The sequence below is a fragment of the Scyliorhinus torazame genome, chromosome 26, assembly GCF_047496885.1.
Source record: "Scyliorhinus torazame isolate Kashiwa2021f chromosome 26, sScyTor2.1, whole genome shotgun sequence".
In the NCBI taxonomy this organism is placed as follows: Eukaryota; Metazoa; Chordata; class Chondrichthyes; order Carcharhiniformes; family Scyliorhinidae; genus Scyliorhinus; species Scyliorhinus torazame.
In genome coordinates, this window is record NC_092732.1 from 22850340 (window position 1) to 22919507 (window position 69168).

Here is a 69168-nt window from a genome sequence, read left to right on the forward strand (position 1 = left end):
AGGAGGGTGAAAGAGAGCAAAACGAGACGATGGAGGGTGAAAGAGAGCGAAACGAAACGAAGGAGGGTGAAAGAGAGCTAAACGAGACGAAGCAAGGTGAAAGAGAGCGGAACGAGCCGAAGGAATGTGAAAGAGAGCAAAACGAGTCTAAAGAGGGTGAAAGGGAGCGACACGAGACGAAGGAGGGTGAAAGAGAGCGAACCTAGATGAAGGAGGGTCAAAGAGAGCGAAACGAGACGAAGGAGGGTGAAAAAGAGCGAAACGAGACGAAGGAGGTTGAAAGAGAGCGAAACGAGATGAAGGAGGGTGAAAGAGAGCGAAACGAGACAAAAGAGTTTGAAAGAGGGTGAAACGAGACGAAGGAGGGTGGAAGAGAGCAAAACGAGACGAAGGAGGGTGGAAGAGAGCAAAACGAGACGAAGGAGGGTGGAAGAGAGCAAAACGAGACGAAGGAGTGTGAGAGATAGCGAAACGAGGCGAAGGATGGTGAAAGAGAGCAAAACGAGACGACGGAGGGTGAAAGAGAGCGAAACGAGACGAAGGAGGGTGAAAGATAGCTAAACGAGACGAAGGATGTTCAAAGAGAGCGAAACGAGGCAAAGGAGGCTAAAAGAGAGCGAAACGAGATGAAGGAGGGTGAGAGAGGGAGAAACGAGACGAAAGAGGGTGAAAGAGAGCGAAACGAGATGAAGGAGTGTCAAAGAGAGCAAAACGAGACGAAGGAGGGTGAAAGATAGCGAAACGTGAGGAAGGAGGGTGAAAGAGAGTGAAACGAGACGAAGGAGGGTAAAAGAGAGGGAAACGAGAAGAATGAGGGAGAAAGAGAACGAAACGAGACGAAGGAGGGTGAAAGAGAGCGAAACGAGACGAAGGAGGGTGAAAGAGAGCGAAACGAGACGATGGAGGGTGAAAGTGAGCGAAACGAGACGAAGGAGGGTCAAAGAGAGCGAAACGAGCCGAAGGAGGGTGAAAGAGAGCGAAACGAGATGAAGGAGTGTGGAAGAGAGCGAAAAGAGACGAAGGAGTGTGCAAGAGAGCGAAACGAGATGAAGGAGGGTGAAACGAGACGAAGGAGGGTGGAAGAGAGCGATACGAGACGAAGGAGGGAGAAAGAGAGCCAAACGATACGAAGGAGGGTGAAAGAGAGCGAACCGAGACAAAGGAGGTTGGAAGAAGGCGAAACGAGACGAAGGAGGGTGAAAGAGAGCGAAACTAGACGAAGGAGGGTCAAAGAGAGCGAAACGAGACGAAGGAGGGTGAAAGAGAGCGAAAGTAGATGACAGAGGGTCAAAGAGAGCGAAACGAGACGAAGGAGGGTGAAAAAGAGCGAAACGAGACGAAGGAGGTTGAAAGAGAGCGAAACGAGACGAAGGAGGGTGAAAGAGAGTGAAACGAGACGCAGGAGGGAGAAAGAGGGCGAAACGAGACGATGGAGGGTGAAAGAGAGCGAAACGAGACGAAGGAGGGTCAAAGAGAGCAAAACGAGCCGAAGGAGGGTGAAAGAGAGCGAATCGAGACGAAGGAGGTTGAAAGAGAGGGAAACGAGAAGAATGAGGGTGAAAGAGAACGAAACGAGACGAAGGAGGGTGAAAGAGAGCGAAACGAGACGAAGGAGGGTGAAAGAGAGCGAAACGAGACGATGGAGGGTGAAAGAGAGCGAAACGAGACGAAGGAGGGTCAAAGAGAGCAAAACGAGCCGAAGGAGGGTGAAAGAGAGCGAATCGAGATGAAGGAGTGTGGAAGAGAGCGAAAAGAGATGAAGGAGTGTGCAAGAGAGCGAAACGAGACGAAGGAGGGTGAAAGAGAGCGAAACGAGACGAAGGAGGGTGAAAGAGAGCGAAACGAGACGAAGGAGGGTGAAAAAGAGTGAAACGAGAAGAAGGAGGGTGAAAGAGAGCGAAACGAGACGAAGGAAGGTGAAAGAGAGCTAAACAAGAGGAAGGAGGGTGAAAGAGAGCGAAACGAGACAAAGAAGGGTGAAAGAGAGCGAAACGAGACGAAGGAAGGTGAAAGAGAGTGAAACGAGACGAAGGAAGGTGAAAGAGAGCGAAACGAGACAAAGGAGGTTGAAAGAAGGCGAAACGAGATGAAGGGGGGTGGAAGAGAGCAAAACGAGACGAAGGAGGGTGAAAGATCACGAAACGAGACGAAGGAGGGCGGAAGAGAGTGAAACGAGACGAAGGAGGGTGAGATATAGCGAAACGAGACGAAGGAGGGTGAATGAGAGCGAAACGAGGCGAAGGAGGGTGAAAGAGAGCGAAACGAGACGAAGGAGGGTCAAAGAGAGCTAAACGAGACGAAGGAGGGTGAAAGAGAGTGAAACGAGATGAAGGAGGGTGAAAGAGAGCGAAACGAGACGAAGGAGGGTGAAAGAGAGCGAAACTAGACGAAGGAGGGTCAAAGAGAGCCAAACGAGACGAAGGAGGGTGAGGGATAGCGAAACGAGATGAAGGAGGGTGTAAGAGAGCAAAACGAGACGAAGGAGGGTGAAAGAGAGCGAAACGAGATGAAGGAGGGTGAAACGAGACGAAGGAGGGTGAAAGAGAGCGAAACGAGACGAAGGAGGGTGAAAGAGAGCGAAACGAGACGATGGAGGGTGAAAGAGAGCGAAACGAGACGAAGGAGGGTCAAAGAGAGCAAAACGAGCCGAAGGAGGGTGAAAGAGAGCGAATCGAGATGAAGGAGTGTGGAAGAGAGCGAAAAGAGATGAAGGAGTGTGCAAGAGAGCGAAACGAGACGAAGGAGGGTGAAAGAGAGCGAAACGAGACGAAGGAGGGTCAAAGAGAGCTAAACGAGACGAAGGAGGGTGAAAGAGAGTGAAACGAGATGAAGGAGGGTGAAAGAGAGCGAAACGAGACGAAGGAGGGTGAAAGAGAGCGAAACTAGACGAAGGAGGGTCAAAGAGAGCCAAACGAGACGAAGGAGGGTGAGGGATAGCGAAACGAGATGAAGGAGGGTGTAAGAGAGCAAAACGAGACGAAGGAGGGTGAAAGAGAGCGAAACGAGATGAAGGAGGGTGAAACGAGACGAAGGAGGGTGGAAGAGAGCGATACGAGACGAAGGAGGGATAAAGAGAGCGAAACGATACGAAGGAGGGTGAAAGAGAGCGAAGTGAGACAAAGGAGGTTGGAAGAAGGCGAAACGAGACGAAGGAGGGTGAAAGAGAGCGAAACTAGACGAAGGAGGGTCAAAGAGAGCGAAACGAGACGGAGGAGGGTGAAAGAGAGCGAAATTGAAAGACAGAGGGTCAAAGACAGCGAAACGAGACGAAGGAGGGTGAAAAAGAGCGAAACGAGACGAAGGAGGTTGAAAGAGAGCGAAACGAGACGAAGGAGGGTGAAAGAGAGTGAAACGAGACGAAGTAGGGAGAAAGAGGGCGAAACGAGACGAAGGAGGGTGGAAGAGAGCGAAACGAGACGAAGGAGGGTGAGAGATAGCGAAACGAGATGAAGGAGGGTGAAAGAGAGCACAACGAGACGATGGAGGGTGAAAGAGAGCGAAACGAAATGAAGGAGGGTGAAAGAGAGCGAAACGAGACGAAGGAAGGTGAAAGAGAGCGAAACGAGCCGAAGGAAGGTGAAAGAGAGCAAAACGAGACTAAGGAGGGTGAAAGAGAGCGAAACGAGACGAAGGAGGGTGAAAGAGAGCGAAACTAGATGAAGGAGGGTCAAAGAGAGCGAAACGAGACGAAGGAGGGTGAAAAAGAGCAAAACGAGACGAAGGAGGTTGAAAGAGAGCGAAACGAGATGAAGGAGGGTGAAAGATAGCGAAACGAGACAAAAGAGTTTGAAAGAGGGTGAAACGAGACGAAGGAGGGTGGAAGAGAGCAAAACGAGATGAAGGAGGGTGGAAGAGAGCAAAACGAGACGAAGGAGTGTGAGAGATAGCGAAACGAGGCGAAGGATGGTGAAAGAGAGCAAAACGAGACGACGGAGGGTGAAAGAGAGTGAAACGAGACGAAGGAGGGTGAAAGAGAGCTAAACGAGACGAAGGATGGTCAAAGAGAGCGAAACGAGGCAAAGGAGGCTAAAAGAGAGCGAAACGAGATGAAGGAGGGTGAGAGAGGGAGAAACGAGACGAAGGAGGGTGAGAGAGAGCGAAACGAGATGAAGGAGTGTCAAAGAGAGCAAAACGAGAAGAAGGAGGGTGAAAGATAGCGAAACGTGACGAAGGATGGTGAAAGAGAGTGAAACAAGGCAAAGGAAGGTGAAAGACAGCGAAACGAGTCAAAGGAGGGTGAAAGAGAGAGAAACGAGAGGAAGGAGGGTGAAAGAGAGTGAAACGAGACGAAGGAGGGTGAAAGAGATGGAAACGAGAAGAAGGAGGGTGAAAGAGAACGAAACGAGACGAAGGAGGGTGAAAGAGAGCGAAACGAGACGAAGGATTGTGAGAGACGGAGAAACGAGACAAAGGAGGGTGAAAGAGAGCGAAACGAGACGAAGGAGGGTGAAAGAGAGCGAAACGAGACGAAGGAGTTTGAAAGAGGGTGAAACGAGACGAAGGAGGGTGGAAGAGAGCAAAACGAGACGAAGGAGGGTGGAAGAGAGCAAAACGAGACGAAGGAGGGTGAGAGATAGCGAAACGAGGCGAAGGATGGTGAAAGAGAGTGAAACGAGACGAAGGAGTGTGAAAGAGAGCGAAACGAGACGAAGGAGGGTGAAAGAGAGCTAAACGAGACGAAGGAGGGTCAAAGAGAGCGAAACGAGGCAAAGGAGGGTAAAAGAGAGCGAAACGAGATGAAGTAGTGTTAGAGAGGGAGAAACGAGATAAGGAGGGTGAAAGAGAGCGAAACGAGATGAAGGAGTGTCAAAGAGAGCAAAACGAGACGAAGGAGGATGAAAGAGAGCGAAACGTGATGAAGGAGGGTGAAAGAGAGTGAAACAAGGCGAAGGAAGGTGAAAGACAGCGAAACGAGTCAAAGGAGGGTGAAAGAGAGCGAAACGAGAGGAAGAAGGGTGAAAGAGAGCGAAACGAGACGAAGGAGGGTGAAAGAGAGGGAAACGAGACGAAGGAGGGTGAAAGAGAATGAAACGAGACGAAGGAGGGTGAAAGAGAGCGAAACGAGACGAAGGAGGGTGAAAGAGAGCGAAACGAGACGATGGAGGGTGAAAGAGAGCGAAACGAGACGAAGGAGGGTCAAAGAGAGCGAAACGAGCCGAAGGAGGGTGAAAGAGAGCGAAACGAGATGAAGGAGTGTGGAAAAGAGCGAAAAGAGACGAAGGAGTGTGCAAGAGAGCGAAACGAGACGAAGGAGGGTGAAAGAGAGCGAAACGAGACGAAGGAGGGTGAAAGAGAGCGAAACGAGACGAAGGAGGGTGAAAAAGAGTGAAACGAGGCAAAGGAGGGTAAAAGAGAGCGAAACGAGACGAAGGAAGGTGAAAGAGAGCTAAACAAGAGGAAGGAGGGTGAAAGAGAGCGAAACGAGACAAAGGAGGGTGAAAGAGAGCGAAACGAGACGAAGGAAGGTGAAAGAGAGCGAACCGAGACGAAGGAGGTTGAAAGAAGGCGAAACGAGATGAAGGAGGGTGGAAGAGAGAAAAACGAGACGAAGGAGGGTGAAAGATCACGAAACGAGATGAAGGAGGGTGGAAGAGAGTGAAACGAGACGAAGGAGGGTGAGATATAGCGAAACGAGACGAAGGAGGGTGAATGAGAGCGAAACGAGGCAAAGGAGGGTGAAAGAGAGCGAAACGAGACGAAGGAGGGTCAAAGAGAGCTAAACGAGACGAAGGAGGGTGAAAGAGAGCGAAACTAGACGAAGGAGGGTCAAAGAGAGCCAAACGAGACGAAGGAGGGTGAAAAAGAGCGAAACGAGATGAAGGAGGTTGAAAGTGAGCGAAACGAGACGAAGGAGGGTGAAACAGAGCGAAACGAGATGAAGGAGGGTGAAAGAGGGCGAAACGAGACGAAGGAGGGTGAAAGAGAGCGAAAAGAGACAAAAGAGGGTGAGAGGTAGCGAAACGAGACGACGGAGGGTGAAAGAGAGCGAAACGAGACGAAGGAAGGTGAAAGAGAGCGATACGAGCCGAAGGAAGGTGAAAGAGAGCAAAACGAGTCTAAGGAGGGTGAAAGAGAGCGAAACGAGACGAAGGAGGGTGAAAGAGAGCGAAACTAGATGAAGGAGGGTCAAAGAGAGCAAAACGAGACGAAGGAGGTTGAAAGAGAGCGAAACGAGATGAAGGAGCGTGAAAGAGAGCGAAACGAGACGAAAGAGTTTGAAAGAGGGTGAAACGAGACGAAGGAGGGTGGAAGAGAGCAAAACGAGACGAAGGAGGGTGGAAGAGAGCAAAACGAGACGAAGGAGTGTGAGAGATAGCGAAACGAGGCGAAGGATGGTGAAAGAGAGCAAAACGAGACGACAGAGGGTGAAAGAGAGCGAAACGAGACGAACGAGGGTGAAAGAGAGCTAAACGAGACGAAGGATGGTCAAAGAAAGCGAAACGAGGCAAAGGAGGCTAAAAGAGAGCGAAACGAGATGAAGGAGGGTGAGAGAGGGAGAAACGAGACGAAGGAGGGTGAAAGAGAGCGAAACGAGATGAAGGAGTGTCAAAGAGAGCAAAACGAGACGAAGGAGGGTGAAAGAGAGTGAAACGAGATGAAGGAGGGTGAAAGAGAGCGAAACGAGACGAAGGAGGGTGAAAGAGAGTGAAACGAGACGAAGTAGGGAGAAAGAGGGCGAAACGAGACGAAGGAGGGTGGAAGAGAGCGAAACGAGACGAAGGAGGGTGAGAGATAGCGAAACGAGATGAAGGAGGGTGAAAGAGAGCACAACGAGACGATGGAGGGTGAAAGAGAGCGAAACGAAACGAAGGAGGGTGAAAGAGAGCGAAACGAGACGAAGGAAGGTGAAAGAGAGCGAAACGAGCCGAAGGAAGGTGAAAGAGAGCAAAACGAGACTAAGGAGGGTGAAAGAGAGCGAAACGAGACGAAGGAGGGTGAAAGAGAGCGAAACTAGATGAAGGAGGGTCAAAGAGAGCGAAACGAGACGAAGGAGGGTGAAAAAGAGCAAAACGAGACGAAGGAGGTTGAAAGAGAGCGAAACGAGATGAAGGAGGGTGAAAGATAGCGAAACGAGACAAAAGAGTTTGAAAGAGGGTGAAACGAGACGAAGGAGGGTGGAAGAGAGCAAAACGAGATGAAGGAGGGTGGAAGAGAGCAAAACGAGACGAAGGAGTGTGAGAGATAGCGAAACGAGGCGAAGGATGGTGAAAGAGAGCAAAACGAGACGACGGAGGGTGAAAGAGAGTGAAACGAGACGAAGGAGGGTGAAAGAGAGCTAAACGAGACGAAGGATGGTCAAAGAGAGCGAAACGAGGCAAAGGAGGCTAAAAGAGAGCGAAACGAGATGAAGGAGGGTGAGAGAGGGAGAAACGAGACGAAGGAGGGTGAGAGAGAGCGAAACGAGATGAAGGAGTGTCAAAGAGAGCAAAACGAGAAGAAGGAGGGTGAAAGATAGCGAAACGTGACGAAGGATGGTGAAAGAGAGTGAAACAAGGCAAAGGAAGGTGAAAGACAGCGAAACGAGTCAAAGGAGGGTGAAAGAGAGCGAAACGAGAGGAAGGAGGGTGAAAGAGAGTGAAACGAGACGAAGGAGGGTGAAAGAGATGGAAACGAGAAGAAGGAGGGTGAAAGAGAACGAAACGAGACGAAGGAGGGTGAAAGAGAGCGAAACGAGACGAAGGATTGTGAGAGACGGAGAAACGAGACAAAGGAGGGTGAAAGAGAGCGAAACGAGACGAAGGAGGGTGAAAGAGAGTGAAACGAGAAGAACGAGGGTGAAAGAGAGCGAAACGAGATGAAGCAGGGTGAAAGAGAGCGAAACGAGACGAAGGAGTTTGAAAGAGGGTGAAACGAGACGAAGGAGGGTGGAAGAGAGCAAAACGAGACGAAGGAGGGTGGAAGAGAGCAAAACGAGACGAAGGAGGGTGAGAGATAGCGAAACGAGGCGAAGGATGGTGAAAGAGAGTGAAACGAGACGAAGGAGTGTGAAAGAGAGCGAAACGAGACGAAGGAGGGTGAAAGAGAGCTAAACGAGACGAAGGAGGGTCAAAGAGAGCGAAACGAGGCAAAGGAGGGTAAAAGAGAGCGAAACGAGATGAAGTAGTGTTAGAGAGGGAGAAACGAGACGAAGGAGGGTGAAAGAGAGCGAAACGAGATGAAGGAGTGTCAAAGAGAGCAAAACGAGACGAAGGAGGATGAAAGAGAGCGAAACGTGATGAAGGAGGGTGAAAGAGAGTGAAACAAGGCGAAGGAAGGTGAAAGACAGCGAAACGAGTCAAAGGAGGGTGAAAGAGAGCGAAACGAGAGGAAGAAGGGTGAAAGAGAGCGAAACGAGACGAAGGAGGGTGAAAGAGAGGGAAACGAGACGAAGGAGGGTGAAAGAGAATGAAACGAGACGAAGGAGGGTGAAAGAGAGCGAAACGAGACGAAGGAGGGTGAAAGAGAGCGAAACGAGACGATGGAGGGTGAAAGAGAGCGAAACGAGACGAAGGAGGGTCAAAGAGAGCGAAACGAGCCGAAGGAGGGTGAAAGAGAGCGAAACGAGATGAAGGAGTGTGGAAAAGAGCGAAAAGAGACGAAGGAGTGTGCAAGAGAGCGAAACGAGACGAAGGAGGGTGAAAGAGAGCGAAACGAGACGAAGGAGGGTGAAAGAGAGCGAAACGAGACGAAGGAGGGTGAAAAAGAGTGAAACGAGGCAAAGGAGGGTAAAAGAGAGCGAAACGAGACGAAGGAAGGTGAAAGAGAGCTAAACAAGAGGAAGGAGGGTGAAAGAGAGCGAAACGAGACAAAGGAGGGTGAAAGAGAGCGAAACGAGACGAAGGAAGGTGAAAGAGAGCGAACCGAGACGAAGGAGGTTGAAAGAAGGCGAAACGAGATGAAGGAGGGTGGAAGAGAGAAAAACGAGACGAAGGAGGGTGAAAGATCACGAAACGAGATGAAGGAGGGTGTAAGAGAGTGAAACGAGACGAAGGAGGGTGAGATATAGCGAAACGAGACGAAGGAGGGTGAATGAGAGCGAAACGAGGCGAAGGAGGGTGAAAGAGAGCGAAACGAGACGAAGGAGGGTCAAAGAGAGCTAAACGAGATGAAGGAGGGTGAAAGAGAGTGAAACGAGATGAAGGAGGGTGAAAGAGAGCGAAACGAGACGAAGGAGGGTGAAAGAGAGCGAAACTAGACGAAGGAGGGTCAAAGAGAGCCAAACGAGACGAAGGAGGGTGAAAAAGAGCGAAACGAGATGAAGGAGGTTGAAAGTGAGCGAAACGAGACGAAGGAGGGTGAAACAGAGCGAAACGAGATGAAGGAGGGTGAAAGAGGGCGAAACGAGACGAAGGAGGGTGAAAGAGAGCGAAAAGAGACAAAAGAGGGTGAGAGGTAGCGAAACGAGACGACGGAGGGTGAAAGAGAGCGAAACGAGACGAAGGAAGGTGAAAGAGAGCGAAACGAGCCGAAGGAAGGTGAAAGAGAGCAAAACGAGTCTAAGGAGGGTGAAAGAGAGCGAAACGAGACGAAGGAGGGTGAAAGAGAGCGAAACTAGATGAAGGAGGGTCAAAGAGAGCGAAACGAGACGAAGGAGGTTGAAAGAGAGCGAAACGAGATGAAGGAGCGTGAAAGAGAGCGAAACGAGACAAAAGAGTTTGAAAGAGGGTGAAACGAGACGAAGGAGGGTGGAAGAGAGCAAAACGAGACGAAGGAGGGAGGAAGAGAGCAAAACGAGACGAAGGAGTGTGAGAGATAGCGAAACGAGGCGAAGGATGGTGAAAGAGAGCAAAACGAGACGACGGAGGGTGAAAGAGAGCGAAACGAGACGAACGAGGGTGAAAGAGAGCTAAACGAGACGAAGGATGGTCAAAGAAAGCGAAACGAGGCAAAGGAGGCTAAAAGAGAGCGAAACGAGATGAAGGAGGGTGAGAGAGGGAGAAACGAGACGAAGGAGGGTGAAAGAGAGCGAAACGAGATGAAGGAGTGTCAAAGAGAGCAAAACGAGACGAAGGAGGGTGAAAGAGAGTGAAACGAGATGAAGGAGGGTGAAAGAGAGGGAAACGAGAAGAAGGAGGGTGAAAGAGAACGAAACGAGATGAAGGAGGGTGAAAGAGAGCGAAACGAGACGAAGGATTGTGAGAGACGGAGAAACGAGACAAAGGAGGGTGAAAGAGAGCGAAACGAGACGAAGGAGGGTGAAAGAGAGCGAAACGAGATGAATGAGGGTGGAAGAGAGCGAAACGAGACGATGGAGGGTGAAAGAGAGCGAAACGAGACAAAGGAGGTTGAAAGAAGGCGAAACGAGATGAAGGAGGGTGGAAGTGAGAAAAACGAGACGAAGGAGGGTGAAAGATCACGAAACGAGATGAAGGAGGGTGGAAGAGAGTGAAACGAGACGAAGGAGGGTGAGATATAGCGAAACGAGACGAAGGAGGGTAAATGAGAGCGAAACGAGGCGAAGGAGGGTGAAAGAGAGCGAAACGAGACGAAGGAGGGTCAAAGAGAGCTAAACGAGATGAAGGAGGGTGAAAGAGAGTGAAACGAGATGAAGGAGGGTGAAAGAGAGCGAAACGAGACGAAGGAGGGTGAAAGAGAGCGAAACTAGACGAAGGAGGGTCACAGAGAGCCAAACGAGACGAAGGAGGGTGAAAAAGAGTGAAACGAGAAGAACGAGGGTGAAAGAGAGCGAAACGAGATGAAGGAGGGTGAAAGAGAGCGAAACGAGACGAAGGAGTTTGAAAGAGGATGAAACGAGACGAAGGAGGGTGGAAGAGAGCAAAACGAGACGAAGGAGGGTGGAAGAGAGCAAAACGAGACGAAGGAGGGTGAGAGATAGCGAAACGAGGCGAAGGATGGTGAAAGAGAGTGAAACGAGACGAAGGAGTGTGAAAGAGAGCGAAACGAGACGAAGGAGGGTGAAAGAGAGCTAAACGAGACGAAGGAGGGTCAAAGAGAGCGAAACGAGGCAAAGGAGGGTAAAAGAGAGCGAAACGAGATGAAGTAGTGTTAGAGAGGAAGAAACGAGACGAAGGAGGGTGAAAGAGAGCGAAACGAGATGAAGGAGTGTCAAAGAGAGCAAAACGAGACGAAGGAGGATGAAAGAGAGCGAAACGTGATGAAGGAGGGTGAAAGAGAGTGAAACAAGGCGAAGGAAGGCGAAAGACAGCGAAACGAGTCAAAGGAGGGTGAAAGAGAGCGAAACGAGAGGAAGAAGGGTGAAAGAGAGCGAAACGATACGAAGGAGGGTGAAAGAGAGGGAAACGAGACGAAGGAGGGTGAAAGAGAACGAAACGAGACGAAGGAGGGTGAAAGAGAGCGAAACGAGACGAAGGAGGGTGAAAGAGAGTGAAACGAGACGAAGGAGGGTCAAAGAGAGCGAAACGAGCCGAAGGAGGGTGAAAGAGAGCGAAACGAGATGAAGGAGTGTGGAAGAGAGCGAAAAGAGACGAAGGAGTGTGCAAGAGAGCGAAACGAGACGAAGGAGGGTGAAAGAGAGCGAAACAAGACGAAGGAGGGTGAAAGAGAGCGAAACGAGACGAAGGAGGGTGAAAAAGAGTGAAACGAGGCAAAGGAGGGTAAAAGAGAGCGAAACGAGACGAAGGAAGGTGAAATAGAGCTAAACAAGAGGAAGGAGGGTGAAAGAGAGCGAAACGAGACAAAGGAGGGTGAAAGAGAGCGAAACGAGACGAAGTAAGGTGAAAGACAGCGAAACGAGACGAAGGAAGGTGAAAGAGAGCGAAACGAGACAAAGGAGGTTGAAAGAAGGCGAAACGAGATGAAGGAGGGTGGAAGAGAGAAAAACGAGACGAAGGAGGGTGAAAGATCACGAAACGAGATGAAGGAGGGTGGAAGAGAGTGAAACGAGACGAAGGAGGGTGAGATATAGCGAAACGAGACGAAGGAGGGTGAATGAGAGCGAAACGAGGCGAAGGAGGGTGAAAGAGAGCGAAACGAGACGAAGGAGGGTCAAAGAGAGCTAAACGAGATGATGGAGGGTGAAAGAGAGTGAAACGAGATGAAGGAGGGTGAAAGAGAGCGAAACGAGACGAAGGAGGGTGAAAGAGAGCGAAACTAGACGAAGGAGGGTCAAAGAGAGCCAAACGAGACGAAGGAGGGTGAAAAAGAGCGAAATGAGATGAAGGAGGTTGAAAGTGAGCGAAACGAGATGAAGGAGGGTGAAACAGAGCGAAACGAGATGAAGGAGGGTGAAAGAGGGCGAAACGAGACAAAGGAGGGTGAAAGAGAGCGAAAAGAGACAAAAGAGGGTGAGAGGTAGCGAAACGAGACGACGGAGGGTGAAAGAGAGCGAAACGAGACGAAGGAAGGTGAAAGAGAGCGAAACGAGCCGAAGGAAGGTGAAAGAGAGCAAAACGAGTCTAAGGAGGGTGAAAGAGAGCGAAACGAGACGAAGGAGGGTGAAAGAGAGCGAAACTAGTTGAAGGAGGGTCAAAGAGAGCGAAACGAGACGAAGGAGGGTGAAAAAGAGCGAAACGAGACGAAGGAGGTTGAAAGAGAGCGAAACGAGATAAAGGAGGGTGAAAGAGAGCGAAACGAGACGAAAGAGTTTGAAAGAGGGTGAAACGAGACGAAGGAGGGTGAAACAGAGCGAAACGAGATGAAGGAGGGTGAAAGAGGGCGAAACGAGACGAAGGAGGGTGAAAGAGTGCGAAAAGAGACAAAAGAGGGTGAGAGGTAGCGAAACGAGACGACGGAGGGTGAAAGAGAGCGAAACGAGACGAAGGAAGGTGAAAGAGAGCGAAACGAGCCGAAGGAAGGTGAAAGAGAGCAAAACGAGTCTAAGGAGGGTGAAAGAGAGCGAAACGAGACGAAGGAGGGTGAAAGAGAGCGAAACTAGATGAAGGAGGGTCAAAGAGAGCGAAACGAGACGAAGGAGGGTGAAAAAGAGCGAAACGAGACGAAGGAGGTTGAAAGAGAGCGAAACGAGATGAAGGAGGGTGAAAGAGAGCGAAACGAGACGAAAGAGTTTGAAAGAGGGTGAAACGAGACGAAGGAGGGTGGAAGAGAGCAAAACGAGACGAAGGAGGGTGGAAGAGAGCAAAACGAGACGAAGGAGTGTGAGAGATAGCGAAACGAGGCGAAGGATGGTGAAAGAGAGCAAAACGAGACGACGGAGGGTGAAAGAGAGCGAAACGAGACGAACGAGGGTGAAAGAGAGCTAAACGAGATGAAGTATGGTCAAAGAGAGCGAAACGAGGCAAAGGAGGCTAAAAGAGAGCGAAACGAGATGAAGGAGGGTGAGAGAGGGAGAAACGAGACGAAGGAGGGTGAAAGAGAGCGAAACGAGATGAAGGAGTGTCAAAGAGAGCAAAACGAGACGAAGGGGGGTGAAAGAGAGCGAAACGAGACGAAGGATTGTGAGAGACGGAGAAACGAGACAAAGGAGGGTGAAAGAGAGCGAAACGAGACGAAGGAGGGTGAAAGAGAGCGAAACGAGATGAATGAGGGTGGAAGAGAGCGAAACGAGACGATGGAGGGTGAAAGAGAGCGAAACGAGACAAAGGAGGTTGAAAGAAGGCGAAACGAGATGAAGGAGGGTGGAAGAGAGAAAAACGAGACGAAGGAGGGTGAAAGATCACGAAACGAGATGAAGGAGGGTGGAAGAGAGTGAAACGAGACGAAGGAGGGTGAGATATAGCGAAACGAGACGAAGGAGGGTGAATGAGAGCGAAACGAGGCGAAGGAGGGTGAAAGAGAGCGAAACGAGACGAAGGAGGGTCAAAGAGAGCTAAACGAGATGAAGGAGGGTGAAAGAGAGTGAAACGAGATGAAGGAGGGTGAAAGAGAGCGAAACGAGACGAAGGAGGGTGAAAGAGAGCGAAACTAGACGAAGGAGGGTCACAGAGAGCCAAACGAGACGAAGGAGGGTGAAAAAGAGCGAAACGAGATGAAGGAGGTTGAAAGAGAGCGAAACGAGACGAAGGAGGGTGAAACAGAGCGAAACGAGATGAAGGAGGGTGAAAGAGGGCGAAACGAGACGAAGGAGGGTGAAAGAGAGCGAAAAGAGACAAAAGAGGGTGAGAGGTAGCGAAACGAGACGACGGAGGGTGAAAGAGAGCGAAACGAGACGAAGGAAGGTGAAAAAGAGCGAAACGAGCCGAAGGAAGGTGAAAGAGAGCAAAACGAGTCTAAGGAGGGTGAAAGAGAGCGAAACGAGACGAAGGAGGGTGAAAGAGAGCGAAACTAGATGAAGGAGGGTCAAAGAGAGCGAAACGAGACGAAGGAGGGTGAAAAAGAGCGAAACGAGACGAAGGAGGTTGAAAGAGAGCGAAACGAGATGAAGGAGGGTGAAAGAGAGCGAAACGAGACGAAAGAGTTTGAAAGAGGGTGAAACGAGACGAAGGAGGGTGGAAGAGAGCAAAACGAGACGAAGGAGGGTGGAAGAGAGCAAAACGAGACGAAGGAGTGTGAGAGATAGCGAAACGAGGCGAAGGATGGTGAAAGAGAGCAAAACGAGACGACGGAGGGTGAAAGAGAGCGAAACGAGACGAAGGATGGTCAAAGAGAGCGAAACGAGGCAAAGGAGGCTAAAAGAGAGCGAAACGAGATGAAGGAGGGTGAGAGAGGGAGAAACGAGACGAAGGAGGGTGAAAGAGAGCGAAACGAGATGAAGGAGTGTCAAAGAGAGCAAAACGAGACGAAGGAGGGTGAAAGAGAGTGAAACGAGACGAAGGAGGGTGAAAGAGAGGGAAACGAGAAGAAGGAGGGTGAAAGAGAACGAAACGAGATGAAGGAGGGTGAAAGAGAGCGAAACGAGACAAAGGATTTTGAGAGACGGAGAAACGAGACAAAGGAGGGTGAAAGAGAGCGAAACGAGACGAAGGAGGGTGAAAGAGAGCGAAACGAGATGAATGAGGGTGGAAGAGAGCGAAATGAGACGATGGAGGGTGAAAGAGAGCGAAACGAGACGAACGAGGGTGAAAGAGAGCAAAACGAGATGAAGGAGGGTGGAAGAGAGCAAAACGAGATGAAGGAGGTTGAAAGAGAGCGAAACGAGACGAAGGAGGGTGAAAGAGAGCAAAACGAGACGAAGGAGGGTGAAAGAGAGCGAAACGAGATGATGGAGGGTGAGAGAGAGCGAAACAAGACGAAGGAGGGTCAAAGAGAGCGAAAAGAGCCGAAGGAGGGTGAAAGAGAGCGAAACGAGATGAAGGAGGGTGGAAGAGAGCGAAACGAGACGAAGGAGTGTGAAAGAGAGCGAAACGAGACGAAGGAGGGTGAAAGAGAGCGAAACGAGACGAAGGAGGGTGAAAAAGAGTGAAACGAGAAGAAGGAGGGTGAAAGAGAGCGAAACGAGATGAAGGAGGGTGAAAGAGAGCGAAACGAGACGAAGGAGTTTGAAAGAGGGTGAAACGAGACGAAGGAGGGTGGAAGAGAGCAAAACGAGACGAAGGAGGGTGGAAGAGAGCAAAACGAGACGAAGGAGGGTGAGAGATAGCGAAACGAGGCGAAGGATGGTGAAAGAGAGCGAAACGAGACGAAGGAGTGTGAAAGAGAGCGAAACGAGACGAAGGAGGGTGAAAGAGAGCTAAACGAGACAAAGGAGGGTCAAAGAGAGCGAAACGAGGCAAAGGAGGGTAAAAGAGAGCGAAACGAGATGAAGTAGTGTGAGAGAGGGAGAAACGAGACAAAGGAGGATGAAAGAGAGCGAAACGTGATGAAGGAGGGTGAAAGAGAGTGAAACGAGACGAAGGAGGGTGAAAGAGAGCGAAACGAGATGAAGGAGGGTGAAAGAGGGCGAAACGAGACGAAGGAGGGTGAAAGAGAGCGAAAAGAGACAAAAGAGGGTGAGAGGTAGCGAAACGAGACGACGGAGGGTGAAAGAGAGCGAAACGAGACGAAGGAAGGTGAAAGAGAGCGAAACGAGCCGAAGGAAGGTGAAAGAGAGCAAAACGAGTCTAAGGAGGGTGAAAGAGAGCGAAACGAGACGAAGGAGGGTGAAAGAGAGCGAAACTAGATGAAGGAGGGTCAAAGTGAGCGAAACGAGATGAAGGAGGGTGAAAAAGAGCGAAACGAGACGAAGGAGGTTGAAAGAGAGCGAAACGAGATGAAGGAGGGTGAAAGAGAGCGAAACGAGATGAAAGAGTTTGAAAGAGGGTGAAACGAGACGAAGGAGGGTGGAAGAGAGCAAAACGAGACGAAGGAGGGTGGAAGAGAGCAAAACGAGACGAAGGAGTGTGAGAGATAGCGAAACGAGGCGCAGGATGGTGAAAGAGAGCAAAACGAGACGACGGAGGGTGAAAGAGAGCGAAACGAGACGAAGGAGGGTGAAAGAGAGCAAAACGAGACGAAGGATGGTCAAAGAGAGCGAAACGAGGCAAAGGAGGCTAAAAGAGAGCGAAACGAGATGAAGGAGGGTGAGAGAGGGAGAAACGAGACGAAGGAGGGTGAAAGAGAGCGAAACGAGATGAAGGAGTGTCAAAGAGAGCAAAACGAGACGAAGGAGGGTGAAAGATAGCGAAACGTGACGAAGGAGGGTGAAAGAGTGAAACAAGGCAAAGGAAGATGAAAGACAGCGAAACGAGTCAAAGGAGGGTGAAAGAGAGCGAAACGAGAGGAAGGAGGGTGAAAGAGAGTGAAACGAGACGAAGGAGGGTGAAAGAGAGGGAAACGAGAAGAAGGAGGGTGAAAGAGAACGAAACGAGACGAAGGAGGGTGAAAGAGAGCGAAACGAGACGAAGGATTGTGAGAGACGGAGAAACGAGATGATGGAGGGTGAGAAAAAGCGAAACAATACGAAGGAGGGTGAAAGAGAGCGAAACGAGACGAAGGAGGGTGAAAAAGAGTGAAACGAGAAGAAGGAGGGTGAAAGAGAGCGAAACGAGATGAAGGAGGGTGAAAGAGAGCGAAACGAGACGAAGGAGTTTGAAAGAGGGTGAAACGAGACGAAGGAGGGTGGAAGAGAGCAAAACGAGACGAAGGAGGGTGGAAGAGAGCAAAACGAGACGAAGGAGGGTGAGAGATAGCGAAACGAGGCGAAGGATGGTGAAAGAGAGCGAAACGAGACGAAGGAGTGTGAAAGAGAGCGAAACGAGACGAAGGAGGGTGAAAGAGAGCTAAACGAGACAAAGGAGGGTCAAAGAGAGCGAAACGAGGCAAAGGAGGGTAAAAGAGAGCGAAACGAGATGAAGTAGTGTGAGAGAGGGAGAAACGAGACAAAGGAGGATGAAAGAGAGCGAAACGTGATGAAGGAGGGTGAAAGAGAGTGAAACGAGACGAAGGAGGGTGAAAGAGAGCGAAACGAGATGAAGGAGGGTGAAAGAGGGCGAAACGAGACGAAGGAGGGTGAAAGAGAGCGAAAAGAGACAAAAGAGGGTGAGAGGTAGCGAAACGAGACGACGGAGGGTGAAAGAGAGCGAAACGAGACGAAGGAAGGTGAAAGAGAGCGAAACGAGCCGAAGGAAGGTGAAAGAGAGCAAAACGAGTCTAAGGAGGGTGAAAGAGAGCGAAACGAGACGAAGGAGGGTGAAAGAGAGCGAAACTAGATGAAGGAGGGTCAAAGTGAGCGAAACGAGATGAAGGAGGGTGAAAAAGAGCGAAACGAGACGAAGGAGGTTGAAAGAGAGCGAAACGAGATGAAGGAGGGTGAAAGAGAGCGAAACGAGATGAAAGAGTTTGAAAGAGGGTGAAACGAGACGAAGGAGGGTGGAAGAGAGCAAAACGAGACGAAGGAGGGTGGAAGAGAGCAAAACGAGACGAAGGAGTGTGAGAGATAGCGAAACGAGGCGCAGGATGGTGAAAGAGAGCAAAACGAGACGACGGAGGGTGAAAGAGAGCGAAACGAGACGAAGGAGGGTGAAAGAGAGCAAAACGAGACGAAGGATGGTCAAAGAGAGCGAAACGAGGCAAAGGAGGCTAAAAGAGAGCGAAACGAGATGAAGGAGGGTGAGAGAGGGAGAAACGAGACGAAGGAGGGTGAAAGAGAGCGAAACGAGATGAAGGAGTGTCAAAGAGAGCAAAACGAGACGAAGGAGGGTGAAAGATAGCGAAACGTGACGAAGGAGGGTGAAAGAGTGAAACAAGGCAAAGGAAGGTGAAAGACAGCGAAACGAGTCAAAGGAGGGTGAAAGAGAGCGAAACGAGAGGAAGGAGGGTGAAAGAGAGTGAAACGAGACGAAGGAGGGTGAAAGAGAGGGAAACGAGAAGAAGGAGGGTGAAAGAGAACGAAACGAGACGAAGGAGGGTGAAAGAGAGCGAAACGAGACGAAGGATTGTGAGAGACGGAGAAACGAGATGATGGAGGGTGAGAAAAAGCGAAACAATACGAAGGAGGGTCAAAGAGAGCGAAAAGAGCCGATGGAGGGTGAAAGAGAGCGAAACGAGATGAAGGAGGGTGGAAGAGAGCGAAACGAGACGAAGGAGTGTGAAAGAGAGCGAAACGAGACGAAGGAGGGCGAAAGAGAGCGAAACAAGACGAAGGAGGGTGAAAAAGAGTGAAACGAGAAGAAGGAGGGTGAAAGATAGCGAAACGAGACAAAAGAGTTTGAAAGAGGGTGAAACGAGACGAAGGAGGGTGGAAGAGAGCAAAACGAGACGAAGGAGGGTGGAAGAGAGCAAAACGAGACGAAGGAGGGTGAGAGATAGCGAAACGAGGCGAAGGATGGTGAAAGAGAGCGAAACGAGACGAATGAGTGTGAAAGAGAGCGAAACGAGACGAAGGAGGGTGAAAGAGAGCTAAACGAGACGAAGGAGGGTCAAAGAGAGCGAAACGAGGCAAAGGATGGTAAAAGAGAGCGAAACGAGATGAAGTAGTGTGAGAGAGGGAGAAACGAGACGAAGGAGGGTGAAAGAGAGCGAAACGAGATGAAGGAGTGTCAAAGAGAGCAAAACGAGACGAAGGAGGATGAAAGAGAGCGAAACGTGATGAAGGAGGGTGAAAGAGAGTGAAACAAGGCGAAGGAAGGTGAAAGCCAGCGAAACGAGTCAAAGGAGGGTGAAAGAGAGCGAAACGAGAGGAAGAAGGGTGAACGAGAGCGAAACGAGACGAAGGAGGGTGAAAGACAGGGAAACGAGAAGAATGAGGGTGAAAGAGAACGAAACGAGACGAAGGAGGGTGAAAGAGAGCGAAACGAGACGAAGGAGGGTGAAAGAGAGCGAAACGAGACGATGGAGGGTGAAAGAGAGCGAAACGAGACGAAGGAGGGTCAAAGAGAGCGAAACGAGCCGAAGGAGGGTGAAAGAGAGCGAAACGAGATGATGGAGTGTGGAAGAGAGCGAAAAGAGACGAAGGAGTGTGCAAGAGAGCGAAACGAGACGAAGGAGGGTGAAAGAGAGCGAAACGAGACGAAGGAGGGTGAAAGAGAGCGAAACGAGACGAAGGAAGGTGAAAAAGAGTGAAACGAGAAGAAGGAGGGTGAAAGAGAGCGAAACGAGACGAAGGAAGGTGAAAGAGAGCTAAACAAGAGGAAGGAGGGTGAAAGAGAGCGAAACGAGACAAAGGAGGGTGAAAGAGAGCGAAACGAGACGAAGGAAGGTGAAAGAGAGCGAAACGAGACGAAGGAAGGTGAAAGAGAGCGAAACGAGACAAAGGAGGTTGAAAGAAGGCGAAACGAGATGAAGGAGGGTGGAAGAGAGCAAAACAAGACGAAGGAGGGTGAAAGATCACGAAACGAGACGAAGGAGGGTGGAAGAGAGTGAAACGAGACGAAGGAGGGTGAGATATAGCGAAACGAGACGAAGGAAGGTGAATGAGAGCGAAACGAGGCGAAGGAGGGTGAAAGAGAGCGAAACGAGACGAAGGAGGGTCAAAGAGAGCTAAACGAGACGAAGGAGGGTGAAAGAGAGTGAAACGAGATGAAGGAGGGTGAAAGAGAGCGAAACGAGACGAAGGAGGGTGAAAGAGAGCGAAACTAGACGAAGGAGGGTCAAAGAGAGCCAAACGAGATGAAGGAGGGTGAAAAAGTGCGAAACGAGATGAAGGAGGTTGAAAGAGAGCGAAACGAGACGAAGGAGGGTGAAAGAGAGCGAAACGAGATGAAGGAGGGTGAAAGAGGGCGAAACGAGACGAAGGAGGGTGAAAGAGAGCGAAAAGAGACAAAGGAGGGTGAGAGGTAGCGAAACGAGACGACGGAGGGTGAAAGAGAGCAAAACGAGACGAAGGAGGGTGAAAGAGAGTGAAACGAGACGAAGGAGGGAGAAAGAGGTGAAACGAGACGAAGGAGGGTGAAAGAGAGCGAAACGAGACGAAGGAAAGTGAAAGAGAGCAAAACGAGATGAAGGAAGGTGAAAGAGAGCGAAACGAGTCTCAGGAGGGTGAAGGAGGGCAAAACGAGACGAAGGAGGGTGGAAGAGAGCGATACGAGACGAAGGAGGGAGAAAGAGAGTGAAATGATACGAAGGAGGGTGAAAGAGAGCGAAGCGAGACAAAGGAGGTTGGAAGAAGGCGAAACGAGACGAATGAGGGTGGAAGCGAGTGAAACGTGACGAAGGAGGGTGAAGGAGAGCATACGAGGCGAAGGAGGGTGAAAGAGAGCAAAACGTGATGAAGGATTGTGAAAGAGAGCGAAACAAGGCGAAGGAGGGTGAAAGAGAGCGAAACGAAACGAAGGAGGGTGAAAGAGAGCGAAACGAGACGAAGGAAGGTGAAAGAGAGCGAAACGAGACGAAGGAAGGTTTAAGAGAGCAAAACGAGTCTAAGGAGGGTGAAAGAGAGCGAAACGAGACGAAGGAGGGTGAAAGAGAGCGAAACTAGACGAAGGAGGGTCAAAGAGAGCGAAACGAGACGAAGGAGGGTGAAAGAGAGCGAAAGTAGACGACGGAGGGTCAAAGAGAGCGAAACGAAACGAAAGAGGGTGAAAGAGAGCGAAACGAGACGAAGGAGGGTGAATGAGAGCGAAACGAGGCGAAGGCGGGTGAAAGAGAGCGAAACGAGACGAAGGAGGGTCAAAGAGAGCTAAACGAGACGAAGGAGGGTGAAAGAGAGTGAAACGAGAAGAAGGAGGGTGAAAGAGAGTGAAACGAGACGAAGGAGGGTGAAAGAGAGCGAAACTAGACGAAGGAGGGTCAAAGAGAGCGAAACGAGACGAAGGAGGGTGAAAGAGAGCGAAACGAGACGAAGGAGGGTGGAAGAGAGCGAAACGAGACGAAGGAGGGTGAAAGAAAGCGATACGAGACGAAGGAGGGTGAAAGAGAGCAAAACGAGATGAAGGAGGGTGAAGGAGGGCGAAACGAGACGAAGGAGGGTGGAAGAGAGCGGAACGAGACGAAGGAGGGAGAAAGAGAGCGAAACGATACGAAGGAGGGTGAAAGAGAGCGAAACGAGACGAAGGAGGGTGAGAGATAGCGAAACGAGATGAAGGAGGATGAAAGAGAGCAAAACGAGACGAAGGAGGGTGAAAGAGAGCGAAACGAGACGAAGGAGGGTGAAGGAGGGCAAAACGAGTCTAAGGAGGGTGAAAGAGAGCGAAACGAGAAGAAGGACGGTGAAAGAGAGCGAAAGTAGACGAAGAAGGGTCAAAGAGAGCGAAACGAGTCGAAGGAGGGTGAAAAAGAGCGAAACGAGACGAAGGAGGGTGAGATATAGCGAAACGAGACGAAGGAGGGTCAAAGAGAGCTAAACGAGACGAAGGAGGGTGAAAGAGAGTGAAACGAGAAGAAGGAGGGTGAAAGAGAGTGAAACGAGACGAAGGAGGGTGAAAGAGAGCGAAACTAGACGAAGGAGGGTCAAAGAGAGCGAAACGAGACGAAGGAGGGTGAAAAAGAGCGAAACGAGACGAAGGAGGTTGAAAGAGAGCGAAACGAGACGAAGGAGGGTGAAAGAGAGCGAAACGAGATGAAGGAGGGTGAAATCGGGCGAAACGAGACGAAGGAGGGTGAAAGAGAGCGAAAAGAGACAAAAGAGGGTGAGAGGTAGCGAAACGAGACGAAGGAGGGTGAAAGAGAGCAAAACGAGACGAAGGATGTGAAAGAGAGTGAAACGAGACGAAGGAGGGTGAAAGAGGTGAAACGAAACGAAGGAGGGTGAAAGAGAGTGAAACGAGACGAAGGAAAGTGAAAGAGAGTGAAACGAGACGAAGGAAGGTGAAAGAGAGCGAAACGAGACGAAGGAGGGTGGAAGAGAGCGAAACGAGACGAAGGAGGGTGAAAGAAAGCGATACGAGACGAAGGAGGGTGAAAGAGAGCAAAACGAGATGAAGGAGGGTGAAGGAGGGCGAAACGAGACGAAGGAGGGTGGAAGAGAGCGAAACGAGACGAAGGAGGGAGAAAGAGAGCGAAACGATACGAAGGAGGGTGAAAGAGAGCGAAACGAGACGAAGGAGGGTGAGAGATAGCGAAACGAGATGAAGGAGGATGAAAGAGAGCAAAACGAGACGAAGGAGGGTGAAAGAGAGCGAAACGAGACGAAGGAGGGTGAAGGAGGGCAAAACGAGTCTAAGGAGGGTGAAAGAGAGCGAAACGAGAAGAAGGACGGTGAAAGAGAGCGAAAGTAGACGAAGGAGGGTCAAAGAGAGCGAAACGAGACGAAGGAGGGTGAAAAAGAGCGAAACGAGACGAAGGAGGGTGAGATATAGCGAAACGAGACGAAGGAGGGTGAATGAGAGCGAAACGAGGCGAAGGCGGGTGAAAGAGAGCGAAACGAGACGAAGGAGGGTCAAAGAGAGCTAAACGAGACGAAGGAGGGTGAAAGAGAGTGAAACGAGAAGAAGGAGGGTGAAAGAGAGTGAAACGAGACGAAGGAGGGTGAAAGAGAGCGAAACTAGACGAAGGAGGGTCAAAGAGAGCGAAACGAGACGAAGGAGGGTGAAAAAGAGCGAAACGAGACGAAGGAGGTTGAAAGAGAGCGAAACGAGACGAAGGAGGGTGAAAGAGAGCGAAACGAGATGAAGGAGGGTGAAATAGGGCGAAACGAGACGAAGGAGGGTGGAAGAGAACGAAAAGAGACAAAAGAGGGTGAGAGGTAGCGAAACGAGACGAAGGAGGGTGAAAGAGAGCAAAACGAGACGAAGGATGTGAAAGAGAGTGAAACGAGACGAAGGAGGGTGAAAGAGGTGAAACGAAACGAAGGAGGGTGAAAGAGAGTGAAACGAGACGAAGGAAAGTGAAAGAGAGTGAAACGAGACGAAGGAAGGTGAAAGAGAGCGAAACGAGTCTAAGGAGGGTGAAAGAGAGCGAAACGAGAAGAAGGACGGTGAAAGAGAGCGAAAGTAGACGAAGGAGGGTCAAAGAGAGCGAAACGAGACGAAGGAGGGTGAAAAAGAGCGAAATGAGACGAAGGAGGTTGAAAGAGAGCGAAACGAGACGAAGGAGGTTGGAAGAGAGCGAAACGAGACGAAGGAGGGTGAGAGATAGCGAAACGAGATGAAGGAGGGTGAAAGAGAGCAAAACGAGATGAAGGAGGGTGAAAGAGAGCGAAACGAGACGAAGGAGGGTGAAGGAGGGCAAAACGAGACGAAGGAGGGTGGAAGAGAGCGATACGAGAAGAAGGAGGGAGAAAGAGAGCGAAACGATACGAAGGAGGGTGAAAGAGAACGAAGCGAGACAAAGGTGTTTGGAAGAAGGCGAAACGAGACGAAGGAGGGTGGGAGAGAGTGAAACGAGATGAAGGAGGGTGAAGGAGAGCGATACGAGGCGAAGGAGGGTGAAAGAGAGCAAAACGTGACGAAGGATTGTGAAAGAGAGCGAAACAAGGCGAAGAGGGTGAAAGAGAGCGAAACGAAACGAAGGAGGGTGAAAGAGAGCGAAACGAGACGAAGGAAGGTGAAAGAGAGCGAAACGAGACGAAGGAAGGTGAAAGAGAGCAAAACGAGTCTAAGGAGGGTGAAAGAGAGCGAAACGAGACGAAGGAGGGTGAAAGAGAGCGAAAGTAGACGACGGAGGGTCAAAGAGAGCGAAACGAGACGAAGGAGGGTGAAAAAGTGCGAAACGAGACGAAGGAGGTTGAAAGAGAGCGAAACGAGACGAAGGAGGGTGAAAGAGAGCAAAACGAGACAAAGTAGGGTGGAAGAGAGCGAAATGAGATGAAGGAGGGTGAAAGAAAGCGAAACGAGACGAAGGAGGGTGAAAGAGAGCAAAACGAGACGAAGGAGGGTGGAAGAGAGCGAAACGAGACGAAGGAGTGAGAAAGAGAGCGAAACGATACGAAGGAGGGTGAAAGAGAGCAAAGCGAGACAAAGGAGGTTGGAAGAAGGCGAAACGAGATGAAGGAGGGTGGGAGAGAGTGAAACGAGACGAAGGAGGGTGAAGGAGAGCGATACGAGGCGAAGGAGGGTGAAAGAGAGCAAAACTTGACGAAGGATTTTGAAAGAGAGCGAAACAAGGCGAAGGAGGGTGAAAGAGAGCAAAACGAGTCTAAGGAGGGTGAAAGAGAGCGAAACGAGACGAAGGAGGGTGAAAGAGAGCGAAACTAGACGAAGGAGGGTCAAAGTGAGCGAAACGAGACGAAGGAGGGTGAAAGAGAGCGAAAGTAGACGGCGGAGGGTCAAAGAGAGCGAAACGAGACGAAGGAGGGTGAAAAAGAGCGAAAAGAGACAAAAGAGGGTGAGAGGTAGCGAAACGAGACGTCGGAGGGTGAAAGAGAGCGAAACGAGACGAAGGAAGGTGAAAGAGAGCGAAACGAGCCGAAGGAAGGTGAAAGAGAGCAAAACGAGTCTAAGGAGGGTGAAAGAGAGCGAAACGAGACGAAGGAGGGTGAAAGAGAGCGAAACTAGATGAAGGAGGGTCAAAGAGAGCGAAACGAGACGAAGGAGGGTGAAAAAGAGCGAAACGAGACGAAGGAGGTTGAAAGAGAGCGAAACGAGATGAAGGAGGGTGAAAGAGAGCGAAACGAGACGAAAGAGTTTGAAAGAGGGTGAAACGAGACGAAGGAGGGTGGAAGAGAGCAAAACGAGACGAAGGAGGGTGGAAGAGAGCAAAACGAGACGAAGGAGTGTGAGAGATAGCGAAACGAGGCGCAGGATGGTGAAAGAGAGCAAAACAAGACGACGGAGGGTGAAAGAGAGCGAAACGAGACGAAGGAGAGTGAAAGAGAGCTAAACGAGACGAAGGATGGTCAAAGAGAGCGAAAAGAGGCAAAGGAGGCTAAAAGAGAGCGAAACGAGATGAAGGAGGGTGAGAGAGGGAGAAACGAGACGAAGGAGGGTGAAAGAGAGCGAAACGAGATGAAGGAGTGTCAAAGAGAGCAAAACGAGACGAAGGAGGGTGAAAGATAGCGAAACGTGACGAAGGAGGGTGAAAGAGAGTGAAACAAGGCAAAGGAAGGTGAAAGACAGCGAAACGAGTCAAAGGAGGGTGAAAGAGAGGGAAACGAGAAGGAGGGTGAAAGAGAACGAAACGAGACGAAGGAGGGTGAAAGAGAGCGAAACGAGACGAAGGATTGTGAGAGACGGAGAAACGAGACAAAGGAGGATGAAAGAGAGCGAAACGAGACGAAAGAGGGTGAAAGGGAGCGAAACGAGATGAATGAGGGTGGAAGAGAGCGAAACGAGACGATGGAGGGTGAAAGAGAGCGAAACGAGACGAACGAGGGTGAAAGAGAGCAAAACGAGATGAAGGAGGGAGGAAGAGAGCAAAACGAGATGAAGGAGGGTGAAAGACAGCGAAACGAGACGAAGGAGGGTGAAAGAGAGCGAAACGAGACGAAGGAGGGTGAAAGAGAGCGAAACGAGATGATGGAGGGTGAGAGAAAGCGAAACAAGACGAAGGAGGGTCAAAGAGAGCGAAAAGAGCCGAAGGAGGGTGAAAGAGAGCGAAACGAGATGAAGGAGGGTGGAAGAGAGCGAAACGAGACGAAGGAGTGTGAAAGAGAGCGAAACGAGACGAAGGAGGGCGAAAGAGAGCGAAACGAGACGAAGGAGGGTGAGAGAGAGCGAAACAAGACGAAGGAGGGTCAAAGAGAGCGAAAAGAGCCGAAGGAGGGTGAAAGAGAGCGAAACGAGATGAAGGAGGGTGGAAGAGAGCGAAACGAGACGAAGGAGTGTGAAAGAGAGCGAAACGAGACGAAGGAGGGTGAAAGAGAGCGAAACGAGACGAAGGAGGGTGAAAAAGAGTGAAACGAGAAGAAGGAGGGTGAAAGAGAGCGAAACGAGATGAAGGAGGGTGAAAGAGAGCGAAACGAGATGAAGGAGTTTGAAAGAGGGTGAAACGAGACGAAGGAGGGTGGAAGAGAGCAAAACGAGACGAAGGAGGGTGGAAGAGAGCAAAACGAGACGAAGGAGGGTGAGAGATAGCGAAACGAGGCGAAGGATGGTGAAAGAGAGCGAAACGAGACGAAGGAGTGTGAAAGAGAGCGAAACGAGACGAAGGAGGGTGAAAGAGAGCTAAACGAGACAAAGGAGGGTCAAAGAGAGCGAAACGAGGCAAAGGCGGGTAAAAGAGAGCGAAACGAGATGAAGTAGTGTGAGAGAGGGAGAAACGAGACAAAGGAGGATGAAAGAGAGCGAAACGTGATGAAGGAGGGTGAAAGAGAGTGAAACGAGACGAAGGAGGGTGAAAGAGAGCGAAACGAGATGAAGGAGGGTGAAAGAGGGCGAAACGAGACGAAGGAGGGTGAAAGAGAGCGAAAAGAGACAAAAGAGGGTGAGAGGTAGCGAAACGAGACGACGGAGGGTGAAAGAGAGCGAAACGAGACGAAGGAAGGTGAAAGAGAGCGAAACGAGCCGAAGGAAGGTGAAAGAGAGCAAAACGAGTCTAAGGAGGGTGAAAGAGAGCGAAACGAGACGAAGGAGGGTGAAAGAGAGCGAAACTAGATGAAGGAGGGTCAAAGTGAGCGAAACGAGATGAAGGAGGGTGAAAAAGAGCGAAACGAGACGAAGGAGGTTGAAAGAGAGCGAAACGAGATGAAGGAGGGTGAAAGAGAGCGAAACGAGATGAAAGAGTTTGAAAGAGGGTGAAACGAGACGAAGGAGGGTGGAAGAGAGCAAAACGAGACGAAGGAGGGTGGAAGAGAGCAAAACGAGACGAAGGAGTGTGAGAGATAGCGAAACGAGGCGCAGGATGGTGAAAGAGAGCAAAACGAGACGACGGAGGGTGAAAGAGAGCGAAACGAGACGAAGGAGGGTGAAAGAGAGCAAAACGAGACGAAGGATGGTCAAAGAGAGCGAAACGAGGCAAAGGAGGCTAAAAGAGAGCGAAACGAGATGAAGGAGGGTGAGAGAGGGAGAAACGAGACGAAGGAGGGTGAAAGAGAGCGAAACGAGATGAAGGAGTGTCAAAGAGAGCAAAACGAGACGAAGGAGGGTGAAAGATAGCGAAACGTGACGAAGGAGGGTGAAAGAGTGAAACAAGGCAAAGGAAGGTGAAAGACAGCGAAACGAGTCAAAGGAGGGTGAAAGAGAGCGAAACGAGAGGAAGGAGGGTGAAAGAGAGTGAAACGAGACGAAGGAGGGTGAAAGAGAGGGAAACGAGAAGAAGGAGGGTGAAAGAGAACGAAACGAGACGAAGGAGGGTGAAAGAGAGCGAAACGAGACGAAGGATTGTGAGAGACGGAGAAACGAGATGATGGAGGGTGAGAAAAAGCGAAACAATACGAAGGAGGGTCAAAGAGAGCGAAAAGAGCCGATGGAGGGTGAAAGAGAGCGAAACGAGATGAAGGAGGGTGGAAGAGAGCGAAACGAGACGAAGGAGTGTGAAAGAGAGCGAAACGAGACGAAGGAGGGCGAAAGAGAGCGAAACAAGACGAAGGAGGGTGAAAAAGAGTGAAACGAGAAGAAGGAGGGTGAAAGAGAGCGAAACGAGATGAAGGAGGGTGAAAGAGAGCGAAACGATACGAAGGAGTTTGAAAGAGGGTGAAACGAGACGAAGGAGGGTGGAAGAGAGCAAAACGAGACGAAGGAGGGTGGAAGAGAGCAAAACGAGACGAAGGAGGGTGGAAGAGAGCAAAACGAGACGAAGGAGGGTGAGAGATAGCGAAACGAGGCGAAGGATGGTGAAAGAGAGCGAAACGAGACGAATGAGTGTGAAAGAGAGCGAAACGAGACGAAGGAGGGTGAAAGAGAGCTAAACGAGACGAAGGAGGGTCAAAGAGAGCGAAACGAGGCAAAGGAGGGTAAAAGAGAGCGAAACGAGATGAAGTAGTGTGAGAGAGGGAGAAACGAGACGAAGGAGGGTGAAAGAGAGCGAAACGAGATGAAGGAGTGTCAAAGAGAGCAAAACGAGACGAAGGAGGATGAAAGAGAGCGAAACGTGATGAAGGAGGGTGAAAGAGAGTGAAACAAGGCGAAGGAAGGTGAAAGACAGCGAAACGAGTCAAAGGAGGGTGAAAGAGAGCGAAACGAGAGGAAGAAGGGTGAAAGAGAGCGAAACGAGACGAAGGAGGGTGAAAGACAGGGAAACGAGAAGAATGAGGGTGAAAGAGAACGAAACGAGACGAAGGAGGGTGAAAGAGAGCGAAACGAGACGAAGGAGGGTGAAAGAGAGCGAAACGAGACGATGGAGGGTGAAAGAGAGCGAAACGAGACGAAGGAGGGTCAAAGAGAGCGAAACGAGCCGAAGGAGGGTGAAAGAGAGCGAAACGAGATGATGGAGTGTGGAAGAGAGCGAAAAGAGACGAAGGAGTGTGCAAGAGAGCGAAACGAGACGAAGGAGGGTGAAAGAGAGCGAAACGAGACGAAGGAGGGTGAAAGAGAGCGAAACGAGCCGAAGGAAGGTGAAAAAGAGTGAAACGAGAAGAAGGAGGGTGAAAGAGAGCGAAACGAGACGAAGGAAGGTGAAAGAGAGCTAAACAAGAGGAAGGAGGGTGAAAGAGAGCGAAACGAGACAAAGGAGGGTGAAAGAGAGCGAAACGAGACGAAGGAAGGTGAAAGAGAGCGAAACGAGACGAAGGAAGGTGAAAGAGAGTGAAACGAGACAAAGGAGGTTGAAAGAAGGCGAAACGAGATGAAGGAGGGTGGAAGAGAGCAAAACAAGACGAAGGAGGGTGAAAGATCACGAAACGAGACGAAGGAGGGTGGAAGAGAGTGAAACGAGACGAAGGAGGGTGAGATATAGCGAAACGAGACGAAGGAGGGTGAATGAGAGCGAAACGAGGCGAAGGAGGGTGAAAGAGAGCGAAACGAGACGAAGGAGGGTCAAAGAGAGCTAAACGAGACGAAGGAGGGTGAAAGAGAGTGAAACGAGATGAAGGAGGGTGAAAGAGAGCGAAACGAGACGAAGGAGGGTGAAAGAGAGCGAAACTAGACGAAGGAGGGTCAAAGAGAGCCAAACGAGACGAAGGAGGGTGAAAAAGTGCGAAACGAGATGAAGGAGGTTGAAAGAGAGCGAAACGAGACGAAGGAGGGTGAAAGAGAGCGAAACGAGATGAAGGAGGGTGAAAGAGGGCGAAACGAGACGAAGGAGGGTGAAAGAGAGCGAAAAGAGACAAAGGAGGGTGAGAGGTAGCGAAACGAGACGACGGAGGGTGAAAGAGAGCAAAACGAGACGAAGGAGGGTGAAAGAGAGTGAAACGAGACGAAGGAGGGAGAAAGAGGTGAAACGAGACGAAGGAGGGTGAAAGAGAGCGAAACGAGACGAAGGAAAGTGAAAGAGAGCAAAACGAGATGAAGGAAGGTGAAAGAGAGCGAAACGAGTCTAAGGAGGGTGAAGGAGGGCAAAACGAGACGAAGGAGGGTGGAAGAGAGCGATACGAGACGAAGGAGGGAGAAAGAGAGTGAAACGATACGAAGGAGGGTGAAAGAGAGCGAAGCGAGACAAAGGAGGTTGGAAGAAGGCGAAACGAGACGAATGAGGGTGGAAGCGAGTGAAACGTGACGAAGGAGGGTGAAGGAGAGCATACGAGGCGAAGGAGGGTGAAAGAGAGCAAAACGTGATGAAGGAATGTGAAAGAGAGCGAAACAAGGCGAAGGAGGGTGAAAGAGAGCGAAACGAAACGAAGGAGGGTGAAAGAGAGCGAAACGAGACGAAGGAAGGTGAAAGAGAGCGAAACGAGACGAAGGAAGGTTTAAGAGAGCAAAACGAGTCTAAGGAGGGTGAAAGAGAGCGAAACGAGACGAAGGAGGGTGAAAGAGAGCGAAACTAGACGAAGGAGGGTCAAAGAGAGCGAAACGAGACGAAGGAGGGTGAAAGAGAGCGAAAGTAGACGACGGAGGGTCAAAGAGAGCGAAACGAAACGAAAGAGGGTGAAAAAGAGCGAAACGAGACGAAGGAGGTTGAAAGAGAGCGAAACGAGACGAAGGAGGGTGAAAGAGAGCGAAACGAGACGAAGGAGGGTGGAAGAGAGCGAAACGAGACGAAGGAGGGTGAAAGAAAGCGATACGAGACGAAGGAGGGTGAAAGAGAGCAAAACGAGATGAAGGAGGGTGAAGGAGGGCGAAACGAGACGAAGGAGGGTGGAAGAGAGCGAAACGAGACGAAGGAGGGAGAAAGAGAGCGAAACGATACGAAGGAGGGTGAAAGAGAGCGAAACGAGACGAAGGAGGGTGAGAGATAGCGAAACGAGATGAAGGAGGATGAAAGAGAGCAAAACGAGACGAAGGAGGGTGAAAGAGAGCGAAACGAGACGAAGGAGGGTGAAGGAGGGCAAAACGAGTCTAAGGAGGGTGAAAGAGAGCGAAACGAGAAGAAGGACGGTGAAAGAGAGCGAAAGTAGACGAAGGAGGGTCAAAGAGAGCGAAACGAGACGAAGGAGGGTGAAAAAGAGCGAAACGAGACGAAGGAGGGTGAGATATAGCGAAACGAGACGAAGGAGGGTGAATGAGAGCGAAACGAGGCGAAGGCGGGTGAAAGAGAGCGAAACGAGACGAAGGAGGGTCAAAGAGAGCTAAACGAGACGAAGGAGGGTGAAAGAGAGTGAAACGAGAAGAAGGAGGGTGAAAGAGAGTGAAACGAGACGAAGGAGGGTGAAAGAGAGCGAAACTAGACGAAGGAGGGTCAAAGAGAGCGAAACGAGACGAAGGAGGGTGAAAGAGAGCGAAACGAGACGAAGGAGGGTGGAAGAGAGCGAAACGAGACGAAGGAGGGTGAAAGAAAGCGATACGAGACGAAGGAGGGTGAAAGAGAGCAAAACGAGATGAAGGAGGGTGAAGGAGGCCGAAACGAGACGAAGGAGGGTGGAAGAGAGCGGAACGAGACGAAGGAGGGAGAAAGAGAGCGAAACGATACGAAGGAGGGTGAAAGAGAGCGAAACGAGACGAAGGAGGGTGAGAGATAGCGAAACGAGATGAAGGAGGATGAAAGAGAGCAAAACGAGACGAAGGAGGGTGAAAGAGAGCGAAACGAGACGAAGGAGGGTGAAGGAGGGCAAAACGAGTCTAAGGAGGGTGAAAGAGAGCGAAACGAGAAGAAGGACGGTGAAAGAGAGCGAAAGTAGACGAAGGAGGGTCAAAGAGAGCGAAACGAGACGAAGGAGGGTGAAAAAGAGCGAAACGAGACGAAGGAGGGTGAGATATAGCGAAACGAGACGAAGGAGGGTCAAAGAGAGCTAAACGAGACGAAGGAGGGTGAAAGAGAGTGAAACGAGAAGAAGGAGGGTGAAAGAGAGTGAAACGAGACGAAGGAGGGTGAAAGAGAGCGAAACTAGACGAAGGAGGGTCAAAGAGAGCGAAACGAGACGAAGGAGGGTGAAAAAGAGCGAAACGAGACGAAGGAGGTTGAAAGAGAGCGAAACGAGACGAAGGAGGGTGAAAGAGAGCGAAACGAGATGAAGGAGGGTGAAATCGGGCGAAACGAGACGAAGGAGGGTGAAAGAGAGCGAAAAGAGACAAAAGAGGGTGAGAGGTAGCGAAACGAGACGAAGGAGGGTGAAAGAGAGCAAAACGAGACGAAGGATGTGAAAGAGAGTGAAACGAGACGAAGGAGGGTGAAAGAGGTGAAACGAAACGAAGGAGGGTGAAAGAGAGTGAAACGAGACGAAGGAAAGTGAAAGAGAGTGAAACGAGACGAAGGAAGGTGAAAGAGAGCGAAACGAGACGAAGGAGGGTGGAAGAGAGCGAAACGAGACGAAGGAGGGTGAAAGAAAGCGATACGAGACGAAGGAGGGTGAAAGAGAGCAAAACGAGATGAAGGAGGGTGAAGGAGGGCGAAACGAGACGAAGGAGGGTGGAAGAGAGCGAAACGAGACGAAGGAGGGAGAAAGAGAGCGAAACGATACGAAGGAGGGTGAAAGAGAGCGAAACGAGACGAAAGAGGGTGAGAGATAGCGAAACGAGATGAAGGAGGATGAAAGAGAGCAAAACGAGACGAAGGAGGGTGAAAGAGAGCGAAACGAGACGAAGGAGGGTGAAGGAGGGCAAAACGAGTCTAAGGAGGGTGAAAGAGAGCGAAACGAGAAGAAGGACGGTGAAAGAGAGCGAAAGTAGACGAAGGAGGGTCAAAGAGAGCGAAACGAGACGAAGGAGGGTGAAAAAGAGCGAAACGAGACGAAGGAGGGTGAGATATAGCGAAACGAGACGAAGGAGGGTGAATGAGAGCGAAACGAGGCGAAGGCGGGTGAAAGAGAGCGAAACGAGACGAAGGAGGGTCAAAGAGAGCTAAACGAGACGAAGGAGGGTGAAAGAGAGTGAAACGAGAAGAAGGAGGGTGAAAGAGAGTGAAACGAGACGAAGGAGGGTGAAAGAGAGCGAAACTAGACGAAGGAGGGTCAAAGAGAGCGAAACGAGACGAAGGAGGGTGAAAAAGAGCGAAACGAGACGAAGGAGGTTGAAAGAGAGCGAAACGAGACGAAGGAGGGTGAAAGAGAGCGAAACGAGATGAAGGAGGGTGAAATAGGGCGAAACGAGACGAAGGAGGGTGAAAGAGAGCGAAAAGAGACAAAAGAGGGTGAGAGGTAGCGAAACGAGACGAAGGAGGGTGAAAGAGAGCAAAACGAGACGAAGGATGTGAAAGAGAGTGAAACGAGACGAAGGAGGGTGAAAGAGGTGAAACGAAACGAAGGAGGGTGAAAGAGAGTGAAACGAGACGAAGGAAAGTGAAAGAGAGTGAAACGAGACTAAGGAAGGTGAAAGAGAGCGAAACGAGTCTAAGGAGGGTGAAAGAGAGCGAAACGAGAAGAAGGACGGTGAAAGAGAGCGAAAGTAGACGAAGGAGGGTCAAAGAGAGCGAAACGAGACGAAGGAGGGTGAAAAAGAGCGAAATGAGACGAAGGAGGTTGAAAGAGAGCGAAACGAGACGAAGGAGGTTGGAAGAGAGCGAAACGAGACGAAGGAGGGTGAGAGATAGCGAAACGAGATGAAGGAGCGTGAAAGAGAGCAAAACGAGATGAAGGAGGGTGAAAGAGAGCGAAACGAGACGAAGGAGGGTGAAGGAGGGCAAAACGAGACGAAGGAGGGTGGAAGAGAGCGATACGAGAAGAAGGAGGGAGAAAGAGAGCGAAACGATACGAAGGAGGGTGAAAGAGAACGAAGCGAGACAAAGGTGTTTGGAAGAAGGCGAAACGAGACGAAGGAGGGTGGGAGAGAGTGAAACGAGATGAAGGAGGGTGAAGGAGAGCGATACGAGGCGAAGGAGGGTGAAAGAGAGCAAAACGTGACGAAGGATTGTGAAAGAGAGCGAAACAAGGCGAAGAGGGTGAAAGAGAGCGAAACGAAACGAAGGAGGGTGAAAGAGAGCGAAACGAGACGAAGGAAGGTGAAAGAGAGCGAAACGAGACGAAGGAAGGTGAAAGAGAGCAAAACGAGTCTAAGGAGGGTGAAAGAGAGCGAAACGAGACGAAGGAGGGTGAAAGAGAGCGAAAGTAGACGACGGAGGGTCAAAGAGAGCGAAACGAGACGAAGGAGGGTGAAAAAGTGCGAAACGAGACGAAGGAGGTTGAAAGAGAGCGAAACGAGACGAAGGAGGGTGAAAGAGAGCGAAACGAGACAAAGTAGGGTGGAAGAGAGCGAAATGAGATGAAGGAGGGTGAAAGAAAGCGAAACGAGACGAAGGAGGGTGAAAGAGAGCAAAACGAGACGAAGGAGGGTGGAAGAGAGCGAAACGAGACGAAGGAGTGAGAAAGAGAGCGAAACGATACGAAGGAGGGTGAAAGAGAGCAAAGCGAGACAAAGGAGGTTGGAAGAAGGGGAAACGAGATGAAGGAGGGTGGGAGAGAGTGAAACGAGACGAAGGAGGGTGAAGGAGAGCGATACGAGGCGAAGGAGGGTGAAAGAGAGCAAAACTTGACGAAGGATTTTGAAAGAGAGCGAAACAAGGCGAAGGAGGGTGAAAGAGAGCGAAACGAAACGAAGGAGGGTGAAAGAGAGCGAAACGAGACGAAGGAAGGTGAAAGAGAGCGAAACGAGACGAAGGAAGTTGAAAGAGAGCAAAACGAGTCTAAGGAGGGTGAAAGAGAGCGAAACGAGACGAAGGAGGGTGAAAGAGAGCGAAACTAGACGAAGGAGGGTCAAAGAGAGCGAAACGAGACGAAGGAGGGTGAAAGAGAGCGAAAGTAGACGGCGGAGGGTCAAAGAGAGCGAAACGAGACGAAGGAGGGTGAAAAAGAGCGAAAAGAGACAAAAGAGGGTGAGAGGTAGCGAAACGAGACGTCGGAGGGTGAAAGAGAGCGAAACGAGACGAAGGAAGGTGAAAGAGAGCGAAACGAGCCGAAGGAAGTTGAAAGAGAGCAAAACGAGTCTAAGGAGGGTGAAAGAGAGCGAAACGAGACGAAGGAGGGTGAAAGAGAGCGAAACTAGATGAAGGAGGGTCAAAGAGAGCGAAACGAGACGAAGGAGGGTGAAAAAGAGCGAAACGAGACGAAGGAGGTTGAAAGAGAGCGAAACGAGATGAAGGAGGGTGAAAGAGAGCGAAACGAGACGAAAGAGTTTGAAAGAGGGTGAAACGAGACGAAGGAGGGTGGAAGAGAGCAAAACGAGACGAAGGAGGGTGGAAGAGAGCAAAACGAGACGAAGGAGTGTGAGAGATAGCGAAACGAGGCGCAGGATGGTGAAAGAGAGCAAAACGAGACGACGGAGGGTGAAAGAGAGCGAAACGAGACGAAGGAGAGTGAAAGAGAGCTAAACGAGACGAAGGATGGTCAAAGAGAGCGAAAAGAGGCAAAGGAGGCTAAAAGAGAGCGAAACGAGATGAAGGAGGGTGAGAGAGGGAGAAACGAGACGAAGGAGGGTGAAAGAGAGCGAAACGAGATGAAGGAGTGTCAAAGAGAGCAAAACGAGACGAAGGAGGGTGAAAGATAGCGAAACGTGACGAAGGAGGGTGAAAGAGAGTGAAACAAGGCAAAGGAAGGTGAAAGACAGCGAAACGAGTCAAAGGAGGGTGAAAGAGAGGGAAACGAGAAGAAGGAGGGTGAAAGAGAACGAAACGAGACGAAGGAGGGTGAAAGAGAGCGAAACGAGACGAAGGATTGTGAGAGACGGAGAAACGAGACAAAGGAGGATGAAAGAGAGCGAAACGAGACGAAAGAGGGTGAAAGAGAGCGAAACGAGATGAATGAGGGTGGAAGAGAGCGAAACGAGACGATGGAGGGTGAAAGAGAGCGAAACGAGACGAACGAGGGTGAAAGAGAGCAAAACGAGATGAAGGAGGGAGGAAGAGAGCAAAACGAGATGAAGGAGGGTGAAAGACAGCGAAACGAGACGAAGGAGGGTGAAAGAGAGCGAAACGAGACGAAGGAGGGTGAAAGAGAGCGAAACGAGATGATGGAGGGTGAGAGAAAGCGAAACAAGACGAAGGAGGGTCAAAGAGAGCGAAAAGAGCCGAAGGAGGGTGAAAGAGAGCGAAACGAGATGAAGGAGGGTGGAAGAGAGCGAAACGAGACGAAGGAGTGTGAAAGAGAGCGAAACGAGACGAAGGAGGGCGAAAGAGAGCGAAACGAGACGAAGGAGGGTGAAAAAGAGTGAAACGAGTAGAAGGAGGGTGAAAGCGAGCGAAACGAGATGAAGGAGGGTGAAAGAGAGCGAAACGATATGAAGGAGTTTGAAAGAGGGTGAAACGAGACGAAGGAGGGTGGAAGAGAGCAAAACGAGACGAAGGAGGGTGGAAGAGAGCAAAACGAGATGAAGGAGGGTGAGAGATAGCGAAACGAGACGAAGGATGGTGAAAGAGAGCGAAACGAGACGAAGGAGTGTGAAAGAGAGCGAAACGAGACGAAGGAGGGTGAAAGAGAGCTAAACGAGACGAAGGAGGGTCAAAGAGAGCGAAACGAGGCAAAGGAGGGTAAAAGAGAGCGAAACGAGATGAAGTAGTGTGAGAGAGGGAGAAACGAGACGAAGGAGGGTGAAAGAGAGCGAAACGAGATGAAGGAGTGTCAAAGAGAGCAAAACGAGACGAAGGAGGATGAAAGAGAGCGAAACGTGATGAAGGAGGGTGAAAGAGAGTGAAACAAGGCGAAGGAAGGTGAAAGACAGCGAAACGAGTCAAAGGAGGGTGAAAGAGAGCGAAACGAGAGGAAGAAGGGTGAAAGAGAGCGAAACGAGACGAAGGAGGGTGAAAGAGAGGGAAACGAGAAGAATGAGGGTGAAAGAGAACGAAACGAGACGAAGGAGGGTGAAAGAGAGCGAAACGAGACGAAGGAGGGTGAAAGAGAGCGAAACGAGACGATGGAGGGTGAAAGAGAGCGAAACGAGACGAAGGAGGGTCAAAGAGAGCGAAACGAGCCGAAGGAGGGTGAAAGAGAGCGAAACGAGATGAAGGAGTGTGGAAGAGAGTGAAAAGAGATGAAGGAGTGTGCAAGAGAGCGAAACGAGACGAAGGAGGGTGAAAGAGAGCGAAACGAGACGAAGGAGGGTGAAAGAGAGCGAAACGAGACGAAGGAGGGTGAAAAAGTGTGAAACGAGAAGAAGGAGGGTGAAAGAGAGTGAAACGAGACGAAGGAAGGTGAAAGAGAGCTAAACAAGAGGAAGGAGGGTGAAAGAGAGCGAAACGAGACAAAGGAGGGTGAAAGAGAGCGAAACGAGACGAAGGAAGGTGAAAGAGAGCGAAACGAGACGAAGGAAGGTGAAAGAGAGCGAAACGAGACAAAGGAGGTTGAAAGAAGGCGAAACGATATGAAGGAGGGTGGAAGAGAGCAAAACAAGACGAAGGAGGGTGAAAGATCACGAAACGAGACGAAGGAGGGTGGAATAGAGTGAAACGAGACGAAGGAGGGTGAGATATAGCGAAACGAGACGAAGGAGGGTGAATGAGAGCGAAACGAGGCGAAGGAGGGTGAAAGAGAGCGAAACGAGACGAAGGAGGGTCAAAGAGAGCTAAACGAGACGAAGGAGGGTGAAAGAGAGTGAAACGAGATGAAGGAGGGTGAAAGAGAGCGAAACGAGACGAAGGAGGGTGAAAGAGAGCGAAACTAGACGAAGGAGGGTCAAAGAGAGCCAAACGAGACGAAGGAGGGTGAAAAAGAGCGAAACGAGATGAAGGAGGTTGAAAGAGAGCGAAACGAGACGAAGGAGGGTGAAAGAGAGCGAAACGATATGAAGGAGGGTGAAAGAGGGCGAAACGAGACGAAGGAGGGTGAAAGAGAGCGAAAAGAGACAAAGGAGGGTGAGAGGTAGCGAAACGAGACGACGGAGGGTGAAAGAGAGCAAAACGAGACGAAGGAGGGTGAAAGAGAGTGAAACGAGACGAAGGAGGGAGAAAGAGGTGAAACGAGACGAAGGAGGGTGAAAGAGAGCGAAACGAGACGAAGGAAAGTGAAAGAGAGCAAAACGAGATGAAGGAAGGTGAAAGAGAGCGAAACGAGTCTAAGGAGGGTGAAAGAGAGCGAAACCAGACGAAGGAGGGTGAAAGAGAGCGAAAGTAGACGAAGGAGGGTCAAAGAGAGCGAAACGAGACGAAGGAGGGTGAAAAAGAGCGAAACGAGACGAAGGAGGTTGAAAGAGAGCGAAACGAGACGAAGGAGGGTGGAAGAGAGCAAAACGAGACGAAGGAGGGTAAGAGATAGCGAAACGAGATGAAGGAGGGTGAAAGAGAGCAAAACGAGACGAAGGAGGGTGAAAGAGAGCGAAACGAGACGAAGGAGGGTGAAGGAGGGCAAAACGAGACGAAGGAGGGTGGAATAGAGCGATACGAGACGAAGGAGGGAGAAAGAGAGAGAAACGATACGAAGGAGGGTGAAAGAGAGCGAAGCGAGACAAAGGAGGTTGGAAGAAGGCGAAACGAGACGAAGGAGGGTGGAAGCGAGTGAAACGTGACGAAGGAGGGTGAAGGAGAGCATACGAGGCGAAGAAGGGTGAAAGAGAGCAAAACGTGATGAAGGATTGTGAAAGAGAGCGAAACAAGGCGAAGGAGGGTGAAAGAGAGCGAAACGAAACGAAGGAGGGTGAAAGAGAGCAAAACGAGACGAAGGAAGGTGAAAGAGAGCGAAACGAGACGAAGGAAGGTTTAAGAGAGCAAAACGAGTCTAAGGAGCGTGAAAGAGAGCGAAACGAGATGAAGGAGGGTGAAAGAGAGCGAAACTAGACGAAGGAGGGTCAAAGAGAGCGAAACGAGACGAAGAAGGGTGAAAGAGAGCGAAAGTAGACGACGGAGGGTCAAAGAGAGCGAAACGAGACGAAAGAGGGTGAAAAAGAGCGAAACGAGACGAAGGAGGTTGAAAGAGAGCGAAACGAGACGAAGGAGGGTGAAAGAGAGCGAAACGAGACGAAGGAGGGTGGAAGAGAGCGAAACGAGACGAAGGAGGGTGAAAGAAAGCGATACGAGACGAAGGAGGGTGAAAGAGAGCAAAACGAGATGAATGAGGGTGAAGGAGGGCGAAACGAGACGAAGGAGGGTGGAAGAGAGCGAAACGAGACGAAGGAGGGAGAAAGAGAGCGAAACGATACGAAGGAGGGTGAAAGAGAGCGAAACGAGACGAAGGAGGGTGAGAGATAGCGAAACGGGATGAAGGAGGGTGAAAGAGAGCAAAACGAGACGAAGGAGGGTGAAAGGGAGCGAAACGAGACGAAAGAGGGTGAAGGAGGGCAAAATGAGTCTAAGGAGGGTGAAAGAGAGCGAAACGAGAAGAAGGACGGTGAAAGAGAGCGAAAGTAGACGAAGGAGGGTCAAAGAGAGCGAAACGAGACGAAGGAGGGTGAAAAAGAGCGAAACGAGACGAAGGAGGGTGAGATATAGCGAAACGAGACGAAGGAGGGTGAATGAGAGCGAAATGAGGCGAAGGCGGGTGAAAGAGAGCGAAACGAGACGAAGGAGGGTCAAAGAGAGCTAAACGAGACGAAGGAGGGTGAAAGAGAGTGAAACGAGAAGAAGGAGGGTGAAAGAGAGCGAAACGAGACGAAGGAGGGTGAAAGAGAGCGAAACTAGACGAAGGAGGGTCAAAGAGAGCGAAACGAGACGAAGGAGGGTGAAAAAGAGCGAAACGAGACGAAGGAGGTTGAAAGAGAGCGAAACGAGACGAAGGAGGGTGAAAGAGAGCGAAACGAGATGAAGGAGGGTGAAATAGGGCGAAACGAGACGAAGGAGGGTGAAAGAGAGCGAAAAGAGACAAAAGAGGGTGAGAGGTAGCGAAACGAGACGAAGGAGGGTGAAAGAGAGCAAAACGAGACGAAGGATGTGAAAGAGAGTGAAACGAGAAGAAGGAGGGTGAAAGAGGTGAAACGAAACGAAGGAGGGTGAAAGAGAGCGAAACGAGACGAAGGAAAGTGAAAGAGAGTGAAACGAGACGAAGGAAGGTGAAAGAGAGCGAAACGAGTCTAAGGAGGGTGAAAGTGAGCGAAACGAGAAGAAGGACGGTGAAAGAGAGCGAAAGTAGACGAAGGAGGGTCAAAGAGAGCGAAACGAGACGAAGGAGGGTGAAAAAGAGTGAAACGAGACGAAGGAGGTTGAAAGAGAGCGAAACGAGACGAAGGAGGTTGGAAGAGAGCGAAACGAGACGAAGGAGGGTGAGAGATAGCGAAACGAGATGAAGGAGGGTGAAAGAGAGCAAAACGAGATGAAGGAGGGTGAAAGAGAGCGAAACGAGACGAAGGAGGGTGAAGGAGGGCAAAACGAGACGAAGGAGGGTGGAAGAGAGCGATACGAGAAGAAGGAGGGAGAAAGAGAGCGAAACGATACGAAGGAGGGTGAAAGAGAACGAAGCGAGACAAAGGTGTTTGGAAGAAGGCGAAACGAGACGAAGGAGGGTGGGAGAGAGTGAAACGAGATGAAGGAGGGTGAAGGAGAGCGATACGAGGCGAAGGAGGGTGAAAGAGAGCAAAACGTGACGAAGGATTGTGAAAGAGAGCGAAACAAGGCGAAGAGGGTGAAAGAGAGCGAAACGAAACGAAGGAGGGTGAAAGAGAGCGAAACGAGTCTAAGGAGGGTGAAAGAGAGCGAAACGAGACGAAGGAGGGTGAAAGAGAGCGAAACTAGACGAAGGAGGGTCAAAGAGAGCGAAACGAGACGAAGGAGGGTGAAAGAGAGCGAAAGTAGACGACGGAGGGTCAAAGAGAGCGAAACGAGACGAAGGAGGGTGAAAAAGAGCGAAACGAGACGAAGGAAGGTGAAAGAGAGCAAAACGAGTCTAAGGAGGGTGAAAGAGAGCGAAACGAGACGAAGGAGGGTGAAAGAGAGCGAAACTAGACGAAGGAGGGTCAAAGAGAGCGAAACGAGACGAAGGAGGGTGAAAGAGAGCGAAAGTAGACGACGGAGGGTCAAAGAGAGCGAAACGAGACGAAGGAGGGTGAAAAAGAGCGAAACGAGACGAAGGAGGTTGAAAGAGAGCGAAACGAGACGAAGGAGGGTGAAAGAGAGCGAAACGAGACGAAGGAAGGTGGAAGAGAGCGAAATGAGATGAAGGAGGGTGAAAGAAAGCGAAACGAGACGAAGGAGGGTGAAAGAGAGCAAAACGAGACGTAGGAGGGTGGAAGAGAGCGAAACGAGACGAAGGAGTGAGAAAGAGAGCGAAACGATACGAAGGAGGGTGAAAGAGAGCAAAGCGAGACAAAGGAGGTTGGAAGAAGGCGAAACGAGATGAAGGAGGGTGGGAGAGAGTGAAACGAGACGAAGGAGGGTGAAGGAGAGCGATACGAGGCGAAGTAGGGTGAAAGAGAGCAAAACTTGACGAAGGATTGTGAAAGTGAGCGAAACAAGGCGAAGGAAGGTGAAAGAGAGCAAAACGAGTCTAAGGAGGGTGAAAGAGAGCGAAACGAGACGAAGGAGGGTGAAAGAGAGCGAAACTAGACGAAGAAGGGTGAAAGAGAGCGAAACGAGACGAAGGAGGGTGAAAGAGAGCGAAAGTGGACGGCGGAGGGTCAAAGAGAGCGAAACGAGACGAAGGAGGGTGAAAAAGAGCGAAACGAGACGAAGGAGGTTGAAAGAGAGCGAAACGAGACGAAGGAGGGTGAAAGAGAGCGAAACGAGACGAAGGAGGGTGGAAGAGAGCGAAACGAGACGAAGGAGGGTGAAAGAAAGCGAAACGAGACGAAGGAGGGTGAATGAGAGCAAAACGAGACGAAGGACGGTGGAAGAGAGCGAAACGAGACGAAGGAGGGAGAAAGAGAGCGAAACGATACGAAGGAGGGTGAAAGAGAGCGAAGCGAGACAAAGGAGGTTGGAAGAAGGCGAAACGAGACGAAGGAGGGTGGAAGAGAGCGAAACGAGATGAAGGAGGGTGAAGGAGAGCGATACGAGGCGAAGGAGGGTGAAAGAGAGCAAAACGAGACGAAGGAGGGTGAAAGAGAGCAAAACGAGAAGAAGGAGGGTGAAAGATCACGAAACGAGACGAAGGAGGGTGAAAGAGAGCGAAACGAGACAAAGGAGGTTGAAAGAAGGCGAAACGAGATGAAGGAGGGTGGAAGAGAGCAAAACGAGACGAAGGAGGGTGAAAGATCACGAAACGAGACGAAGGAGGGTGAAAGACAGCGAAACGAGACGAAGGAGGGTGAAAGAGAGCGAAACGAGACGAAGGAGGGTGAAGGAGGGCAAAACGAGTCTAAGGAGGGTGAAAGAGAGCGAAACGAGAAGAAGGACGGTGAAAGAGAGCGAAAGTAGACGAAGCAGGGTCAAAGAGAGCGAAACGAGACGAAGGAGGGTGAAAAAGAGCGAAACGAGACGAAGGAGGGTGAGATATAGCGAAACGAGACGAAGGAGGGTGAATGAGAGCGAAACGAGGCGAAGGCGGGTGAAAGAGAGCGAAACGAGACGAAGGAGGGTCAAAGAGAGCTAAACGAGACGAAGGAGGGTGAAAGAGAGTGAAACGAGAAGAAGGAGGGTGAAAGAGAGCGAAACGAGACGAAGGAGGGTCAAAGAGAGCGAAACTAGACGAAGGAGGGTCAAAGAGAGCGAAACGAGACGAAGGAGGGTGAAAAAGAGCGAAACGAGACGAAGGAGGTTGAAAGAGAGCGAAACGAGACGAAGGAGGGTGAAAGAGAGCGAAACGAGACGAAGGAAGGTGAAATAGGGCGAAACGAGACGAAGGAGGGTGAAAGAGAGCGAAAAGAGACAAAAGAGGGTGAGAGGTAGCGAAACGAGACGAACGAGGGTGAAAGAGAGCAAAACGAGACGAAGGATGTGAAAGAGAGTGAAACGAGACGAAGGAGGGTGAAAGAGGTGAAACGAAACGAAGGAGGGTGAAAAAGAGCGAAACGAGACGAAGGAAAGTGAAAGAGAGTGAAACGAGACGAAGGAAGGTGAAAGAGAGCGAAACGAGTCTAAGGAGGGTGAAAGAGAGCGAAACGAGAAGAAGGACGGTGAAAGAGAGCGAAAGTAGACGAAGGAGGGTCAAAGAGAGCGAAACGAGACGAAGGAGGGCGAAAAAGAGCGAAACGAGACGAAGGAGGTTGAAAGAGAGCGAAACGAGACGAAGGAGGTTGGAAGAGAGCGAAACGAGACGAAGGAGGGTGAGAGATAGCGAAACGAGATGAAGGAGGGTGAAAGAGAGCAAAACGAGACGAAGGAGGGTGAAAGAGAGCGAAACGAGACGAAGGAGGGTGAAGGAGGGCAAAACGAGACGAAGGAGGGTGGAAGAGAGCGATACGAGAAGAAGGAGGGAGAAAGAGAGCAAAACGATACGAAGGAGGGTGAAAGAGAACGAAGCGAGACAAAGGTGTTTGGAAGAAGGCGAAACGAGACGAAGGAGGGTGGGAGAGAGTGAAACGAGATGAAGGAGGGTGAAGGAGAGCGATACGAGGCGAAGGAGGGTGAAAGAGAGCAAAACGTGACGAAGGATTGTGAAAGAGAGCGAAACGAGGCGAAGAGGGTGAAAGAGAGCGAAACGAAACGAAGGAGGGTGAAAGAGAGCGAAACGAGACGAAGGAAGGTGAAAGAGAGCGAAACGAGACGAAGGAAGGTGAAAGAGAGCAAAACGAGTCTAAGGAGGGTGAAAGAGAGCGAAACGAGACGAAGGAGGGTGAAAGAGAGTGAAACTAGACGAAGGAGGGTCAAAGAGAGCGAAACGAGACGAAGGAGGGTGAAAGAGAGCGAAAGTAGACGACGGAGGGTCAAAGAGAGCGAAACGAGACGAAGGAGGGTGAAAAAGAGCGAAACGAGACGAAGGAGGTTGAAAGAGAGCGAAACGAGACGAAGGAGGGTGAAAGAGAGCGAAACGAGACGAAGGAGGGTGGAAGAGAGCGAAATGAGATGAAGGAGGGTGAAAGAAAGCGAAACGAGACGAAGGAGGGTGAAAGAGAGCAAAACGAGACGAAGGAGGGTGGAAGAGAGCGAAACGAGATGAAGGAGTGAGAAAGAGAGCGAAACGATACGAAGGAGGGTGAAAGAGAGCAAAGCGAGACAAAGGAGGTTGGAAGAAGGCGAAACGAGACGAAGGAGGGTGGGAGAGAGTGAAACGAGACGAAGAAGGGTGAAGGAGAGCGATACGAGGCGAAGGAGGGTGAAAGAGAGCAAAACTTGACGAAGGATTGTGAAAGAGAGCGAAACAAGGCGAAGGAGGGTGAAAGAGAGCGAAACGAAACGAAGGAGGGTGAAAGAGAGCGAAACGAGACGAAGGAAGGTGAAAGAGCGCGAAACGAGACGAAGGAAGGTTTAAGAGAGCAAAACGAGTCTAAGGAGGGTGAAAGAGAGCGAAACTAGACGAAGGAGGGTCAAAGAGAGCGAAACGAGACGAAGGTGGGTGAAAGAGAGCGAAAGTAGACGGCGGAGGGTCAAAGTGAGCAAAACGAGACGAAGGAGGGTGAAAAAGAGCGAAACGAGACGAAGGAGGTTGAAAGAGAGCGAAACGAGACGAAGGAGGGCGAAAGAAAGCGAAACGAGACGAAGGAGGGTGAAAGAGAGCAAAACGAGACGAAGGAGGGTGGAAGAGAGCGAAACGAGACGAAGGAGGGAGAAAGAGAGCGAAACGATACGAAGGAGGGTGAAAGAGAGCGAAGCGAGACAAAGGAGGTTGGAAGAAGGCGAAACGAGACGAAGGAGGGTGGAAGAGAGCGAAACGAGACGAAGGAGGGTGAAAGAGAGCAAAACGAGAAGAAGGAAGGTGAAAGAGAGCGAAACGAGACGAAAGAGGGTGAAAGAGAGCGAAACGAAACGAAGGAGGGTGAAAAAAAGCGAAACGAGACGAAGGAGGGTGAAAGAGAGCGAAACTAGACGAAGGAGGGTCAAAGAGAGCGAAACGAGATGAAGGAGGGTGGAAGAGAGCAAAACGAGAAGAAGGAGGGTGAAAGATCACGAAACGAGACGAAGGAGGGTGAAAGAGAGCGAAACGAGACAAAGGAGGGTGAAAGAGAGCGAAACGAGACGAAGGAGGGTGAAGGAGGGCAAAACGAGTCTAAGGAGGGTGAAAGAGAGCGAAACGAGAAGAAGGACGGTGAAAGAGAGCGAAAGTAGACGAAGCAGGGTCAAAGAGAGCGAAACGAGACGAAGGAGGGTGAAAAAGAGCGAAACGAGACGAAGGAGGGTGAGATATAGCGAAACGAGACGAAGGAGGGTGAATGAGAGCGAAACGAGGCGAAGGCGGGTGAAAGAGAGCGAAACGAGACGAAGGAGGGTCAAAGAGAGCTAAACGAGACGAAGGAGGGTGAAAGAGAGTGAAACGAGAAGAAGGAGGGTGAAAGAGAGCGAAACGAGACGAAGGAGGGTCAAAGAGAGCGAAACTAGACGAAGGAGGGTCAAAGAGAGCGAAACGAGACGAAGGAGGGTGAAAAAGAGCGAAACGAGACGAAGGAGGTTGAAAGAGAACGAAACGAGACGAAGGAGGGTGAAAGAGAGCGAAACGAGACGAAGGAAGGTGAAATAGGGCGAAACGAGACGAAGGAGGGTGAAAGAGAGCGAAAAGAGACAAAAGAGGGTGAGAGGTAGCGAAACGAGACGAACGAGGGTGAAAGAGAGCAAAACGAGACGAAGGATGTGAAAGAGAGTGAAACGAGACGAAGGAGGGTGAAAGAGGTGAAACGAAACGAAGGAGGGTGAAAGAGAGCGAAACGAGACGAAGGAAAGTGAAAGAGAGTGAAACGAGACGAAGGAAGGTGAAAGAGAGCGAAACGAGTCTAAGGAGGGTGAAAGAGAGCGAAACGAGAAGAAGGACGGTGAAAGAGAGCGAAAGTAGACGAAGGAGGGTCAAAGAGAGCGAAACGAGACGAAGGAGGGTGAAAAAGAGCGAAACGAGACGAAGGAGGTTCAAAGAGAGCGAAACGAGACGAAGGAGGTTGGAAGAGAGCGAAACGAGACGAAGGAGGGTGAGAGATAGCGAAACGAGATGAAGGAGGGTGAAAGAGAGCAAAACGAGACGAAGGAGGGTGAAAGAGAGCGAAACGAGACGAAGGAGGGTGAAGGAGGGCAAAACGAGACGAAGGAGGGTGGAAGAGAGCGATACGAGAAGAAGGAGGGAGAAAGAGAGCAAAACGATACGAAGGAGGGTGAAAGAGAACGAAGCGAGACAAAGGTGTTTGGAAGAAGGCGAAACGAGACGAAGGAGGGTGGGAGAGAGTGAAACGAGATGAAGGAGGGTGAAGGAGAGCGATACGAGGCGAAGGAGGGTGAAAGAGAGCAAAACGTGACGAAGGATTGTGAAAGAGAGCGAAACAAGGCGAAGAGGGTGAAAGAGAGCGAAACGAAACGAAGGAGGGTGAAAGAGAGCGAAACGAGACGAAGGAAGGTGAAAGAGAGCGAAACGAGACGAAGGAAGGTGAAAGAGAGCAAAACGAGTCTAAGGAGGGTGAAAGAGAGCGAAACGAGACGAAGGAGGGTGAAAGAGAGTGAAACTAGACGAAGGAGGGTCAAAGAGAGCGAAACGAGACGAAGGAGGGTGAAAGAGAGCGAAAGTAGACGACGGAGGGTCAAAGAGAGCGAAACGAGACGAAGGAGGGTGAAAAAGAGCGAAACGAGACGAAGGAGGTTGAAAGAGAGCGAAACGAGACGAAGGAGGGTGAAAGAGAGCGAAACGAGACGAAGGAGGGTGGAAGAGAGCGAAATGAGATGAAGGAGGGTGAAAGAAAGCGAAACGAGACGAAGGAGGGTGAAAGAGAGCAAAACGAGACGAAGGAGGGTGGAAGAGAGCGAAACGAGATGAAGGAGTGAGAAAGAGAGCGAAACGATACGAAGGAGGGTGAAAGAGAGCAAAGCGAGACAAAGGAGGTTGGAAGAAGGCGAAACGAGACGAAGGAGGGTGGGAGAGAGTGAAACGAGACGAAGAAGGGTGAAGGAGAGCGATACGAGGCGAAGGAGGGTGAAAGAGAGCAAAACTTGACGAAGGATTGTGAAAGAGAGCGAAACAAGGCGAAGGAGGGTGAAAGAGAGCGAAACGAAACGAAGGAGGGTGAAAGAGAGCGAAACGAAACGAAGGAAGGTGAAAGAGAGCGAAACGAGACGAAGGAAGGTTTAAGAGAGCAAAACGAGTCTAAGGAGGGTGAAAGAGAGCGAAACTAGACGAAGGAGGGTCAAAGAGAGCGAAACGAGACGAAGGTGGGTGAAAGAGAGCGAAAGTAGACGGCGGAGGGTCAAAGTGAGCGAAACGAGACGAAGGAGGGTGAAAAAGAGCGAAACGAGACGAAGGAGGTTGAAAGAGAGCGAAACGAGACGAAGGAGGGCGAAAGAAAGCGAAACGAGACGAAGGAGGGTGAAAGAGAGCAAAACGAGACGAAGGAGGGTGGAAGAGAGCGAAACGAGACGAAGGAGGGAGAAAGAGAGCGAAACGATACGAAGGAGGGTGAAAGAGAGCGAAGCGAGACAAAGGAGGTTGGAAGAAGGCGAAACGAGACGAAGGAGGGTGGAAGAGAGCGAAACGAGACGAAGGAGGGTGAAAGAGAGCAAAACGAGAAGAAGGAAGGTGAAAGAGAGCGAAACGAGACGAAAGAGGGTGAAAGAGAGCGAAACGAAACGAAGGAGGGTGAAAAAAAGCGAAACGAGACGAAGGAGGGTGAAAGAGAGCGAAACTAGACGAAGGAGGGTCAAAGAGAGCGAAACGAGATGAAGGAGGGTGAAAGAGAGCGAAAGTAGACGGCGGAGGGTCAAAGAGAGCGAAAGGAGACGAAGGAGGGTGAAAAAGAGCGAAACGAGACGAAGGAGGTTGAAAGAGAGCGAAACGAGACGAAGGAGGGTGAAAGAGAGCGAAACGAGACGAAGGAGGGTGGAAGAGAGCGAAACGAGACGAAGGAGGGTGAAAGAGAGCGAAACGAGATGAAGGAGGGTGAAGGAGGGCAAAACGAGACGAAGGAGGGTGGAAGAGAGCGATACGAGAAGAAGGAGGGAGAAAGAGAGCGAAACGATACGAAGGAGGGTGAAAGAGAACAAAGCGAGACAAAGGTGTTTGGAAGAAGGCGAAACGAGACGAAGGAGGGTGAAGGAGAGCGATACGAGGCGAAGGAGGGTGAAAGAGAGCAAAACGTGACGAAGGATTGTGAAAGAGAGCGAAACAAGGCGAAGAGGGTGAAAGAGAGCGAAACGAAACGAAGGAGGGTGAAAGAGAGCGAAACGAGACGAAGGAAGGTGAAAGAGAGCGAAACGAGACGAAGGAAGGTGAAAGAGAGCAAAACGAGTCTAAGGAGGGTGAAAGAGAGCGAAACGAGACGAAGGAGGGTGAAAGAGAACGAAACTAGATGAAGGAGGGTCAAAGAGAGCGAAACGAGACGAAGGAGGGTGAAAGAGAGCGAAAGTAGACGACGGAGGGTCAAAGAGAGCGAAACGAGACGAAGGAGGGCGAAAAAGAGCGAAACGAGACGAAGGAGGTTGAAAGAGAGCGAAACGAGACGAAGGAGGGTGAAAGAGAGCGAAACGAGACGAAGGAGGGTGGAAGAGAGCGAAATGAGATGAAGGAGGGTGAAAGAAAGCGAAACGAGACGAAGGAGGGTGAAAGAGAGCAAAACGAGACGAAGGAGGGTGGAAGAGAGCGAAACGAGACGAAGGAGTGAGAAAGAGAGCGAAACGATACGAAGGAGGGTGAAAGAGAGCACAGCGAGACAAAGGAGGTTGGAAGAAGGCGAAACGAGACGAAGGAGGGTGGGAGAGAGTGAAACGAGACGAAAGAGGGTGAAAAAGAGCGAAACGAAACGAAGGAGGGTGAAAAAAAGCGAAACGAGACGAAGGAGGGTGAAAGAGAGCGAAACTAGACGAAGGAGGGTCAAAGAGAGCGAAACGAGACGAAGGAGGGTGAAAGAGAGCGAAAGTAGACGGCGGAGGGTCAAAGAGAGCGAAACGAGACGAAGGAGGGTGAAAAAGAGCGAAACGAGACGAAGGAGGTTGAAAGAGAGCGAAACTAGACGAAGGAGGGTGAAAGAGAGCGAAACGAGACGAAGGAGGGTGGAAGAGGGCGAAACGAGACGAAGGAGGGTGAAAGAAAGCGAAACGAGACGAAGGAGGGTGAAAGAGAGCAAAACGAGACGAAGGAGGGTGGAAGAGAGCGAAACGAGACGAAGGAGGGAGAAAGAGAGCGAAACGATACGAAGGAGGGTGAAAGAGAGCGAAGCGAGACAAAGGAGGTTGGAAGAAGGCGAAACGAGACGAAGGAGGGTGGAAGAGAGCGAAACGAGATGAAGGAGGGTGAAGGAGAGCGATACGAGGCGAAGGAGGGTGAAAGAGAGCAAAACGAGACGAAGGAGGGTGAAAGAGAGCAAAACGAGAAGAAGGAAGGTGAAAGAGAGCGAAACGAGACGAAAGAGGGTGAAAGAGAGCGAAACGAAACGAAGGAGGGTGAAAAAAAGCGAAACGAGACGAAGGAAGGTGAAAGAGAGCGAAACGAGACGAAGGAAGGTGAAAGAGAGCGAAACGAGACAAAGGAGGTTGAAAGAAGGCGAAACGAGATGAAGGAGGGTGGAAGAGAGCAAAACGAGACGAAGAAGGGTGAAAGATCACGAAACGAGACGAAGGAGGGTGGAAGAGAGTGAAACGAGACGAAGGAGGGTGAGATATAGCGAAACGAGACGAAGGAGGGTGAATGAGAGCGAAACGAGGCGAAGTAGGGTGAAAGAGAGCGAAACGAGACGAAGGAGGGTCAAAGAGAGCTAAACGAGACGAAGGAGGGTGAAAGAGAGTGAAACGAGATGAAGGAGGGTGAAAGAGAGCAAAACGAGACGAAGGAGGGTGAAAGAGAGCGAAACTAGACGAAGGAGGGTCAAAGAGAGCGAAACTAGACAAAGAAGGGTGAAAAAGAGCGAAACGAGACGAAGGAGGTTGAAAGAGAGCGAAACGAGATGAAGGAGGGTGAAAGAGAGCGAAACGAGATGAAGGAGGGTGAAAGAGGGCGAAACGAGACGATGGAGGGTGAAAGAGAGCGAAAAGAGACAAAAGAGGGTGAGAGGTAGCGAAACGAGACGAAGGAGGGTGAAAGAGAGTGAAACGAGACGAAGGAGGTTGAAAGATGTGAAACGAGATGAAGGAGGGTGAAAGAGAGCGAAACGAGACGAAGGAATGTGAAAGAGAGCGAAACGAGACGAACGAAGGTGAAAGAGAGCGAAACGAGTCTAAGGAGGGTGAAAGAGAGCGAAACGAGACGAAGGAGGGTGAAAGAGAGCGAAAGTAGACGAAGGAGGGTCAAAGAGAGCGAAACGAGACAAAGGAGGGTGAAAAAGAGCGAAACGAGACGAAGGAGGTTGAAAGAGAGCGAAACGAGACGAAGGAGGGTGGAAGAGAGCGAAACGAGACGAAGGAGGGTGAGAGATAGCGAAACAGATGAAGGAGGGTGAAAGAGAGCAAAACGAGACGAAGGAGGGTGAAAGAGACCGAAACGAGACGAAGGAGGGTGAAGGAGGGCAAAACGAGACGAAGGAGGGTGGAAGAGAGCGATACGAGACGAAGGAGGGAGAAAGAGAGCGAAACGATACGAAGGAGGGAGAAAGAGAGCGAAGCGAGACAAAGGAGGTTGGAAGAAGACGAAACGAGACGAAGGAGGGTGGAAGAGAGTGAAACGAGACGAAGGAGGGTGAAGGAGAGCGATACGAGGCGAAGGAGGGTGAAAGAGAGCAAAACGTGACAAAGGATTGTGAAAGAGAGCGAAACAAGGCGAAGGAGGGTGAAAGAGAGCGAAACGAAACGAAGGAGGGTGAAAGAGAGCGAAACGAGACGAAGGAAGGTGAAAGAGAGCGAAACGAGACGAAGGAAGGTGAAAGAGAGCAAAACGAGTCTAAGGAGGGTGAAAGAGAGCGAAACGAGACGAAGGAGGGTGAAAGAGAGTGAAACGAGACGAAGGAGGTTGAAAGAGAGCGAAAGTAGACGGAGGAGGGTGAAAGAAAGCGAAACGAGACTAAGGAGGGTGAAAGAGAGCAAAACGAGATGAAGGAGGGTGAAAGAGAGCGAAACGAGACGAAGGAGGGTGAAGGAGGGCGAAACGAGACGGAGGAGGGTGGAAGAGAGCGAAACGAGACGAAGGAGGGAGAAAGAGAGCGAAACGATACGAAGGAGGGTGAAAGAGAGCGAAGCGAGACAAAGGAGGTTGGAAGAAGGCGAAACGAGACGAAGGAGGGTGAAAGAGAGCGAAACGAGACGAAGGAAGGTGAAAGAGAGTGAAACGAGTCTAAGGAGGGTGAAAGAGAGCGAAACGAGACGAAGGAGGGTGAAAGAGAGCGAAAGTAGACGAAGGAGGGTCAAAGAGAGCGAAATGAGACGAAGGAGGGTGAAAAAGAGCGAAACGAGACGAAGGAGGTTGAAAGAGAGCGAAACGAGATTAAGGAGGGTGAAAGAGAGCGAACCGAGACGAAGGAGGGTGAAAGAGGGCGAAACGAGACAAAGGAGGGTGGAAGAGAGCGAAACGAGACGAAGGAGGGTGAGAGATAGCGAAACGAGATGAAGGAGGGTGAAAGAGAGCAAAACGAGATGAAGGAGGGTGAAAGAGAGCGAAACGAGAGGAAGGAGGGTGAAGGAGGGCGAAACGAGACGAAGGAGGGTGGAAGAGAGCGGTACGAGATGAAGGAGGGAGAAAGAGAGCAAAACGATACGAAGGAGGGTGAAAGAGAGCGAAGCGAGACAAAGGAGGTTGGAAGAAGGCGAAACGAGACGAATGAGGGTGGAAGAGAGCGAAACGAGACGAAGGAGGGGGAAGGAGAGCGATACGAGTCGAAGGAGGGTGAAAGAGAACAAAACGAGACGAAGGATGTTGAAAGAGAGCGAAACGAGGCGAAGGAGGGTGAAAGAGAGCGAAACGAAACGAAGGAGGGTGAAAGAGGGCGAAACGAGACAAAGGAGGGTGGAAGAGAGCGAAACGAGACGAAGGAGGGTGAGAGATAGCGAAACGAGATGAAGTAGGGTGAAAGAGAGCAAAACGAGACGAAGGAGGGTGAAAGAGAGCGAAACGAGAGGAAGGAGGGTGAAAGAGGGCGAAACGAGACAAATGAGGGTGGAAGAGAGCGAAACGAGATGAAGGAGGGTGAGAGATAGCGAAACAAGATGTAGGAGGGTGAAAGAGAGCAAAACGAGACGAAGGAGGGTGAAAGTGAGCGAAACGAGAGGAAGGAGGGTGAAGGAGGGCGAAACGAGACGAAGGAGGGTGGAAGAGAGCGATACGAGATGAAGGAGGGAGAAAGAGAGCAAAACGATACGAAGGAGGGTGAAAGAGAGCGAAGCGAGACAACGGAGGTTGGAAGAAGGCGAAACGAGACGAATGAGGGTGGAAGAGAGCGAAACGAGACGAAGGAGGGTGAAGGACAGCGATACGAGTCGAAGGAGGGTGAAAGAGAACAAAACGAGACGAAGGATGTTGAAAGAGAGCGAAACGAGGCGAAGGAGGGTGAAAGAGAGCGAAACGAAACGAAGGAGGGTGAAAGAGAGCGAAACAAGACGAAGGAAGGTGAAAGAGAGCGAAACGAGACGAAGGGAGGTGAAAGAGAGCAAAACGAGTCTAAGGAGGGTGAAAGAGAGCGAAACGAGACGAAGGAGGGTGAAAGAGAGCGAAACTAGACGAAGGAGGATCAAAGAGAGCGAAACGAGACGAAAGAGGGTGAAAAAGAGCGAAACGAGACGAAGGAGGTTGAAAGAGGGCGAAACGAGATGAAGGAGGGTGAAAGAGAGCGAAACGAGACGAAGGAGGGAGAAAGAGAGCGAAACGATACGAAGGAGGGTGAAAGAGAGCGAAGCGAGACAAAGGAGGTTGGAAGAAGGCGGAACGAGGCGAAGGAGGGTGAAAGAGAGCGAAACGAGACGAAGGAAGGTGAAAGAGAGTGAAACGAGTCTAAGGAGGGTGAAAGAGAGCGAAACGAGACGAAGGAGGGTGAAAGAGAGCGAAAGTAGACGAAGGAGGGTCAAAGAGAGCGAAACGAGACGAAGGAGGGTGAAAAAGAGCGAAACGAGACGAAGGAGGTTGAAAGAGAGCGAAACGAGATTAAGGAGGGTGAAAGAGAGCGAACCGAGAGGAAGGAGGGTGAAAGAGGGCGAAAAGAGACAAAGGAGGGTGGAAGAGAGCGAAACGAGATGAAGGAGGGTGAGAGATAGCGAAACGAGATGAAGGAGGGTGAAAGAGAGCAAAACGAAACGAAGGAGGGTGAAAGAGAGCGAAACGAGAGGAAGGAGGGTGAAGGAGGGCAAAACGAGACGAAGGAGGGTGGAAGAGAGCGATACGAGATGAAGGAGGGAGAAAGAGAGCAAAACGATACGAAGGAGGGTGAAAGAGAGCGAAGCGAGACAAAGGAGGGGGAAGGAGAGCGATACGAGTCGAAGGAGGGTGAAAGAGAACAAAACGAGACGAAGGATGTTGAAAGAGAGCGAAACGAGGCGAAGGAGGGTGAAAGAGAGCGAAACGAAACGAAGGAGGGTGAAAGAGGGCGAAACGAGACAAAGGAGGGTGGAAGAGAGCGAAACGAGACGAAGGAGGGTGAGAGATAGCGAAACGAGATGAAGTAGGGTGAAAGAGAGCAAAACGAGACGAAGGAGGGTGAAAGAGAGCGAAACGAGAGGAAGGAGGGTGAAAGAGGGCGAAACGAGACAAATGAGGGTGGAAGAGAGCGAAACGAGACGAAGGAGGGTGAGAGATAGCGAAACGAGATGTAGGAGGGTGAAAGAGAGCAAAACGAGACGAAGGAGGGTGAAAGAGAGCAAAACGAGAGGAAGGAGGGTGAAGGAGGGCGAAACGAGACGAAGGAGGGTGGAAGAGAGCGATACGAGATGAAGGAGGGAGAAAGAGAGCAAAACGATACGAAGGAGGGTGAAAGAGAGCGAAGCGAGACAAAGGAGTTTGGAAGAAGGCGAAACGAGACGAATGAGGGTGGAAGAGAGCGAAACGAGACGAAGGAGGGTGAAGGACAGCGATACGAGTCGAAGGAGGGTGAAAGAGAACAAAACGAGACGAAGGATGTTGAAAGAGAGCGAAACGAGGCGAAGGAGGGTGAAAGAGAGCGAAACGAAACGAAGGAGGGTGAAAGAGAGCGAAACAAGACGAAGGAAGGTGAAAGAGAGCGAAACGAGACGAAGGGAGGTGAAAGAGAGCAAAACGAGTCTAAGGAGGGTGAAAGAGAGCGAAACGAGACGAAGGAGGGTGAAAGAGAGCGAAACTAGACGAAGGAGGATCAAAGAGAGCGAAACGAGACGAAAGAGGGTGAAAAAGAGCGAAACGAGACGAAGGAGGTTGAAAGAGAGCGAAACGAGATGAAGGAGGGTGAAAGAGAGCGAAACGAGACGAAGGAAGGTGAAAGAGAGTGATACGAGATGAAGGAGGGAGAAAGAGAGCAAAACGATACGAAGGAGGGTGAAAGAGAGCGAAGCGAGACAAAGGAGGTTGGAAGAAGGCGAAACGAGACGAATGAGGGTGGAAGAGAGCGAAACGAGACGAAGGAGGGTGAAGGAGAGCGATACGAGTCGAAGGAGGGTGAAAGAGAACAAAACGAGACGAAGGATGTTGAAAGAGAGCGAAACGAGGCGAAGGAGGGTGAAAGAGAGCGAAACGAGACGAAGGAGGGTGAAAGAGAGCGAAACGAGAGGAAGGAGGGTGAAGGAGGGCGAAACGAGACGAAGGAGGGTGGAAGAGAGCGATACGAGATGAAGGAGGGAGAAAGAGAGCAAAACGATACGAAGGAGGGTGAAAGAGAGCGAAGCGAGACAAATGGAGGTTGGAAGAAGGCGAAACGAGACGAATGAGGGTGGAAGAGAGCGAAACGAGACGAGGGAGGGTGAAGGAGAGCGATACGAGTCGAAGGAGGGTGAAAGAGAACAAAACGAGACGAAGGATGTTGAAAGAGAGTGAAACGAGGCGAAGGAGGGTGAAAGAGAGCGAAACGAAACGAAGGAGGGTAAAAGAGAGCGAAACGAGACGAAGGAAGGTGAAAGAGAGCGAAACGAGACGAAGGGAGGTGAAAGAGAGCAAAACGAGTCTAAGGAGGGTGAAAGAGAGCGAAACGAGACGAAGGAGGGTGAAAGAGAGCGAAACTAGACGAAGGAGGATCAAAGAGAGCGAAACGAGACGAAGGAGGGTGAAAAAGAGCGAAACGAGACGAAGGAGGTTGAAAGAGAGCGAAACGAGATGAAGGAGGGTGAAAGAGAGCGAAACGAGACGAAGTAGGTGAAAGAGAGCGAAACGAGAGAAAGGAGGTTGAAAGAAGGCGAAACGAGATGAAGGAGGGTGGAAGAGCGCAACACGAGACGAAGGAGGGTGAAAGATCACGAAACGAGACGAAGCAGGGTGGAATAGAGTGAAACGAGACGAGGGAGGGTGAGATATAGCAAAACAAGACGAAGGAGGGTGAATGAGAGCGAAACGAGGCGAAGGAGAATGAAAGAGAGCGAAACGAGACAAAGGAGGGTCAAAGAGAGCGAAACGAGACGAAGGAGGGTGAAAGAGAGTGAAACGAGATGAAGGAGGGTGAAAGAGAGCGAAAAAAGACAAAGGAGGGTGAGAGGTAGCGAAACGAGACGAAGGAGGGTGAAAGAGAGCAAAACGAGACGAAGGAGGGTGAAAGAGAGTGAAACGAGACGAAGGAGCGTGAAAGAGGTGAAACGAGACGAAGGAGGGTGAAAGAGAGCGAAACGAGACGAAGGAAAGTGAAAGAGAGCGAAACGAGACGAAGGAAGGTGAAAGAGAGCGAAACGAGTCTAAGGAGGGTGAAAGAGAGCGAAACAAGTCGAAGGATAGTGAAAGAGAGCGAAAGTAGACAAAAGGAGGGTCAAAGAGAGCGAAACGAGACGAAGGAGGGTGAAAAAGAGCGAAACGAGACGAAGGAGGTTGAAAGAGAGCGAAACGAGACGAAGGAGGGTGAAAGAGAGCGAAACGAGACGAAGGAGGGTGAAAGAGGGCGAAACGAGACAAAGGAGGGTGGAAGAGAGCGAAACGAGACGAAGGAGGGTGAGGGATAGCGAAACGAGATGAAGGAGGGTGAAAGAGAGCAAAACGAGATGAAGGAGGGTGAAAGAGAGCGAAACGAGACGAAGGAGGGTGAAACGAGACGAAGGAGGTTGGAAGAGAGCGATAAGAGACGAAGGAGGGAGAAAGAGAGCGAAACGATACGAAGCAGGGTGAAAGAGAGCGAAGCGAGACAAAGGAGGTTGGAAGAAGGCGAAACGAGACGAAGGAGGGTGAAAGAGAGCGAAACTAGACGAAGGAGGGTCAAAGAGAGCGAAACGAGACGAAGGAGGGTGAAAGAGAGCGAAAGTAGATGATGGAGGGTCAAAGAGAGCGAAACGAGACGAAGGAGGGTGAAAAAGAACGAAACGAGACGAAGGAGGTTGAAAGAGAGCGAAACGAGACGAAGGAGGGTGAAAGAGAGCGAAACGAGACGAAGGAGGGAGAAAGAGGGCGAAACGAGACGAAGGAGGGTGGAAGAGAGCGAAACGAGACGATGGAAGGTGAAAGAGAGCGAAACGAGCCGAAGGAAGGTGAAAGAGAGCAAAATGAGTCTAAGGAGGGTGAAAGAGAGCGAAACGAGAGGAAGGAGGGTGAAGGAGGGCGAAACGAGACGAAGGAGGGTGGAAGAGAGCGATACGAGATCAAGGAGGGAGAAAGAGAGCAAAACGATACGAAGGAGGGTGAAAGAGAGCGAAGCGAGACAAAGGAGGTTGGAAGAAGACGAAACGAGACGAATGAGGGTGGAAGAGAGCGAAACGAGACGAAGGAGGGTGAAGGAGAGCGATACGAGTCGAAGGAGGGTGAAAGAGAACAAAACGAGACGAAGGATGTTGAAAGAGAGCGAAACGAGGCGAAGGAGGGTGAAAGAGAGCGAAACGAAACGAAGGAGGATGAAAGAGAGCGAAACGAGACGAAGGAAGGTGAAAGAGAGCGAAACGAGACGAAGGGAGGTGAAAGAGAGCAAAACGAGTCTAAGGAGGGTGAAAGAGAGCGAAACGAGACGAAGGAGGGTGAAAGAGAGCGAAACTAGACGAAGGAGGATCAAAGAGAGCGAAACGAGACGAAAGAGGGTGAAAAAGAGCGAAACGAGACGAAGGAGCGTGAAAGAGGTGAAACGAGACGAAGGAGGGTGAAAGAGAGCGAAACGAGACGAAGGAAAGTGAAAGAGAGCGAAACGAGACGAAGGAAGGTGAAAGAGAGCGAAACGAGTCTAAGGAGGGTGAAAGAGAGCGAAACAAGTCGAAGGAGGGTGAAAGAGAGCGAAAGTAGACGAAGGAGGGTCAAAGAGAGCGAAACGAGACGAAGGAGGGTGAAAAAGAGCGAAACGAGACGAAGGAGGTTGAAAGAGAGCGAAACGAGACGAAGGAGCGTGAAAGAGGTGAAACGAGACGAAGGAGGGTGAAAGAGAGCGAAACGAGACGAAGGAAAGTGAAAGAGAGCGAAACGAGACGAAGGAAGGTGAAAGAGAGCGAAACGAGTCTAAGGAGGGTGAAAGAGAGCGAAACAAGTCGAAGGAGGGTGAAAGAGAGCGAAAGTAGACGAAGGAGGGTCAAAGAGAGCGAAACGAGACGAAGGAGGGTGAAAAAGAGCGAAACGAGACGAAGGAGGTTGAAAGAGAGCGAAACGAGACGAAGGAGGGTGAAAGAGAGCGAAACGAGACGAAGGAGGGTGAAAGAGGGCGAAACGAGACGAAGGAGGGTGAAAGAGAGCGAAACGAGACGAAGGAGGGTGAAACGAGACGAAGGAGGGTGGAAGAGAGCGATACGAGACGAAGGAGGGAGAAAGAGAGCGAAACGATACGAAGGAGGGTGAAAGAAAGCGAAGCGAGACAAAGGAGGTTGGAAGAAGGCGAAACGAGACGAAGGAGGGTGAAAGAGAGCGAAACTAGACGAAGGAGGGTCAAAGAGAGCGAAACGAGACGAAGGAGGGTGAAAGAGAGCGAAAGTAGATGATGGAGGGTCAAAGAGAGCGAAACGAGACGAAGGAGGGTGAAAAAGAGCGAAACGAGACGAAGGAGGTTGAAAGAGAGCGAAACGAGACGAAGGAGGGAGAAAGAGGGCGAAACGAGACGAAGGAGGGTGGAAGAGAGCAAAACGAGACGAAGGAGGGTGAGAGATAGCGAAACGAGATGAAGGAGGGTGAAAGAGAGCAAAACGAGACGATGGAGGGTGAAAGAGAGCGAAACGAAACGAAGGAGGGTGAAAGAGAGCGAAACGAGACGATGGAAGGTGAAAGAGAGCGAAACGAGCCGAAGGAAGGTGAAAGAGAGCAAAATGAGTCTAAGGAGGGTGAAAGAGAGCGAAACGAGAGGAAGGAGGGTGAAGGAGGGCGAAACGAGACGAAGGAGGGTGGAAGAGAGCGATACGAGATCAAGGAGGGAGAAAGAGAGCAAAACGATACGAAGGAGGGTTAAAGAGAGCGAAGCGAGACAAAGGAGGTTGGAAGAAGGCGAAACGAGACGAATGTGGGTGGAAGAAAGCGAAACGAGACGAAGGAGGGTGAAGGAGAGCGATACGAGTCGAAGGAGGGTGAAAGAGAACAAAACGAGACGAAGGATGTTGAAAGAGAGCGAAACGAGGCGAAGGAGGGTGAAAGAGAGCGAAACGAAACGAAGGAGGGTGAAAGAGAGCGAAACGAGACGAAGGAAGGTGAAAGAGAGCGAAACGAGACGAAGGGAGGTGAAAGAGAGCAAAACGAGTCTAAGGAGGGTGAAAGAGAGCGAAACGAGACGAAGGAGGGTGAAAGAGAGCGAAACTAGACGAAGGAGGATCAAAGAGAGCGAAACGAGACGAAAGAGGGTGAAAAAGAGCGAAACGAGACGAAGGAGGTTGAAAGAGAGCGAAACGAGATGAGGCAGGGTGAAAGAGAGCGAAACGAGACGAAGGAGGGTGAAAGAGAGCGATACGAGATGAAGGAGGGAGAAAGAGAGCAAAACGATACGAAGCAGGGTGAAAGAGAGCGAAGCGAGACAAAGGAGGTTGGAAGAAGGCGAAACGAGACGAATGAGGGTGGAAGAGAGCGAAACGAGACGAAGGAGGGTGAAGGAGAGCGATACGAGTCGAAGGAGGGTGAAAGAGAACAAAACGAGACGAAGGATGTTGAAAGAGAGCGAAACGAGGCGAAGGAGGGTGAAAGAGAGCGAAACGAGACGAAGGAGGGTGAAAGAGAGCGAAACGAGAGGAAGGAGGGTGAAGGAGGGCGAAACGAGACAAAGGAGGGTGGAAGAGAGCGATACGAGATGAAGGAGGGAGAAAGAGAGCAAAACGATACGAAGGAGGGTGAAAGAGAGCGAAGCGAGACAAAGGAGGTTGGAAGAAGGCGAAACGAGACGAATGAGGGTGGAAGAGAGCGAAACGAGACGGAGGAGGGTGAAGGAGAGCGATACGAGTCGAAGGAGGGTGAAAGAGAACAAAACGAGACGAAGGATGTTGAAAGAGAGCGAAACGAGGCGAAGGAGGGTGAAAGAGAGCGAAACGAAACGAAGGAGGGTGAAGGAGAGCGAAACGAGACGAAGGAAGGTGAAAGAGAGCGAAACGAGACGAAGGGAGGTGAAAGAGAGCAAAACGAGACGAAGGAGGTTGAAAGAGAGCGAAACGAGATGAAGGAGGGTGAAAGAGAGCGAAACGAGACGAAGGAAGGTGAAAGAGAGCGAAACGAGACAAAAGAAGGTTGAAAGAAGGCGAAACGAGATGAAGGAGGGTGGAAGAGCGCAACACGAGACGAAGGAGGGTGAAAGATCACGAAACGAGACGAAGCAGGGTGGAATAGAGTGAAACGAGACGAGGGAGGGTGAAAGAGAGCGAAAAGAGACAAAGGAGGGTGAGAGGTAGCGAAACGAGACGAAGGAGGGTGAAAGAGAGCAAAACGAGAAGAAGGAGGGTGAAAGAGAGTGAAACGAGACGAAGGAGAGTGAAAGAGGTGAAACGAGACGAAGGAGGGTGAAAGAGAGCGAAACGAGACGAAGGAAAGTGAAAGAGAGCGAAACGAGACGAAGGAAGGTGAAAGAGAGCGAAACGAGTCTAAGGAGGGTGAAAGAGAGCGAAACAAGTCGAAGGAGGGTGAAAGAGCGAAAGTAGACGAAGGAGGGTCAAAGAGAGCGAAACGAGACGAAGGAGGGTGAAAAAGAGCGAAACGAGACGAAGGAGGTTGAAAGAGAGCGAAACGAGACGAAGGAGGGTGAAAGAGAGCGAAACGAGACGAAGGAGGGTGAAAGAGGGCGAAACGAGACAAAGGAGGGTGGAAGAGAGCGAAACGAGACGAAGGAGGGTGAGGGATAGCGAAACGAGATGAAGGAGGGTGAAAGAGAGCAAAACGAGACGAAGGAGGGTGAAAGAGAGCGAAACGAGACGAAGGAGGGTGAAACGAGACGAAGGAGGGTGGAAGAGAGCGATACGAGACGAAGGAGGGAGAAAGAGAGCGAAACGATACGAAGGAGGGTGAAAGAGAGCGAAGCGAGACAAAAGAGGTTGGAAGAAGGCGAAACGAAACGAAGGAGGGTGAAAGAGAGCGAAACGAGACGAAGGAAGGTGAAAGAGAGCGAAACGAGACGAAGGGAGGTGAAAGAGAGCAAAACGAGTCTAAGGAGGGTGAAAGAGAGCGAAACGAGACGAAGGAGGGTGAAAGAGAGCGAAACTAGACGAAGGAGGATCAAAGAGAGCGAAACGAGACGAAAGAGGGTGAAAAAGAGCGAAACGAGACGAAGGAGTTTGAAAGAGAGCGAAACGAGATGAGGCAGGGTGAAAGAGAGCGAAACGAGACGAAGGAAGGTGAAAGAGAGCGATACGAGATGAAGGAGGGAGAAAGAGAGCAAAACGATACGAAGCAGGGTGAAAGAGAGCGAAGCGAGACAAAGGAGGTTGGAAGAAGGCGAAACGAGACGAATGAGGGTGGAAGAGAGCGAAACGAGACGAAGGAGGGTGAAGGAGAGCGATACGAGTCGAAGGAGGGTGAAAGAGAACAAAACGAGACGAAGGATGTTGAAAGAGAGCGAAACGAGGCGAAGGAGGGTGAAAGAGAGCGAAACGAAACGAAGGAGGGTGAAAGAGAGCGAAACGAGAGGAAGGAGGGTGAAGGAGGGCGAAACGAGACGAAGGAGGGTGGAAGAGAGCGATACGAGATGAAGGAGGGAGAAAGAGAGCAAAACGATACGAAGGAGGGTGAAAGAGAGCGAAGCGAGACAAAGGAGGTTGGAAGAAGGCGAAACGAGACGAATGAGGGTGAAAGAGAGCAAAACGAGTCTAAGGAGGGTGAAAGAGAGCGAAACGAGACGAAGGAGGGTGAAAGAGAGCGAAACTAGACGAAGGAGGATCAAAGAGAGCGAAACGAGACGAAGGAGGGTGAAAAAGAGCGAAACGAGACGAAGGAGGTTGAAAGAGAGCGAAACGAGACGAAGGAGGGTGAAAAAGAGCGAAACGAGACGAAGGAGGTTGAAAGAGAGCGAAACGAGATGAAGGAGGGTGAGAGGTAGCGAAACGAGACGAAGGAGGGTGAAAGAGAGCAAAACGAGAAGAAGGAGGGTGAAAGAGAGTGAAACGAGACGAAGGAGAGTGAAAGAGGTGAAACGAGACGAAGGAGGGTGAAAGAGAGCGAAACGAGACGAAGGAAAGTGAAAGAGAGCGAAACGAGACGAAGGAAGGTGAAAGAGAGCGAAACGAGTCTAAGGAGGGTGAAAGAGAGCGAAACAAGTCGAAGGAGGGTGAAAGAGAGCGAAAGTAGACGAAGGAGGGTCAAAGAGAGCGAAACGAGACGAAGGAGGGTGAAAAAGAGCGAAACGAGACGAAGGAGGTTGAAAGAGAGCGAAACGAGACGAAGGAGGGTGAAAGAGAGCGAAACGAGACGAAGGAGGGTGAAAGAGGGCGAAACGAGACAAAGGAGGGTGGAAGAGAGCGAAACGAGACGAAGGAGGGTGAAGGATAGCGAAACGAGATGAAGGAGGGTGAAAGAGAGCAAAACGAGACGAAGGAGGGTGAAAGAGAGCGAAACGAGACGAAGGAGGGTGAAACGAGACGAAGGAGGGTGGAAGAGAGCGATACGAGACGAAGGAGGGAGAAAGAGAGCGAAACGATACGAAGGAGGGTGAAAGAGAGCGAAGCGAGACAAAGGAGGTTGGAAGAAGGCGAAACGAGACGAAGGAGGGTGAAAGAGAGCGAAACTAGACGAAGGAGGGTCAAAGAGAGCAAAACGAGACGAAGGAGGGTGAAAGAGAGCGAAAGTAGATGATGGAGGGTCAAAGAGAGCGAAACGAGACGAAGGAGGGTGAAAAAGAGCGAAACGAGACGAAGGAGGTTGAAAGAGAGCGAAACAAGATGAAGGAGGGTGAAAGAGAGCGAAACGAGACGAAGGAGGGAGAAAGAGGGCGAAACGAGACGAAGGAGGGTGGAAGAGAGCAAAACGAGACGAAGGAGGGTGAGAGATAGCGAAACGAGATGAAGGAGGGTGAAAGAGAGCAAAACGAGACGATGGAGGGTGAAAGAGAGCGAAACGAAACGAAGGAGGGTGAAAGAGAGCGAAACGAGACGATGGAAGGTGAAAGAGAGCGAAACGAGCCGAAGGAAGGTGAAAGAGAGCAAAATGAGTCTAAGGAGGGTGAAAGAGAGCGAAACGAGACGAAGGAGGGTGAAAGAGAGCGAAACTAGATGAAGGAGGGTCAAAGAGAGCGAAACGAGACGAAGGAGGGTGAAAAAGAGCGAAACGAGACGAAGGAGGTTGAAAGAGAGCGAAATGAGATGAAGGAGGGTGAAAGAGAGCGAAACGAGACGAAGGAGTTTGAAAGAGGGTGAAACGAGACGAAGGAGGGTGGAAGAGAGCAAAACGAGACGAAGGAGGGTGGAAGAGAGCAAAACGAGACGAAGGAGGGTCAAAGAGAGCGAAACGAGGCAAAGGAGGGTAAAGAGAGCGAAACGAGATGAAGGAGGGTGAGAGAGGGAGAAACGATACGAAGGAGGGAGAAAGTGAGCGAAGCGAGACAAAGGAGGTTGGAAGAAGACAAAACGAGACGAAGGAGGGTGGAAGAGAGTGAAACGAGACGAAGGAGGGTGAAGGAGAGCGATACGAGGCGAAGGAGGGTGAAAGAGAGCAAAACGTGACAAAGGATTGTGAAAGAGAGCGAAACAAGGCGAAGGAGGGTGAAAGAGAGCGAAACGAAACGAAGGAGGGTGAAAGAGAGCGAAACGAGACGAAGGAAGGTGAAAGAGAGCGAAACGAGACGAAGGAAGGTGAAAGAGAGCAAAACGAGTCTAAGGAGGGTGAAAGAGAGCGAAACGAGACGAAGGAGGGTGAAAGAGAGTGAAACGAGACGAAGGAGGGTGAAAGAGAGCGAAAGTAGACGAAGGAGGGTGAAAGAAAGCGAAACGAGACTAAGGAGGGTGAAAGAGAGCAAAACGAGATGAAGGAGGGTGAAAGAGAGCGAAACGAGACGAAGGAGGGTGAAGGAGGGCGAAACGAGACGGAGGAGGGTGGAAGAGAGCGAAACGAGACGAAGGAGGGAGAAAGAGAGCGAAACGATACGAAGGAGGGTGAAAGAGAGCGAAGCGAGACAAAGGAGGTTGGAAGAAGGCGAAACGAAACGAAGGAGGGTGAAAGAGAGCGAAACGAGACGAAGGAAGGTGAAAGAGAGTGAAACGAGTCTAAGGAGGGTGAAAGAGAGCGAAACGAGACGAAGGAGGGTGAAAGAGAGCGAAAGTAGACGAAGGAGGGTCAAAGAGAGCGAAACGAGACGAAGGAGGGTGAAAAAGAGCGAAACGAGACGAAGGAGGTTGAAAGAGAGCGAAACGAGATTAAGGAGGGTGAAAGAGAGCGAACCGAGACGAAGGAGGGTGAAAGAGGGCGAAACGAGACAAAGGAGGGTGGAAGAGAGCGAAACGAGACGAAGAAGGGTGAGAGATAGCGAAACGAGATGAAGGAGGGTGAAAGAGAGCAAAACGAGACGAAGGAGGGTGAAAGAGAGCGAAACGAGAGGAAGGAGGGTGAAGGAGGGCGAAACGAGACGAAGGAGGGTGAAAGAGAGCGATACGAGATGAAGGAGGGAGAAAGAGAGCAAAACGATACGAAGGAGGGTGGAAGAGAGCGAAACGAGACGAAGGAGGGGGAAGGAGAGCGATACGAGTCGAAGGAGGGTGAAAGAGAACAAAACGAGACGAAGGATGTTGAAAGAGAGCGAAACGAGGCGAAGGAGGGTGAAAGAGAGCGAAACGAAACGAAGGAGGGTGAAAGAGAGCGAAACGAGACAAAGGAGGGTGGAAGAGAGCGAAACGAGACGAAGGAGGGTGAGAGATAGCGAAACGAGATGAAGGAGGGTGAAAGAGAGCAAAACGAGACGAAGGAGGGTGAAAGAGAGCGAAACGAGAGGAAGGAGGGTGAAAGAGGGCGAAACGAGACAAATGAGGGTGGAAGAGAGCGAAACGAGACGAAGGAGAGTGAGAGATAGCGAAACGAGATGTAGGAGGGTGAAAGAGAGCAAAACGATACGAAGGAGGGTGAAAGAGAGCGAAGCGAGACAAAGGAGGTTGGAAGAAGGCGAAACGAGACGAATGAGGGTGGAAGAGAGCGAAACGAGACGAAGGAGGGTGAAGGACAGCGATACGAGTCGAAGGAGGGTGAAAGAGAACAAAACGAGACGAAGGATGTTGAAAGAGAGCGAAACGAGGCGAAGGAGGGTGAAAGAGAGCGAAACGAAACGAAGGAGGGTGAAAGAGGGCGAAACGAGACAAAGGAGGGTGGAAGAGAGCGAAACGAGACGAAGGAGGGTGAGAGATAGCGAAACGAGATGAAGGAGGGTGAAAGAGAGCAAAACGAGACGAAGGAGGGTGAAAGAGAGCGAAACGAGAGGAAGGAGGGTGAAAGAGGGCGAAACGAGACAAATGAGGGTGGAAGAGAGCGAAACGAGACGAAGGAGAGTGAGAGATAGCGAAACGAGATGTAGGAGGGTGAAAGAGAGCAAAACGATACGAAGGAGGGTGAAAGAGAGCGAAGCGAGACAAAGGAGGTTGGAAGAAGGCGAAACGAGACGAATGAGGGTGGAAGAGAGCGAAACGAGACGAAGGAGGGTGAAGGACAGCGATACGAGTCGAAGGAGGGTGAAAGAGAACAAAACGAGACGAAGGATGTTGAAAGAGAGCGAAACGAGGCGAAGGAGGGTGAAAGAGAGCGAAACGAAACGAAGGAGGGTGAAAGAGAGCGAAACAAGACGAAGGAAGGTGAAAGAGAGCGAAACGAGACGAAGGGAGGTGAAAGAGAGCAAAACGAGTCTAAGGAGGGTGAAAGAGAGCGAAACGAGACGAAGGAGGGTGAAAGAGAGCGAAACTAGACGAAGGAGGATCAAAGAGAGCGAAACGAGACGAAAGAGGGTGAAAAAGAGCGAAACGAGACGAAGGAGGTTGAAAGAGAGCGAAACGAGACGAAGGAGGTTGAAAGAGAGCGAAACGAGATGAAGGAGGGTGAAAGAGAGCGAAACGAGACGAAGGAAGGTGAAAGAGAGCGATACGAGATGAAGGAGGGAGAAAGAGAGCAAAACGATACGAAGGAGGGTGAAAGAGAGCGAAGCGAGACAAAGGAGGTTGGAAGAAGGCGAAACGAGACGAATGAGGGTGGAAGAGAGCGAAACGAGACGAAGGAGGGTGAAGGAGAGCGATACGAGTCGAAGGAGGGTGAAAGAGAACAAAACGAGACGAAGGATGTTGAAAGAGAGCGAAACGAGGCGAAGGAGGGTGAAAGAGAGCGAAACGAGACGAAGGAGGGTGAAAGAGAGCGAAACGAGAGGAAGGAGGGTGAAGGAGGGCGAAACGAGACGAAGGAGGGTGGAAGAGAGCGATACGAAACGAAGGAGGGTGAAAGAGAGCGAAACGAGACGAAGGAAGGTAAAAGAGAGCGAAACGAGACGAAGGAGGGTGAAAGAAAGCGAAACGAGACTAAGGAGGGTGAAAGAGAGCAAAACGAGATGAAGGAGGGTGAAAGAGAGCGAAACGAGACGAAGGAGGGTGAAGGAGGGCGAAACGAGACGGAGGAGGGTGGAAGAGAGCGAAACGAGACGAAGGAGGGAGAAAGAGAGCGAAACGATACGAAGGAGGGTGAAAGAGAGCGAAGCGAGACAAAGGAGGTTGGAAGAAGGCGAAACGAGACGAAGGAGGGTGAAAGAGAGCGAAACGAGACGAAGGAAGGTGAAAGAGAGTGAAACGAGTCTAAGGAGGGTGAAAGAGAGCGAAACGAGACGAAGGAGGGTGAAAGAGAGCGAAAGTAGACGAAGGAGGGTCAAAGAGAGCGAAACGAGACGAAGGAGGGTGAAAAAGAGCGAAACGAGACGAAGGAGGTTGAAAGAGAGCGAAACGAGATTAAGGAGGGTGAAAGAGAGCGAACCGAGACGAAGGAGGGTGAAAGAGGGCGAAACGAGACAAAGGAGGGTGGAAGAGAGCGAAACGAGACGAAGGAGGGTGAGAGATAGCGAAACGAGATGAAGGAGGGTGAAAGAGAGCAAAACGAGACGAAGGAGGGTGAAAGAGAGCGAAACGAGAGGAAGGAGGGTGAAGGAGGGCGAAACGAGACGAAGGAGGGTGGAAGAGAGCGATACGAGAAGAAGGAGGGAGAAAGAGAGCAAAACGATACGAAGGAGGGTGAAAGAGAGCGAAGCGAGACAAAGGAGGTTGGAAGAAGGCGAAACGAGACGAATGAGGGTGGAAGAGAGCGAAACGAGACAAAGGAGGGGGAAGGAGAGCGATACGAGTCGAAGGAGGGTGAAAGAGAACAAAACGAGACGAAGGATGTTGAAAGAGAGCGAAACGAGGCGAAGGAGGGTGAAAGAGAGCGAAACGAAACGAAGGAGGGAGAAAGAGGGCGAAACGAGACGAAGGAGGGTGGAAGAGAGCAAAACGAGACGAAGGAGGGTGAGAGATAGCGAAACGAGATGAAGGAGGGTGAAAGAGAGCAAAACGAGACGATGGAGGGTGAAAGAGAGCGAAACGAAACGAAGGAGGGTGAAAGAGAGCGAAACGAGACGATGGAAGGTGAAAGAGAGCGAAACGAGCCGAAGGAAGGTGAAAGAGAGCAAAATGAGTCTAAGGAGGGTGAAAGAGAGCGAAACGAGACGAAGGAGGGTGAAAGAGAGCGAAACTAGATGAAGGAGGGTCAAAGAGAGCGAAACGAGACGAAGGAGGGTGAAAAAGAGCGAAACGAGACGAAGGAGGTTGAAAGAGAGCGAAATGAGATGAAGGAGGGTGAAAGAGAGCGAAACGAGACGAAGGAGTTTGAAAGAGGGTGAAACGAGACGAAGGAGGGTGGAAGAGAGCAAAACGAGACGAAGGAGGGTGGAAGAGAGCAAAACGAGACGAAGGAGGGTCAAAGAGAGCGAAACGAGGCAAAGGAGGGTAAAGAGAGCGAAACGAGATGAAGGAGGGTGAGAGAGGGAGAAACGATACGAAGGAGGGAGAAAGTGAGCGAAGCGAGACAAAGGAGGTTGGAAGAAGACAAAACGAGACGAAGGAGGGTGGAAGAGAGTGAAACGAGACGAAGGAGGGTGAAGGAGAGCGATACGAGGCGAAGGAGGGTGAAAGAGAGCAAAACGTGACAAAGGATTGTGAAAGAGAGCGAAACAAGGCGAAGGAGGGTGAAAGAGAGCGAAACGAAACGAAGGAGGGTGAAAGAGAGCGAAACGAGACGAAGGAAGGTGAAAGAGAGCGAAACGAGACGAAGGAAGGTGAAAGAGAGCAAAACGAGTCTAAGGAGGGTGAAAGAGAGCGAAACGAGACGAAGGAGGGTGAAAGAGAGTGAAACGAGACGAAGGAGGGTGAAAGAGAGCGAAAGTAGACGAAGGAGGGTGAAAGAAAGCGAAACGAGACTAAGGAGGGTGAAAGAGAGCAAAACGAGATGAAGGAGGGTGAAAGAGAGCGAAACGAGACGAAGGAGGGTGAAGGAGGGCGAAACGAGACGGAGGAGGGTGGAAGAGAGCGAAACGAGACGAAGGAGGGAGAAAGAGAGCGAAACGATACGAAGGAGGGTGAAAGAGAGCGAAGCGAGACAAAGGAGGTTGGAAGAAGGCGAAACGAAACGAAGGAGGGTGAAAGAGAGCGAAACGAGACGAAGGAAGGTGAAAGAGAGTGAAACGAGTCTAAGGAGGGTGAAAGAGAGCGAAACGAGACGAAGGAGGGTGAAAGAGAGCGAAAGTAGACGAAGGAGGGTCAAAGAGAGCGAAACGAGACGAAGGAGGGTGAAAAAGAGCGAAACGAGACGAAGGAGGTTGAAAGAGAGCGAAACGAGATTAAGGAGGGTGAAAGAGAGCGAACCGAGACGAAGGAGGGTGAAAGAGGGCGAAACGAGACAAAGGAGGGTGGAAGAGAGCGAAACGAGACGAAGAAGGGTGAGAGATAGCGAAACGAGATGAAGGAGGGTGAAAGAGAGCAAAACGAGACGAAGGAAGGTGAAAGAGAGCGAAACGAGAGGAAGGAGGGTGAAGGAGGGCGAAACGAGACGAAGGAGGGTGAAAGAGAGCGATACGAGATGAAGGAGGGAGAAAGAGAGCAAAACGATACGAAGGAGGGTGGAAGAGAGCGAAACGAGACGAAGGAGGGGGAAGGAGAGCGATACGAGTCGAAGGAGGGTGAAAGAGAACAAAACGAGACGAAGGATGTTGAAAGAGAGCGAAACGAGGCGAAGGAGGGTGAAAGAGAGCGAAACGAAACGAAGGAGGGTGAAAGAGAGCGAAACGAGACAAAGGAGGGTGGAAGAGAGCGAAACGAGACGAAGGAGGGTGAGAGATAGCGAAACGAGATGAAGGAGGGTGAAAGAGAGCAAAACGAGACGAAGGAGGGTGAAAGAGAGCGAAACGAGAGGAAGGAGGGTGAAAGAGGGCGAAACGAGACAAATGAGGGTGGAAGAGAGCGAAACGAGACGAAGGAGAGTGAGAGATAGCGAAACGAGATGTAGGAGGGTGAAAGAGAGCAAAACGATACGAAGGAGGGTGAAAGAGAGCGAAGCGAGACAAAGGAGGTTGGAAGAAGGCGAAACGAGACGAATGAGGGTGGAAGAGAGCGAAACGAGACGAAGGAGGGTGAAGGACAGCGATACGAGTCGAAGGAGGGTGAAAGAGAACAAAACGAGACGAAGGATGTTGAAAGAGAGCGAAACGAGGCGAAGGAGGGTGAAAGAGAGCGAAACGAAACGAAGGAGGGTGAAAGAGGGCGAAACGAGACAAAGGAGGGTGGAAGAGAGCGAAACGAGACGAAGGAGGGTGAGAGATAGCGAAACGAGATGAAGGAGGGTGAAAGAGAGCAAAACGAGACGAAGGAGGGTGAAAGAGAGCGAAACGAGAGGAAGGAGGGTGAAAGAGGGCGAAACGAGACAAATGAGGGTGGAAGAGAGCGAAACGAGACGAAGGAGAGTGAGAGATAGCGAAACGAGATGTAGGAGGGTGAAAGAGAGCAAAACGATACGAAGGAGGGTGAAAGAGAGCGAAGCGAGACAAAGGAGGTTGGAAGAAGGCGAAACGAGACGAATGAGGGTGGAAGAGAGCGAAACGAGACGAAGGAGGGTGAAGGACAGCGATACGAGTCGAAGGAGGGTGAAAGAGAACAAAACGAGACGAAGGATGTTGAAAGAGAGCGAAACGAGGCGAAGGAGGGTGAAAGAGAGCGAAACGAAACGAAGGAGGGTGAAAGAGAGCGAAACAAGACGAAGGAAGGTGAAAGAGAGCGAAACGAGACGAAGGGAGGTGAAAGAGAGCAAAACGAGTCTAAGGAGGGTGAAAGAGAGCGAAACGAGACGAAGGAGGGTGAAAG